Source organism: Diceros bicornis, chromosome 24 (assembly GCF_020826845.1).
Source record: "Diceros bicornis minor isolate mBicDic1 chromosome 24, mDicBic1.mat.cur, whole genome shotgun sequence".
Classification (NCBI taxonomy): domain Eukaryota; kingdom Metazoa; phylum Chordata; class Mammalia; order Perissodactyla; family Rhinocerotidae; genus Diceros; species Diceros bicornis.
Genome location: NC_080763.1, coordinates 43,622,892 through 43,694,980, shown reverse-complemented (window position 1 = coordinate 43,694,980; position 72,089 = coordinate 43,622,892).

The window sequence follows — 72,089 nt, the reverse complement described above, 5'->3', positions numbered from 1 at the left end:
GTTCCAAGAAAAGCAGCAGACCTAAACTATTTCACAGAAAAAGAATTTTTTAATTCACATTTTATGTTTGTCAAATAAATATATGCAATGAAGGGTAGCCTAGTATCCACTAGCACAAAGTTAGTGTTCTTAAGCAAGTTGTAATGTATCTCCGTTATGTAAGATGAGACCGTTAGCCTAGATTATCTCTAAGGCTCCCTCCAGCTCTAGTTTTCAGAATTAATTCATTGCACTGGTTCTTATGACCAATTTCTTTCCACTATACTATTCTCCCTGTCCCTCAGAGACAGGAATTTCACAGTTTAATTATTTTATTAAATAAAAAACCATGGTTCAGGGTCACTGGGGCCACGGTTTCTGGCAGTGGAGCATCGGAAACATTTTCTTGTGTTGTACTTCCTACATGAAAATGGTAGACAATCCAAGTTAAAATTACACAGTCAGATGTATGCTTGTGTTTGAGTCTGCTCAGTTGAGACAAAAGTTTACAGACTAAACTCTAAACTCTAGTTGAGGCATTTCACAGTCACTCAGGAACAGTTGAGAGAAATGGAGATCTTGAGAACAGAAACGAGAAGAACCAGGTAAAACTCAAGGGGGTCCTTCAAGAATTTCAAGAATTGCCATATTGAAAAGAAAGTGATGCTAACAGTAATCTTGCCTATTTAAAAGTTATTTTCACACACTTTATCTCTCTGTAATATGACTATTATAACTTCCTTGTAGGCAATGAAAGATGCACTCATTATTTTCCCAATGAGAATTTTCCTATTGAGGAAAATAAAACACCAAAGGTCTCAGCATTTACGTGTGGTGAAACTGAGACTCACACCCTGGTGTTCCTACACCAAGCTCATTTCCACTGCTCCACATTAGTAAACTAACCAGACCTCATGAGGCTGACATTAGAACCACAGAAACTAGCAAGAGAGACATTTTCTGAATCAACAGAGAGAAGAATCTTGCAAGAATTAGAACAGCCAAAGTGAGCATGGGCTGCTTCTAGAAGTGGGGTGCTTTGTGCCCCTAAAAGATTTTAATCAGAAGCCAGGAGAATTGTGGTTAAGACGGGATTCAAGCAAAGAGTAGAAGGTTGGACCAAATAATCTGGTATACCGTTTCTAATTCCGACCTATTACTCTAAGGCCAGTTTCTGCCCATCCAACCTCCTCCCCTCAACCTCAAACAAAGAAGAATGGAGGAATGGATTCTTGTCTTGTTAAGTCTCCCCAGGCTGAATGGGGTGCTTACTCTCCTCATATCCCCCAACCTCTGCAAGCGCATCTTCTGTTAAAACACCTGCCCATACTTTACATAATGATCTCTTTAAATGTCGGTCTCTCACACTAGAGGGTGAGACCCCAGATTGCAGGGACCTCCTCTTATACATCTTCTTTCTCTAGCACTCCACAGAGAGGATGACCTCTCTCAGTAAGTACTTGTTCAGCTCATCTGAACTTGACTGAGCTGACAACGTGCAAACCAACTCTGCCTCTTTTTCACATTCTTTTGCTTATCTTACCAAATATTCCTCTCATCATTTTCTCTTTCACTTCTTAGAGCATATTCTAACCTGCCTATTCTATCCTTTGGAAAACGATATTTGTTTGTTTTCTTCCAAAACACCAATTCTTCTTCCCCTTTGCAAACAGGAAGTGACAGAATATGGACTTCTTTTCTCCCACTGGGAGAGTCCTTTCATCTTACAGTCAGTAACCAATTGGTATTATTCATTTGCTGGAGGTAAATTACAGATCACGTTTCTGAGATATTGATAAAAATAGTGATTAGCAATGCTTGCTTAATAGAGAAGAAAAAGGTCTGGCCTGGGTCTAATGGGAGTTGACAGAGTTGTTTTATTAATGTTTCTAATTGATTCTTAATTTAAGTGGGAGCCATCTTGATTTAAAAGATGATCCCTAACAGGAATGGACAACCAGTAATAAAGACCTTTCACTTAACGTGCTAGATACTTTCACATATAAATCTGTCCTGTTCACAAAAAGTATTCAAACTATAGTATTGATCTGAGCAGCTCTACTTAAGACAGTCTGAAAAAGAAAAAGAACAAAGCAATTGTCTCTCATTATTATTTTGCACTCACATTTTTTCCATGATGATTTTTACATCCTTGGCCTCATTGGTACCTTTACTGTATTGCTCATACACGTCATACCAGACAGAACAAAAAGGACTGTATAAAGTACATAACTCCAGCATGACACACTTTAAAGAAAATTTTGCCTGGGCAGTTAGAGACCTAACTTCTATAGCTGAGTGTACCACAGAGCATTATACCTATTTATCAAACATGCATATAGTGCTTATCATGTAGCTGGCACTGTTGTAAATGCTTTACAAATAGCTGAATTAGTCTTCCTAACATAGGCATGAGGCGGGGGCATTTACTTATCTCATTTGTAAATTAGGGGACTGAAGCTCAGAGAGGTTAAGTAACTTGCCAAAGGTCACACAACCAGAAGCAATTGCACTGGGATTCATCTCCAGGAAGTCTGGCTCTAGAGCCTGTACTTCTCACTGCTTCATTATTTTGCATGCCGTATTTTCACAAATGCTTTCCCATTGTATACCTGTCCTCGGGGCATAGGCATTATCCTTAATTCCACTTTGCAGATGAGCAAAATGAAGGTTCTTAGAAGGGAGCCTTCCAGGTTGGACCTTAACTGGTAAAATTATAGTCTCTTAGACCTGAATGATGTCATTCAAATTAATTCTCTCTTTTATATTTCCATCCAAAAATATAAGTTTCAGTTTTTCTTTTGTTGTTTTCTGATTATAAGTTGAATGCATATTTATGTCAAAAATCAAACATGGGAAAATAGAAAATAAATTACCTGACAACCTGCAAACCAAAGGTATCCTTTTAACACTTTGAACATATTCTCAGGCACATATTTTTTGGTCTCTGTTTTTATATAAGTGAAATCATACTACATATATATATATTTTTGTGTGTGTGTGTGTGTGAGGAAGATTGGCCCTGAGCTAATATTTGTTGCCAATCTTCCCCTTTTAGCTTGAGGAAGATTGTCGCTGAGCTAACATCTGTGCCAATATTCCTCTATTTCGTATGTGGGACACCACTACAGCGTGGCTTGATGAGTGATGTGTAGGTCCGCACCCAGGATCCAAACCTGTGAACCCTGGGCTGCCAAAGTGGAGCATGCAAACTTAACCACTATGCCACTGGGCCAGCCCCGAAATCATACTATATTTTTAAATGTCATTTTATAACCTGCTTTAATCTTCAAAAATGAGTCATTGAAATCTTCAGTGTCAATGTAGAGATATATCTGCCCTCTCAATGATGGCATATTAGTCCACCGAATAGATATACCACAATTTATTTAACCAAAATCTTCCAATAAATATTTATATGATCAACTTATTTCAAATTATAGAACCCGAGCCCACAGTGTTTATGTTTTTAAAATCTCGATAAATTCACTTTGTATATATAGACACCCCTTTGATAAAATCCCCAGTAGGAAGAGCCCTAGTAACTGTCTTCTGGAGCAAAGAGGAAAGAGATGAGTTTTCCACCATCTTCCGAAGATAAAATGTCATTAAACTGCATCCAGAGACCAGGTTGGCACTTCTCATTGCCCAGTAGATTGGCCACTGGGTCCTGCAATGGGTGCAAGAGAGAATTATTAGAGAGGGGAGATGGGGCACAAGCAAGATGCAGTTAATCACCCCCACCAACAGGCCTCTTCCAGCTCTGTTTCCATATCAGCAATACACATCCTCCGTCCAACCCAGTTCCTGCTTGATGCAGCCATGAGGATTTCCTTCACTTTAGCAAAGGCTGCATTTAAAACTGGTCCCAAAGCTGGGAGGCAAGTTGACTACATACCTGTTCAGCTAACGAGAGTTGTCAAAATGAATTTCCTCACCAGGATACATGACCACTATTGCTGTTCACACCAGAAAACACCATACCCAGCAACTTAAATAAAATGCTGGGTAGTTATTACGCTAGACCAGATCTTTTTATTAAAGTGTCATGAAAACACGATCTTCTAATGAAATCAGTGCACCTATAGACCTCTAATATACAGAAAGAAAATCAAGTGATGAAATTGATGCAGATAGATTTTTTCCCCAGTAAAAGAATAAAAAGAGAGATTTCCTATTTTGAATGCATTTAAAATTTTTATTTTATATCTCTCTGTCTGTATTTCATTTTGTCTCTACTCCTGTCTACTAAAATTTTGCGTTGTATGTTATGTGTTAGAGGGAGAGACAACCCTGGCTTGTTAATGTACACCTATTCTTTTTTTTTTTTTAACCACTTTATTGAGGTATGACATATAAAAAAGCTGTACATATGTAATGTATACAACATGATGAGTTTGGAGATAAACATACACCCATGAAACATCACCACAATCAAGGCTATAAACTTATACATCACCTCCAAAAGTTTCCTCCTACTACCTTCTTTTTTAAAATTAATTTATTTTTAATACTACTATTCTCCTTTGTGCTAACAGCACTTAACATAAGATCTACCCACTTAGAAAATATTTAAGTGAACAATACACTATTTTTAACTGTAAGCCCTGTACTGTACGTTAGATCTCTGCAATATATTCATTTTTGCATAACTGAAACTCTGTACCTTTTAACTGACACCTCCCTGTTTCTGTCTCCCCCCAGCTCCTGGTAAACACTCTTCTACTCTCTTGCTCTATCAGTTTGATTATTTTAGATTCCTCATAAAAGTGGGATCATACAGTATTTGTCCTTCTATGTCTGGCTTATTTCGCTTAAGGTAATATCATCCAGGTCCATTCATGTTGTTGAAAATGGCAGAATTTCTTTCTCTTTTAAGACCAAGTAATATTCTATTGTATGCATAAACCACATTTTCTTTATCCATTTATCCATCAATGGACATTGAAGTTGTTTCTATATCTTGAATATTGTGAATACAGAACACATTCTTTGAAATGGTAGAGTAACAAGTGTATGCCCTTGGTTTTGTATAATGAAAAATATTTAATGATTACTGTTTTAAAAAACAGTAAAGTTCTTTGTGATCTTCTATGTGGTTTATTGTTTGAGACTCTTATCATAACAACTCTGTTTCTTCATTCCTTCCATGATCAAAGTAATGGAGTTGATGAGTGTAAAGATTTTGTTACCGAATTTTGTTTAAACGTGGTAGATTGAAAACATATTTCTTCTCTGCATCTTTCATGAAAACCAATAAGATGAGAGAAAAAGTAACATTAAAAGTTTAAAGTCAAAGGATAAAAAGAATTACAAAGTCAATCACAGAAACTGAGATGTGTTGAAACAAGGAGGATGGCAGAAAAATGAAAAAGTGGCCATTGTTGTAATGAAGCAGAGACGGGTAGAACCTTACTTTCTGTAGGGAAATGACAATAAGAAGCAGGCACATTCTGGCTGAAAGAAGGAAGAAATGAAAAGAAGGGTGAGAGACTAGTTTTCTCTGAATAACATAGTGTGGAGTGGTCTGAAAACTGGAATGAGGTTATAACTGAGTAAACAGTAGTGAGGTGCCTGCATCGCTTTTTCTACTCTACACAGTCAGATCATTCTCTCTCACTCATACTCAAGAAGACAAAGGTATTCTTTTTTTTTTTTTTGAGGAGTTTTTTTTTTTTTTTTTTTGTGAGGCAGATCAGCCCTGAGCTAACATCCATGCTAATCCTCCTCTTTTTGCTGAGGAAGACCGGCTCTGAGCTAACATCTATTGCCAATCCTCCTCCTTTCTCCCCCGCTCCCAAAGCCCCAGTAGATAGCTGTATGTCACAGCTGCACGTCCTTCTAGTTGCTGTATGTGGGACGCAGCCTCAGCATGGCCGGAGAAGCGGTGCATCGGTGTGCACCCGGGATCCGAACCCGGGCCGCTAGCAGCGGAGCGCGGGCACTTAACCGCTAAGCCACCGGCCGGCCCGACAATGTTATTCTTTACAAAGGTGGAACCTGAGGGTCCCGGGATTTTGGAATTCCAGACACAGGGATCAGGGGCCATGCTGAAAAGAAGGGGAGAAGGGAGAGAAGTGAAAGACTGCCCACAGAACTATAATACCCTAGACAACATTTTTCTTCTCAGATCCCAGACCACTGAAAACCTGCCTCTGATAGACTAGGTAGGAAATTTGAGGATTAATCTTTGGAAAACTGAATAGCTCAAAATAACAGAGCTGAAGTTAAAGACATCTGAGGATGCCCCAATTGCCACACAGTGAAGGCTCAGAGTTGCTAAGCCCTACTAATGCACGTACAAAGTCTCAATAGACTTTTCAGCACATCATTCTTAAATATAAATGAAAATAATCAAAGGTATCCAAACATTTTAACAAATTCTCGAATGCCAAAGACAAAGAGCAAAACTTAAAGGAAAAGGACATAGAAGAAATAGAGCAAATGCAAGGATCAGTAGAAAACTTAACTAAAATTTAAATAAAATTATAATTAATTTCCCAGGAGCAACTACTGTCCTTATAAAAATATTCAGAAATAGAGACTCCTTAAAAATTTTAAATATAAAACAAAATATCAATAGTTCAATAAAAGGGTTAGTAGATAAAGTTTAAGATTTTTCCAAAAGATCTACAAGAGACACACTTTTGATTCAAAGACACAGAGAGATTGAAAATAAAAGGGTAGAAAAAGATAAGTAATGTGAACAGTAATCAAAAGAGCTCTAGTGACTATATGAATATCAGACAAAATAGACTTTAAGACACAAATTGTTACTATAGCCAAAGGAGGATTTTCTATAATGATAAAAGTGTCAAATCATTGGAATATGTAATGATTATAAACACATATGTACTTGACAGCAGAGCTTTAGATACATCAAGCAAAACTGACAAAATTTGAAGAAAGAAATAGATGATTTGATAGTAAGTTGGAGACCTTAATACCTCACTTTTAGTGATGGATCAAACTAGACAGATCAACAGGAAAGTACAAGACTTGAAAAACTCTATAAACAAACTAGACTTAACAGACATCTATAGAACATTCCACCCACTATAACAGAATACATATTCTTTTCGGGTACACGTAAAACATTCTCCAAGATAAACCTTATCTTAGTTTGTTAAAACAAACCCCAACAAATTTATATAGACTGAAATAATACAAAGTATGTTCTCTGACTAAAATGGAATAAAACTAGAAATCATTAACAGATTTAAATTTGGAAAATTCATATATATATTGAAATTAAACTCTGAATTGGTCAAAGGAGGAATCACATGGCAAATTAGAAAATACTTTGGGATAATTAAATATGAAAACATAACATACAAAAACTTATGGGATGCAACTAAGGTAGTACTTAGAGGAAAATTTATAGTTATAACTGGCTATATTTAATAAATAGATATTGTATCAATAACCAAACTTCCACCTTAAAATACTATAAAAAAAAGCACACTACATGCAAAATAAGCTGAAAGAAGAAAAACAAAAATTAGAGCAGAAATAAATGAAATACAAAATAGAAAAATAGTACACATAGTCTTTGAAAAGGTCAATGAGATTGATAAATATTTAACTAGACTGACCAAGAACAAAAGAGAGAAGACTCAATTTACTAAATTTAGGAATGAGAGTGGGGGACGATACTACAAACTTTACAGAAATAAAAAAGAATTATAATGAAATACAGTGAGTAATTGCATGTCAATAAATTAGACAACCTATATGAAACAAATTCCTATAAAGACAAAATAACCAAAAATTAGTGAAGAAGACAGAGAAAATCTGAATAAACCTAAAAAATTAAACAGATCAAATTTGTTAATCAAACAGCTTCCTACAAAAAAAAAAAAAAAAAAAAAAAAAGCCAAGGACCAATTGGATTCATGGTGAATTCTACCAAACTTTTAAAGAAAAAATAAATTATAATCCTTCACAAACACTTCCAAAAATAGAGGAGAAGGAATGACTTCCTACTTCATTTTATAAGGCTAGTATTATCCTGATACCAAAACCAGACAAAGACATTACATGAAAAGAAAACTATAGACCAATATATGTTATGAGTATAGACACAAAAAATACTAGAAAATGCTAAAAAAACCCTCAGTAAAATATTAGCAAACCAAATACCACAATATATTAAAAGAATTATACACCGTGACCAATTGATACTTATTCCAGCAATACAAGGCTGGCTCAATATATGAAAATTAGCATAATACACCATTAACGGAATAGAGGACAGAGATCACACGTCCTCTCAATAGATGCAGATAAAACATTTGATAAAGTTGGTCACCTTTTCATCATCATCATCATCATAGTAATAATAAAATCAAACTAATAGTAGAAGGAAATTTTTCCATTTGAAAAAGGGTATATATAAAAAACCCACAGCTAACAGGATACTTAATGGCGCAAGACTGACAGGTTTTCCTCTAGGATCAGGAACAAGTATAAGATTTTCATTCTCACCACTTCTATTCAACATTGTACTGGAGGTCCTATCCAGGGCAACTAGGTGAGAAAAAGATATAAAAGGCTTCCAGACTGGAAAAGAAGAAAGAAAACTCTCTCTATTCAGAGATAGCATAATCTTGCATATAGAAAATCCTATGGAAGTCTCACATATACACTATTAGAACTAATATACCAGTTCAGGAAGCTTGCAGGATACAAGATCAATATATAAAAATTGATCGTATTTGCACGCATCGGCAATGAAAAATCTAAAAATGAAATTAAGAAAACAACTCCATTTATAATATCATAAAAAGCCCTTAGAAAAAATTCAACCAAAGCAGAGTAAGACTTGTACAATGAAATCTATAAAACATTGTTGAATTAAAATAAGGAAGATTTAAATAGATGAAAGACATCTGTGTTCATGGATCAGAAGTCTTAACATTGTTAAGATGGCAATACTCCCCAAATTGATCTGCAGATTCAATGCGGCCCCTACCAAAATCTCAGCTGGATTTTTTTGCATAAATTGATAAACTGATCCTAAAATTCACGTGGAAAACTGACCCTAAAATTCACATGGAAAATTCACATGGAAATATTTGGGTCACAAGTGACCTAAAATATCCAAACCAGTCTTGTAAAAGAAGAACAAACTAGAAGACGCATCTTTCCCAATTTCCAAAACTTAGTAAAAATCTATAGTAATTAAGGCAGTATGGTATTAGTATAAGAATCAACATATAGATCAATGAAATAAAATTCATAGTCCAGAAATAAACCCTTACGCTTATGGTCATTTGATTTCTGACAGGAGTGATAAGAAATTCAGTGGGCGAATGAATAGCCTTTCCAACAAAGGAGGCTAAGGCAATTGGATATCCACATGCAAAAGAATGAAGGTGGACTACTACCACACACCATACACAAAACTTTACTCAAAACAGATCATAGACCTAAATGCAAGAGCTAAAGGAATAAAACTCTTAGGAAAAAACATAGGAATCTTTGTGATATTGGATTAGATAATGGTCTCTTAGATATGATACCAAAATCATTAGCAGTAAAAGAAAAAGTATATAAATTAGTCTTCATTAAAATAAAAAATAAATGCTTGTTGCTTCATAAAACACTCAAAAAAATGAAAAAAAAAAAAAACAATGCACAGAATGGGAGAAAATATTTGCAAATCACATGTCTCTTAAGTCACTAGTACCCAGAATATAAAGAACTCTAATAACTCAACAACAGCAAAAATGAGAAATAACCAAATTTCTCATGGGCAAATTTCTCAACAATGGGCAAAGGATTTGAAAAGAAATTTCTCCAAAGATATATATACAAATTTCCAATAAGTACATGAAAATATGTTCATCATTGTTAGTCGTTAAGAAAATTCAAATAAAAGGCACAATGAGATGCCACTTCACAGCCACTTAAATGGCTAAAATTTGAAAAAGACTGACAATAAGAAGTGTTAGTGAGGATGTGGAAGAATTAGAGCTTTCATACTTTGCTGGTGAGATTGTAAAATGGTTCAGCTACTTTGAAAAACTGTTTGAAGTTCCCTAAAATGTTATACATAGAGTTTCTATAGGGCCCACCAGTTACACTCTTAGGTATGTACTCAAAAGAATTGAAAAAAGTATGTCCACACCAAAAGTTGTATGTGAATGTTCATAGCAGCATTACTCACAATAGCCAAAAAATGAAAACAACTCATGTGTCCTCTAACTGCTGAATGAATAAACACAGCATGTTACATCAATATAATGGAATACTATTTGTCCATAAAAAGAAAAGAACTAGTGGTACATGATTAACATAATGAACCTTGAAAATGTGTGCTAAGTGAAAGACTCAAATCATGAAAGGACAAACATTGTATGAATCCATTTATATGAAATGTCCAAAATAAGCACATCTATAGAGACAGAAAGTAGATTAGCTATTGCCTAAGGCTGGAGGAGAAGGAAATAGGAAGTGACTGCTGTTAGGTACACGTGTTTTTATTTTTACTTTTTTCAGGTGATGAAAATATTCTGAAATTAGAATGTGGTGGTAATGGTAGCACACATCTGAATATAAAACATAAAACATATAAAATATATAAAATAAAAAACCACTGAATATACACTTTAAAAGGGTGAATTGTATGTTATATGAATTATATTTCACTGCAACTGTCATTAAAAAAAAATCTTCAGATAGGAGAACAGACAAAGATATGGATAATCAGAGAGAAAGGATAAGAAAACTAGAGAATCAATCCAGCAAGTCAAATATCCAAATAATATCTCCAAAAAAAGAGAACAAAGGTAGAGAGAGGAAAATAATTAAATAAATAATACAATAATATGTTCTGGAATGGAAGAATATAAGCTTTCGGATATAAAGGCCCACCAGGTAATATGTATGAGAAAGGACTCAGAAAAGACACAAAGTTTCAAAACTCCAGAAATTAAAAAAAAAAAATGTTTTGGAGGGCTTCTGATGAGAAAAACTCAGATTACACACAACAGTTTGGGAATCAGAATGTCAATCGTATTCTCAATGAAAGTGGTTGGTCTAAAAGAGAATGAAGAATTTCGAAATTTTGAGGGAAAATAATTACTAACTTAGAATTCTATATCCAGCTAAACTATCAAATACATGCATATAAAGTAAATATAGGCATCTTTCACAGGAAGATTTTTGAGGACTTCACTAAAATGATGAAGTAAACAAAGAGAAGTGAACATGTTGAATCCGGGAAGTAAGGCCCAACATAGGATGGAGGTAAAGGCATTTCTTAGAGTGATGGTGTCTGAAGCTCCCAGGTGGAGAGCTGTAGAACAATTTCTGAAAGCAATCAGTCCAGTTGGGAGGAGAAGGATGGAGTGATCCAGAATGAATGCCTCCAAAAAAAAAAAAAAAAACAGTACCGATATATTTCCTTCTGTATTTGACCATGGAGAGAGGAGTTTCCTAGTTCTGTCAGAAAGTTTGGGGCTGAGTTATTGGTAGGTACTTAAAAAAACCACAAGGAAATAGAAAAAATATATGAAGCAATTATTACATTCAACAAGAGGATGTATAAGAAATATCATCATAGGATTCAAAGTGGTTCAGCTGTAAACATTATTTTATAGTCGTAACAGGAACACCAAATATTGAACTAACCCAAAATTATGGTATAATAATATTTTGAAAATGTAGAGAGCAGAAGTGTGTGTAGGAAAGATGGCGTAAGAGAAATAATGTCAAAAAATTGAAAAGTGTTTTGAGAAATGGCAGCAACATAAGCATGTTATTTAGAAATATGGAGGCATAAATACCAGCAAAAACAGATTAAAAGTTGAAAGCGGTTGTTCCAGGGAGCTGACTATGGAGTGGAAAAATGTGGTGAAAAGGATAGCTTTGTTTTCATTACTAAGTTTCAAGCACAATTGAACTTTTAAAAAGTATATATGTGCAATAATTTGATCAAAACATCGAATAAATGAAATAAATGGAATTGGCCTTCACAAATCACAAGGCCTAAATAGAAAGAACACAGATCTAGAAATCAGGAACCCATGGTTGATGTCTTCTGCTGGTATTACCAATAATAGCTACAATTTATTTATTCATTCATTTATTCCTTTATTTTTGAAACATAAGATCCCTAAGAACACATTGGATAGAGTTACCATAAGTGGGTATTTCTGCATCATATACAAATATGGGAACCCCATAGGACTGACAGCAGGAGTCAGAATGAATATAATAATTAGCATATTAATGTACAAGGGTATTGATCTTCTCTTTTGAGCTTTATACTGTGAAACTGTTGCATAACTCAGAACTGAGAAGCCTCTTAACTTGTGGAGCATTTTCAATATTACATTTTCCCATGTAGTCCATTCTCCACAAAGTGCATTTGCAACTTAAAAGATTGTACTTGTAGGTGCCCTTACTAAATTGTTTAGTGGATTGAGATCCCATATCATGCTGAAGGATCTACAGTCATTGAAGACGTGAATCATGGCATCATTCCTTTGGAAGATGTCACTTGGGAAATAACTTGCTGACTGTGCCAGGCTTTAGTGCTTGGGAATATCCATCTTCCTCAAGGATTAGATCAATGAGATTAATAGAAGATGTAAGAGGATAGTAATGAGATCTTTACAAAGTATAAGAAGATATATGCAGTTGAACGGAGGCACTATGCATTTTGGGTGGACAATCTGTGATCATAGTGATTGACAACCACTGATCTAGTGGATGTCTAATAGCCTAGAAAACTGACTCAGAGAGAGTAAGTGATTTGTTCAAGGTTACTTAAATTTTTAAGTGAATGAGTACTTTAGTATTAAAGATCAGTACCTGTTATTTCTTTTCAGTAAAATACATTTTTAAATGTCAGTATGGAAATGATGATAAATGAATAGTCAGTGATTAGAGTTAATATTGACTATGGATGCTAATTAGCTGTGCTAAATGCTTTATTCACAATCAACTCTCAAAAGCCCTAACGCATAGTTACTATTTACCTCTTTCCCAGAACGTAACAGGTTCAGGGTTAAGCTAACTGGTTGAGAGGATTTAAGTAACTTGCTCAGCGAAACCAGCTTAGCTGAAGGCCGAGGCAAGATTCAAAGCCAGGCCTCTCCAGAGCTTTGTTACCATGCCTATTTACAGGATCCCGCTGTAACGTAGTGTGTGGAGAAGTGAGCAGCGCAGTCACTGGACCTCCTGCTGTGGAGGGCACGACTTAGGTAAAATAGCCATGTCGGAGGAGCTGAATTGGTTGAACACCACCATGCTGGAAGATCGGACGCCCTCCAGGAATTCCATGAATCCAACCATGCAGGGGATATGGTGCTAACTGCTGCTGATGCAATTTTGAGTACAACAGACATTCTCTCTTTGTCCTCATGGAGTTTATATCAAATAGTCACACATTCAATATATATATTTAAAACAGGGTTAAGAACTGTGAAGGGACATGCAAGGACCTGGGAGTGGGTACAGTGGAGGGTGGCCCAAATATGAACATTAAGTAGGGTTTCCATGAGAGAGTGGCAGTTGTGCTGGGGGCAGCAGCAGCGGGAATCAGGGCATTTTAGAGAATTCTTGGGTCATCCAGGTGCCGGAGGTGATAGCAGGCGCTGTGGCCCCAGCTGGAGCCACTGTGAGTGCTGGAGGGCCTGGGTTCCCTGTGGCCCAGTCCTGTGGACACACCAGCAGCATCCTGGGAGGCAGTCAGGCATTCCTGGCTTGTCCTGCTTCAGGAGACTGAGGAAAGGAACAAGGCTGTTTCTGAGGGCTGTATAAACACCTCTGGGGATTTCCTGAGCATCCCATAGAGGACGTCCCAAATGGGAGCGGGAGATTGGATCTCCTTCCGGTGTAGGCAATGTGGGCTTGATTTGCTACCTTCCAAGATCCTATTAGGGGGTATTGGGCTGAATAGTGGACCCCCAAAAATACACCCACATCCTAATTCCCAGAACCTGTGAGTGTGACCTTATTAGGAAATAGGGTCCTGGCAGATGTGATTGATTTAAAGATTTTGAGATGAGGAGATTATCCTGGATTACCCAGGTGGCCCCTAAATCATAACAAGAGTCCCTATAAGAGAAAGGCAGAAGGAGGTTTGAGACAGAGGAGGAGGAGGCAATGTGACCAGGGAGGCAGAGATAGGAGTGATGTGGCCACAAGTCCAGGAATGCCGGCAGTCACCAGAAGTTGGGAGAACTGAGGCTGTCTCCTAGAGCATCCAGAGGGAACGCAGACCTGTCAACACCTGATCTGACTTCTGGCCTTCAGAACTGTGCGAGTATAAATCTCTGTGTTTTAGGCAACCTATTTGTGGTAATTTGTTACAACAGCCTCAGGACACTAACACAAGGAGTGGCTTTTTTTTTTTTTCGGTATTCCCAGGAAGTTGGACTCACCAGGTATTGTAATGATAACAAGAAGTAGTATGCGTTTACCTTATTGTATTTATTTTTCAATTGTGCTTCGAGGGTGGAAGGTTGAATTAATTATTTCCTATTTATGGCACATTATTGCCCTTTGTCATTCATTCATTCACTCATACATTCATTCTCTTTCATCCTTATACTTCATTCTTATTCCTCTCCATCTACGATAATGTGAATTCAATGAGTTATGGCAAAATGGATATCCTTACTTTCCATGCATGTATTTTAATTTACATAAATGTTGCATTTTAAATCACATTCTAGTTTTTACTCTTTTTACCAATGTTTCAAGATGTGCCTTCCTGTGTCCATCTGACCTGTTGGTTTTAACTGCTGCCAGGTAATCCACGGTCTATGCCCCCCTCCCCCCATTTGACTGTCCTTTTTGCCGGTGATGGACCCCCAGACGGCCTTCAACATTTTGCCACTGCAAATGATGCTGCACTGAACATCCTTATGCTTTTCTCTTTATGGGCTTCTAGAATTTATTTGGGCTATAACATGTCAACTAGCATTTATTGAGCACTTATGTGCCAGTCACTGTGTGAAGCACTGCACCCCTCTTTTAAGCACTTCTTTTCCATCTCTACTTGACATGTATGTAATTAAGGGGTAGAGAAGTTCAACATCACAGCAAAAACACCATTAGCAAGAAACAAAACTGAGACTCAAACTAGGTCTGTCTGACCCATAAAACAAACACTACTCTTTGAACTTTGGGCCTTTAAACACAATTCTTTGACTCTGAACCATTGAAACTATATATCTAGCGGGTCTGCTTGTTCATGATTGGATAATAATGGTTTCCTAAATTTATATGTGATTTACAGTTTACAGAGAACATATATATTATCTCATAAAGTATTCTTATTTAGTTGAAGAGAATGGAGAGTGATTAAATGATATGCCAAGAGACATAGAGCTATTAGTGGGATTAAAATTCAATATCAAGTGCTCTGACCCCTAATTCAGCATTCATTTGGCACAGGATAAAAGCAGAGAGTACTTTCACCTTTGGAGAGGATGTTGATTTCTGGATCATGAATTTTAAGTAAGTGTAGTCTCTGATTGACATAAGACAACAGGACATTTGATGGTCAGTTCACTGAGGAGCACTGTATCCATGGAAGCCCAATGCCCCACTGCTCAGCTTCTCTGGCCTAGGAGGATGAACTCCTCCCTGGGACGCGTCCTCCCTCTGTGGTTTCTCATGCTGATTTATAAACCAAGTGAGACTTCATTACTATGCCCATCTTTTATATGAAAATTGGGATAAGTAGACTGGATGCTGAAGAAATGGCTGCACTAAACAAATTAGTTGTATAAACAAATTTCTGGGGAAATATTCCAACTCCTTAAGAGCACACACTATTTTCAAGCATCCTCAAGCATTTCCCAAGCACCCTTTGCCATACAAACAAATGATGGACTAATTACAAACCATTCTTATCTATTCATTAAACCTCACCTCTAAGGGCCGCTACTTAACTGTATACTAGCCTACTTCTGGTTAGTACTTGTCCTTGAAGGAAATAAAATGGGATTTCTTTAAAAATGTTTTCTAGATCCAATTTCTCATCATTCAGTCAGAAGGTCCTCCAGATAATTCGTCTGAATTAGTGAGGTTTTGTGGTCACTGTGCTTTAATGTCTTATTCACATTGCCCAGAACTCACAAATTGAAGAAATGTGAATTCCATGATGGTGTTTTCCCAAATTGTACATCACTTAAGGATTGTTTGGAAGGACTTAAATTGTAGCCTGGATTGAGGTTTTATTTGAAAGAAACAGGGAAAAAGCAAGAAATGGCCAAATACTTAGAAAGGAAAGTGCCGAGGTGGAATTTGAGTTTTAGGCAATTTTGGGATTCTCTCTGCTTCTTCTTTGGCCTGTTAACCAAGCTACTCCACCCATGTCTTATGCCCATCCAATAACTCCAGCAAGAGTCAAAACTCCCTGCTGTCCAAGATACTCATGGAACTCCCCGTGTCCATCCCCTGCCCGTGGAATCTGCCCAGCATGACCTCAGCCTATCGCTGTTGTCCTCATCTTGTGACTTGGGACCTGAACTTGGGCCCCAAGCCTGTCTCCTCCACACTTTCTATTACATGTATTGTCCTCTCCTGCCTTTCCCTCCTTCTTGATGTCAGGAGATCAGCTGTCCAGGGTTTCCACAAAGTTCCATGTCTCCTCAGGCTTCACTGCCACAGGCTCTCCTGCCAGGGGAAACCCACTCTAGTTTTAGGTCCTTGGTTAAAGCCCAGCTGGACGTAGTTAGTCCCTTCTTGGCAAAATATGTTCTTGGATAGTGTATTCATGTCCTAGGGCTGCTGTAACAAAGTATCACAAACTTAGTGGCTTAAATCATCATAAATTTATTCTCTCCCAGTTCTGGAGGCCAGAAGTCTGAAATCAAGGTGCTGGCAGGGACTCGCTCCCTCTGAAGGATCTCAGGAAGGATCTTTCCCTACCTCTGCTTTGCTTCTGGTGATGGTTGTGGTCAATCCTTGGTGTTCCTTGGCTTCAGTCTGCGCCTTCATCTTCATATGGCATTTTTCCAGGGTGTATCCACTCTGGTATCCTTATAAGGACACCAGTCATATTAAACGTAGGGCCCACACTAATCTAGTATGACCTCATCTTCACTAGTTACATCTGCAAAGACCCTATTTCCTAATAAGGTCATATTGTGAGGTTTGAGAAGGTTCTATTCAACCTAGCACAGACAGATACCAAAATCTATCTTGGATTGGGTTACTATTCTGGGAGTTTGGTATATATGTAGGATGAAAAAAGATAAAAATTTTTATTTATCCATTTATCCATCCATTCATCCATCCAACAAATATTTGCTAAGAAACAATTATGGACTAAGTCCAATGTTATACCAATAAAATCAGCAAAACCCGGACCTTTCTCTCAAAGTACTTACAGTTCTGAACAAGTATTAAGAAATGAAAATAAGCAAAAGTACTTCAAGAGAAGATGACCACAAATCAGGTGTGTGGGGGGGTTCTGGGAAAGAAGAGACCATGTCCCACAAAAGAAATTAGATAAGACTTTGTGGAAGAGACGGCTTTTGAACAGAATCTTGAGATATAAAAACATATGAAAAGGGCTTAGGAGATAGGAATGCAGTTATAGAGATCTGTGCAAACTTGGGTCAAACATATCCGACTACCAATCCTGAACAAAGTTTGTTTCTTAAGGAAATCCTGTATGGAATTGGATATTTACATTTCCTTTCACTCATCAGTATTTTCAGGAGAGCAACTGTACCTGACCATTGCTCAAATTGTCAGTCCGTGGATTATAAAGGTAGGATTCTGTTGAGAATTTCCTGGGATGATGGATCCATCAAGATGTTTCCACGTGTATAATAAACTGTAGAGGACAAAGTTCAAGGCTGAGAATAACTTGGGCTACCAGTGACTTCCATCCCTACAATCAATTATTAAGATAATTACAGCATGTCTTGAGGATACATTGCTAAATGACAGAATCTCTCAGAGAACGTACAATCTTGATTTTCCATAAAATGATGAAAATCCAGTACACAGAAATCCTATCCGTTAGAAACTAGCAGTACAGCATGGATACCGAGTAATTAAAGACAACAGTCTTTATACAAAGCTCAAATATATTCAGATACCCCAAATATAGCCTGCTGAATATGCGCGTGTGCACGCGCGCGCGCGCACACACACACACACACACACACACACACAGAGGAAACCTTTGGATCCAAGCCAGACCTGGTGAAACTACCCATCCCTTTCCAAGCAGAATGCTCAGGCAGGGAGTAAAAGACCTCACTGTTGGGAGGGCCTTCGATGGATTATCTACGTGCTTACAGCTGAAGTTCTACTCCCCAGTCTTCTAAACAAATAAATAATTGAAGCCCATTACCACTTTTTGGGCTCTCTCACATGCTTCTTAGGCTCCCATCAAAGCTGAGCTCTGTGTCAAAGGCAGCAGCCACATTGAGCAGAGTCTCAGGGAGACTACTGATTAATTGCTTTTGCATTTTGGAAGTGCATCCAAGGATGCTGTAAAATAGTGTTTGTTTTTGCCGTTGCCAAACCTTGTTTAGGAGGGCCCTGGAGGATGACGGTGATGTACTCAAGATGGTGAGAGAGGCCCGAGGAATGTGCACAGGTGTGCTTGCCAACTCCGCTCCCCGGGAAGCTTCTAAAAACAGGTACTGGGAGGGGCTTCAGGAGGTGGGAAGGGACTGAAATCCACACCGCTAGTAATGGCCCCAGCCACTCCTCGCCTTCTTTTCTTGGCATCACTGGCGACTCAGCATAGATAAAGACAACCAATTAGAGTTCTGAGAAATCCTTGATTTGTGGGCAATCGGGAGACAGAAATAGGAAACCGAGGGGAGGCTTGCCCTCCTAAGCATTGTGGGTGCCAAAGATCTTACTGAAATTTGGTAATAGATGATGGGGAGCACGGACTCATTTCGTTCCGGCAAATTCTGTCAACATCAGCAGGCCTCACACTGCGATCTGCCTTTCTGCCTCTCACTGTATTAACTCCACATGTTGCCTTGGTGGCCGTCTTTGTTCTTAATAGAACTTGTCAAAACATATCTATCAGTTGCACAGAGAGCAGACTTGGGTGGTCAGGGGAACGCTGGCCGAGTGTGGACTGCCATTCCCGGTGGCCACAGAAATCCCCTGCCCTGCTCTCTCCCAAAGGGGAGATACTGTTGAGTCATTGGGTTTTTAAATAATTCTCACACCAGCAGCTGCATTAACAGCACATTTTTGTTTATTTGAAATCCCCAATCTCTACTTTCATGTGGATTTTTGGTGGTTCTCAAAGCTGTGAGAGAAACAAGACATGTTTCCATTTGCTTGGAGGAGCTTTTAATAACTTGGATATAGATGATCATAGATACACAAATATATAAGGATATTGTGGATATACATTATTTTATATATTTGCATATATGTATGTTAAGCAATATGGCTATACTATATATACGTGTGTGTACATACACATAGCAGTGTTTGATATACAAACTGGCATGGACATAATATTTACACACACACACACGCATTCATATATAAAGATATGGTGATGCTTACGGTCCAGGCTGTTTGTATGCACGTGTGTGTGTGCATACATATGTCTGCACGTGTATACACACATACACACACCCACACACCAATATTTGCATATATATGCACACACACACACACACACCAATGTTGCATACACAACCTTTTTCTGTCCCTAAAATAACAACATAGTATGTCCTTCCAAGAAGTTGGTCTGTGTGGTTCCCAGTGACATCTCCCTGCCAGGCATCCGACTTTCCCTGAGCCATGTCCAATGCCACTGGAATGCTTTGTGGCTGGCGTCCAGCTGGGAGTCACCCATCTACCTGGCCCAAGAGTCAGGGAAAGGGGATTCTGGTAATGGACTGGCTCAGAATAATCGGAAACCAACCCTTACCTCAATTCTTTCCCTTTGTGCCACTGAGAATTCCGAGAGGAGCCCCAGATGAGATGGCAAAGTTTGTTTTCATGGTGTGACCCAGTCATTTTATCTGAAACATGCAGGCACACATGTGTATGGTGGTACAGCTTGATGTGCCGGAATGAACACAGCGTGAAGCCTATCCGGCCCAGGTTCTGCAATTACTAGCTGCAAGATTTTAAACAAATTCCTTTCCTTACAGGCAAAACGAGGTTAATAAGACCGTGTTATTCAGGGAAATAATACTAGCTGCAACTAGTATACTACAATCCCCGGATCTCACTGGCTTAATAAAACAGATTTTATTTCTGGCTCATGTCACAACCCAATGGGGGTGAGCAGAGCAGGAAGTAGAGCGGGGATGTCCTGCTCTATGGAGTTTTTAGTGACCTCGGCTCCATCCTTCTGGTGGCTTCACCATGCTGTAGGGCCTCAGAGTCCCCCACTGGATCCTCTCCATCTGGCCAGCCAGTGTGCAAATTGAGAGAGCACAGAGGGTCACAGCACTGGTTTTAGAGGACAAGTCTGGAAGTGATTCATTCACTTCCAACCATATTCCAATGGCCAGAAATTAATCTCCTGGCCCAACCTAACTGCTGAGGAATCTGGGAAATGTAGTTTAGGTAAGTGATTAGGAGACAAATGAAAGGGGTTTGGTCAACATCTATTTGGCAGTATTGGGAGGGTTAAATGACATCATGTGCTTAAAGCCCTTAGTATGATGCTGGCTTCATAGTAGGTACTCACATCACTGTACCTGCTTTCATTATTATTATTGCTGCTGCTGTTATTATTATTATTATTATCATTTGCCAGCCAGAGAAGAAATGTTTTGAGACATTTTTTTAAACATATTTTAAAGTAGTAGTATTACTATAATCAGAAAGTACTGTTTAACTACATTCTGCTATATTCAGGAAATAAAAGCAAAAGATGTGGTAGCTTCTTTCCATATTTCTCACTTACAGAATATATTTCAATATCTCTATTTATCTATCATCTCTCTCTCTCTCTCTCTCTCTCTATCATCTATCTATCATCTATCTATCATCTAACTATCTATCTATCTATCTATCTATCTATCTATCTATCTATCTATCTATCTATCTATCATCTGTCTATCTACATATTTGTCTTACTTTTTGGCATTTACTTTTGCCTGCCTATAAAGTACTCTGTCATCTTGCTTTCTGTGACCATTGGGTCGAGGCACTCCACCATCCAGTTGGTGCGATTCCAAGTTCTATGCTTGGGGAGGGTCACTTCCCTGATATTTGCAACTACTTTGTCACAGTTGGTGGGCCTTTCATGACCCACATCTTTGCGGTAGTGGGGAACAAGTTTAAACGAAATCCAATCCTTCTCTTTTAGCTCAACTAACAAATGTTTACATCCTTGAGACTTATTACCAGTCAGAAACTCATTAATTCATCTGAGCTCTTCAGTTATTCATGACACCCATATGCAAATGCAGCCCCTCCCCAACAGATTCTTAGGGTCGTTCAGATGGCAAGGATTTGCCCTGGGTCTGGAGGAAAGAGGGTCTCATACCTGGAGCTGGTCGATGCCAAGTCAGGAGAAACTGCTGAGCCTGGGGCTGAGGAGGAAGCTGAAGTTCATCTGCCAGGGAGAGAGTTCAAAGGGCTCACCAAAGCAACAGGTCAAAATTAGTCACCACGTCTTGTGTGTCAAACCAAGATATTTAGAAGGCTGAGCATTGAGAAAATGAGCAAAAATATTGAAGATCTTAGTTCGCCAGTCCCCAGATCTGGGTTGGAATTCTGACTCTGATATTTCATGATATTAGAGAGCTACCTTCCTTTTCTGGATTAGTTTTCTTAAATGTAAAATGTGGAATAGCAGAACCAACCTTTAAGGGAACAATTTTGAGGATTAAGTAAGATAATGTAAATAAAATCCTCAGCATGAAGCTTAGCACATAAAAAAGCCTGGATTTAAAAGCAGTGAAAATCAAGCAAGTAAAACTTTAATGACCACGGCCAGCTTTTAGAAGGTACATAGAGGGGCTTGGAGTATGAAGACCTACACAGCAACTCTAATAAATTCACTTTCCACCTCAACTGACCGACTGACTCCTTTATCAACAACAGAAGCCCATGTCTGGCCTGACCTTCATCTTTTCAGGAGAATGGATTGGCTTAGAATGGATACTCTGCCCAATTCACAGATACCTGTAATTCGGTGGAGACTATGTTTTGCTTTTGGAGCTAAATGGCCCTGGGACTATCTTGTAATTCTTAAATGTCCCATCTCTCTCTGACTTGCATCCACTGTGTCCCCACCACTGTGAATACAAGATGATTGGGTCTCTTCAATTTTTTTCTACCATGGAAGACTGTGCTTTTCAGTATTCCATGTGTTCAGATTTCATGCTCCCTGTTCACTTCTCAACTCCCCACACTAAATTATTTTTAAATCCTTCTATGTGCATAGAACAGTGCCACCAGGGACACGGGACCAGGTTTTTTGTTGAATGGAGGAAAGAATGAACAACAGTATTATGAGATGATTTTTCTAGAGCATTTTCTTTTGGGATCATGGAAGTTGGATAAATTACTTTCATGTAGCATTTTGTTAAATTAATATTTGTTCATTTCTCCTAAGTAACGTCCCCTCCATCTGGCTCATAGATAAAGGCAGACCAGATCACCAAGCAAACTGCTCTTTTGGAGAGAGAACCTGGCTTTGATGTGGAAATCCCAGGTTAGAGCCCAGGATAGGTTAGAGCCCCGGATGTGCCACAAAGCATCAACATGAACGTGGGCGAGTTACACAAAGTACCTGTTATGGACTGAATGTGTTGCCCCAAATTCATTTGTTGAAACCCTGCCCCCAAAGTGATGATTTTAGGAGGTAGGGCCTTTGGGAGGTAACTAGGATTAGATGAGGGTCATGAAGGTAGAGTCCCCGTGATGGGATTAGCATTTATAAGAGTAATGAGAGAGCTTACTTCCCCTCTCTGCTCTCCACCATGTGAGGATACAAGAACTTAGCAGTCTGCAACCAGGGGGAGGGCTCTCCCCAGAATCCAACCACGCTTACACTCTGATTTTGGACTTCCAGCCTCCAGAATTATGAGAAATAATTTTCTGATGTTTATAAGCCACCCCGTCTCTGGTATTTTTGTGGTAGCAGCCTGAATGGACTAAGACAGTACCTGAGCCTCCATTTCCTCACTCATGCAATGAGGAAGCTTGACTTCACGGTCTTCGGGGCTGTGTTTCCAGAAGTGTGTTCTGATGACCAGCTGGGTGCACGTCCTGGGCCTGCCTCAGATATTCTGCAGTAAGAAGCTCTATGGCTGGAACCCAAGAATCTGCATTTTTAACAAGCTCTTAACTTTTCTAAAGTTCTCTTCTGCAGAAATGTTGTACAATAATATCCCTGCATGGTACTTGTCTTGCAAAGCGAATACTTGTACAAGCATGGCCAGCTCACTGCTTCACGCTGTCATATGAATTTTGTCAATTTTCTCTTTTTAAAAAAGCATTTAATATATTGTTTCTGTTAGTGTTAACAGACTCAGCAATCTGGTCACTTTCTGTGGGAAGTCTTTCCATTTTATGCCCCTTCCTTGCATTCTCTACCTCCCCTGCCTCCCACTGGCCTGGCCTGAATGACCTATTCCCATAGCATATTTCCAAGGTGCAAACCTTTGTCAGTAACTATTTGTTGAACAAGCCAATTAACTCATCTGATTTCAAGCTCATTCAAGATTATCTTGTTAAAAAGAGTTATTTTCAGCTTTTGTTCTAGAAAACGATAGCACCACATCGTAAGGAGCATTGCCTGAACCATTCATCCATTCCTTCCTTCAGTATGATCATGCATCTGTATACACACATAATAGTGGTTCTCACCTCGCTAAGCAGTAAAGGCAACAACAGCAACAAAAACAACTTTGTCCCTGTTCTCCATGCTCAATGTCTGCTGAAGAAGACAGAGGCGTCAACAGGCCATGGGAAATGCATAAACAAGTGGTCCGACCTGCTGGGAGAGCAGAGAAAGCATCTGGGGAGTCATTGAGGGATACCCAGTGGAGTGATGCCCAAGCTGAAGCCTAAAGGACTAGATAGGCAGGGCAGGGTCAAAGCGGTCGGGAGGAGAACCAACTGTAAAGGTCCCTGTACTTTGAACTTGTGTGTGCCTGTACTCTGTCCTTGACTTGCTCTCCAGCTCTCTTACATACGCACGCTTTCTCTCCTGGTCTGAACTGTAAAGTAACCATGGGGGTCTGCTTCCTCTTTTTTGCTCCCCAAAACACCCAAGCCAAGCTTGAGTGTCTCAGTGCTGTGATTCTGACTGAATTTATGACAGTCATGCATTTACAGATCCAAACACTTTTATGTGTTTCTACTGGGTTTTTTTACTGCACCTTCTTCCTTCCTCTCTCTTCTGCTCACACAGCAGCCTGTGCTTCCTTCTATGTGAATACTCATCTACCCAGGGTCACAGATTCAAACACCTCCTGGTCCAAGAAGGGGATAAATCCAGGTAATCGATCTGGGAAGGGCTAAGACAACAGGAGAGGTAGGGCCTGTGTGGATCTAGACAGCACTGGCCCTCTTAAAGGAATTCAAATTCACTTGTTTTGATTTTATGAAACACTGAGCCAGCCAAACTGAACACCATTGCTTGGTGGATCAGGACTACCAGCCTCCCATTTGTGACCTCTATCTGCTAGGTCCCCAGAGCACAGCTGATGTGTTATTTATTTTCCGGTCCTTGGAGCTAGTAGCAGAGTAGGTGTTGAGGAATTATTTGTGTTTGAATCGAAATGAAGTTTCCCAGGGGAGCTTTTGAAAACACTGTGTAAGTTTTAATCCACCCTGAGTGATTATTGGCTCAGTCAGATAAAGGTAAATTGGCAAATTGATGAGTAGGAAAAGTGAGGCTCTGAAATGATGAGAAACTTTTACTTCATACCATTCACCTTGTAAGAGACTAAGTCAGGATTCAGACATAGTGGTGCCTGGCCCCAAACACCATGGTGTTCTGTGCAGTATAAGGAAAAACGAAAGTTACATATCTTAACAATTAGATCTCAAGATTTTTTCCTCTTAGGTTGGCAAAATATTTGTGAAAGGTCATTCTGGTCATAACATCCTCTTGCTTGAAGCTCTTCTTATTGTTTTAAGTGCAAAGACAAAAGTTCTTTTATCTCTAATATAGCCCATAAGATCCTGCAGGACCCAGATTCCACAACCCCCTTACTTTCTGATCAAACCACACCAGCCTCACACCCTTCAAGTTTTCCTCGTTCACTCTGAATTTGCACTTAGATTCCCTCTGCTGCAAATCCCTCCCCCACCAGCCTGTTACTTAAGTCTAACTTATCCTCCAGTGCTCAGTTTTAGTTTCTTTCCCAGGAAAGAAACTCCTAACACCCTAGCCTAGGTATAGCCCCTCTGTCCATGCTGTCTTCATCCTCTATACTGTCCCTTTAAAGCTGTGATTTCACAATCATGTGATTAACTATCTCCAGTGTTGCTTGGCCTGTCAGGGACAATGTCTATCTGCTCCTGTTATAGCACCAATACCCAGGGCAAGGTTTGGCACAGAACTAGTGACCAATAAATATTTGTTGAGAGGATGAATGGGGGAAGCAGGAAGTTGCCCATTATCAGGGATGTGTGAATGTTGGCCAGTTGGCCACTCTTCAATGTTGGAGACCTGAGGGTTGTGCATAGAAGGTGGGGAAGAGGTAGGGTTGGATAGCTAATGCTGAAGGTCCCTTCTGGGACTCTGAGTCTATGCTGTCTCTATCCAGCGGTCCAGAGGACATTTATGGGGCTTGTGCTGCTTGCACTGCAGTCTGAGACCTGTACAAAGTAGGTCAGGTACCGTAATACAACTCGACAAGTCACTCACGAGAGACCCTGCTGTCCCAAACAATTCAAGTCAGAGAACCAGGCCACGGCTGAATAAGCAGAGGATGAGGGCGTTTATTAAGGTGATAGAGCATGATGAACCCAGGGCAACAGAGGAATGTCTGACTCGCTATTAGATCAGTTATCAAACACTTCGGCAGTGTCCTGTCTTCACCACTGAAGTGGCACTAGCCAGTGACATGTTAGGTCAATCGAGGTATGCAGTCACAGTCCCTGGAAAAACAAGTGATGAAATTCCTTTTCAAGTCTAATTTAGTTTTTGGATTTCTACTGGACCCTCCCAATCACCTTGTACACAATCTAATGACAAGGTGACTTTGGGACATTTCCTCTCCCAGTTTTTTTAACCATCCCTGGGCTGTTTCAACGGTTCCTAATTTTGTGGCGAATAGCTTCAACATCTGTGGAAAGTCAACGGGGGTTAAATATGAAATAATTTTAGTAAAAGAGACAAATTTCAGTCTCACCAAAGAGGTTTTAGCAAGGGAGTGACAAAAAGGACCTTGAAATAATGGGATGCTCAAAAGTAAATTGGTTATGATGGTTTCCCTGATTATAAACTGTCCTATCACTGTTGACAACAAGAAAATGTCCCAACTTCTAGCATGGTATTTGACATTTTACTCAATCTGGTGCCAACCTGCCTCTCTCCACCACCTTGCTCTCCAAATACACAGGGCTCCTTGGTCCCTAAACCCTCTGCCACTGTCCATCTCTGCACAGAAAACTTCCCAATATGCTCTCTCCTCATAGTACCATGGCCAAATGCATAAACATGCATTATAGCATTTATGAAATTATTAACTACTTACATCCCTGCAGATCTGGGCCCCACGTGAGGCTGTATAATTGTCAACGGCAGGAGCTTTATTTTACTGTTGTCTCATATAAGCCTCAGCATCTGGTCTAGTTTCTGGCAAAGAGGCAATATTGCATACACGTGGGTTGAGTTCCTCAAAGAGTGAGCAAAGGAGTGCATGGATGAATGAACACAGGACTGGGAGCCCAAAGGTTGACCCTGCAAAAATGTAGACATTTCTCCAAGGGCAGGTTGAAGCCACTGAATGGGTCACTGGAGGAAGTTAGAGATCTGCTTTGGAAAGATCAGTCTGACCCCAAGAAGTGGAGGCTGGAGAGACCCCATGTAGAGGGACCTGTGAAGAAGTTGCAGGAGTCCGCCAAAGACACAATGGTGGCCAGGTGATGTGACAGGGAGATGGGAAGAAGTTAATGGATAAGGAAGATAATTATGACCTATTATAAGCAAGATTTGGTGAATATTTGGATAGAAGAAGTGAAGGTCACTTCCAGATCTCTGCCAAAAGTAAGTGAGTAGATGGAAATGCCATTTAATGAGATGGGAAATTGTTTTAAATTGTATAACGACTCTTTCCAGAATTATTTTTGACATGTGCATTAAATTTCATAATCATATTAATATATTATCGATTGGCTCTAGTGTATTTTTGTGTTTTTTTTTTTTGGTAATAAAGGGTATGTGAGTTATACCCTTTCAGAGGACTTGCCTGTGTTTCCGCCGCCTGTGAGTTTTGGTTTTAATTGGTTAATTTTATTTAACATGATCTTAAATTCTTTTGATGATGATTAAGTTGAGGTTTATTTCTGTATATCTAACAATATATTTATTTAGTTTCACATACAAAATAAAGTTAACTACATAAAATTCTTTTGGGCAAAGTATTTTTTTCACATTAGAATTTCATGGATATTCATATTTAGGGTTGCCAAGGAGAAGTCTAAGTTTTCTCAACCACACTAACATATAGTACAATTAGAAGATTTATAGTTCAAATCAATGAAAATGTGTAAATATAGCTATACCTTTACACATTCATAGTTTCCTGTTTGATGAGGGCTTAACCTTCCTTCATCTGTGGGACAGTCTATAAAATCAGTAATGTAGTCCTATCCACCTGGTGATGTAAGGCTATTATATCAAACGTCGGTCTGTTGCTTCTAGCAAGCTATTTGGTGAAAGTGAGAAATCAATTTGAGCAGACGTATGTTTATGAAAAGTAATAAATGATACCTTTAAATGTAAAATATTTTCCCTTTATTAAGCACTTCTCTATGATGTGTTGTATTTTCGTTAAATTTTATAAACATTTCATTTCAAACACTTCATCACAGAGAAATAGGGAAAGATGAATTTATAGTTTATCGATACATAAATTTTAACTACTTATATGTGTACCAAAAAAACGCTGTTCATGAAATTCTAATGCATTCAATAGTCAAGCATTTCTCAATTCAGATTGGAAGACATTTATAGTCCCCAGGACTATTCTTGATACAAGGGACACAGGGGCAGAATTGGTCCAGGTCCCTGCCTTCAAGGACGTCATAGTCTAGGGTGAAGAAAGACCTGCAAACGATGAACTGCAGTGCTGGGGTGAGTGCATCATGCAAAAAGGGAAGTACTCACAGGGCACGAAATAATTTATGCCTTTCAGAGTGGTTGGAATGAGGTATTGAGAGAGATCTCTAGGAAGAGGTGGTTTCTGAGCTGATATGTCACAAGGACATAGAATTTTAAGATGTGTGCTCATAAAACTGTAAGTCGTTCCTTATTCCTGGAACATAACATTCAAGGAGGAAGAGATAGGAGGTGAGGCTGGACCAGAAGTGCCTGTGAACCACTCCAAGTACTTTAGAATATTCTGAGCTGCCAGGAGATAATCAATTGTTTGAGGCAGGGCAGGGGAAAAAATCAATTGTTTGTGGAAGGGCAGGAGCTAAAATCCAAGGTGGCCCCTGAAATATATGCTTCACGCATCCCTCATCCTTTTTGACACAGAATCCCAAGATCAAATATATGATCACATGGGGATCCTTGGAGCCCACTTTGGTTTTAACAGAAAGAAGGTCATCTCATGCACCGCAGAGTCACAGGAGGTATGAGAGGTGTCTCCTGCATCCCTGGCGCTGGCCCCACATCAAGCCAGGGTGGGGGTGCCCCCTTATGAATACCCCCTGTGCAGGTGTGCACCAAGCTCTGCCCTTCCTGGCTCTAGGCTTTTTCTTTTTGCAGAGACAATGTGATTCCAAGTGAATTGCCCAGGAAGTGAGGAAGCTACATCTCTTTTCAGGCTGTGGCCCTGAGCACTCGGGCCTTCACAATGGCTCTGCTGACAGCAACAGGCTGTTGAACACTTATTGTCTCTCTGAATTTTGTTGTGTGCACTTTTTGTTTTCAGTGAAAAGAAAAGGGACCATTCTTCCCAGAATCCTGCACATTTTTCTCCTCCACATGGTCCCTCAGCAACCTTGAAGTTTGCAGCAGTGACAAAAACAACTTTGCCTCCTCACTGTGCCCTTCTGAGGCCAAGGCTTGCTTTCTCAGGGACAATAGGTTGAAAATTCCCCAGACAATCAATCCTTCCTGGTAAAAGCAATAATAAACGCCATTTGCTGAGTGCGTTTTTATATGCCAAATACTAAGCTAGTTTTTCCTTTTAATTAAAAATAGTCAACGTCTTATTTTGAAAGAATTTTAATTTATAAAAGAGTTGCAAAAAGAGTACAAAATTCACGTATATCCTTTACCCAGGTACCCCAAATATCAACATCCCCAGGACAATGATCAAAGACATCGACATTCACATACTACAATTTAGGAATCTACAGACCTCATTCAAAGCCCATCCGTCTCCCTTTTTCTCTGGTCTAGAATCCAATTCAGGATCACAGGCTGTATTTGGTTCCCAATCCCTTCATCCTCATTAACCTGGAACCAGCTCTCAGTCTTTCCCTGTTTTTCATGACCTTGACACTTTCGAAGAGTCCTGGTCAGTTATTTTGCAGAATACCCCTCAATTTGGGTTTGTGTGATGTTTTCTCATGATTAAATTCAAGTTATGCCTTTTTTGCAGTAATGCCACAGAAGTGATTTAGTGTCCTTGTCAGTATCAAGGGTCCCTGAGATCCATACGTCTCACTAATGGTGATGCTCACATTGAGCACTGGGCTAAAGTGGTGTCTGTTATGTTTCTCCACTAGGAAGTTACTAGTTTTTTCCTTTATAATCAGTAAGGGTCTTAGGGCACCAAATTTTGAGACCAGGTAAATATCTCGTCTTTCATCATTCTTTCACCCACTAATTTTAGTATCTGTTGAGAATTCTTGACTGAAAGAATTTTTACTGTGGTGGTTGCCAAAAGGCAATTTTTTAAATATTTACATTACTTTTTACACATCTGTAAATTGGGATTCTATTATAACGAAGAGCTTTGCCTTCCCCTCCATTTATTTATTTATTTGAATACTTATGTTAGCATAGACTAATGGGTTCTGATTTTGTCCTATGGGTTACCGTCCATCATTATCATTATATATCTTATGGTTTAAATTGTCCCAGATTTGGCCATTAGGACAAAGTTCAAGTTAGCTTCTATGTCCATTCAAGAAGCCCTCATCTTTTCTTGAGCTCATCTTGTTTTTAGGCCTCACAAGATGATCCAGGCTCATCTTGTACTTTTCATGCACCAGTCCTGGAATCAGCCATTTTTCCGGAGTAATTCCTTTTATTGGAGAATGATATTTAGAAACTAAAATCTGTGTTCTCGAAGTGCTCATTGACACTGGGATATCTCTACTTCTAGGCTTTTTCAGCAGATAATACAAAGCTAGCTTCTATATGCATTGCCTTATTTAATCTTCTCAACAAACTTCTGAGAAAGAAATAATTGTGGTCATCTTACAACGAAAATGAGAACAGTTGGCCTGAATTAATCGCAGTCTCAGCTAAAATGTGGAGAACTTGGATTCAAACTCAAGTGTGTTGGCTTGAAAGGCAGTGTCCTTCCTGCTGTGCACTGCTAACTCCTAGAGGATGAGGGCTGAGCCTGTCCCCTCCACAGCCCCCTCCAGTTGGCATACCAGACCCATATACCTTCATGCCTCTTCCCTAGACGTTTCTCCAGCCAAACCAATGGTCACCTCTGGGCTCCCTCTCCCTACAGCTGCAGTTCTTATCCCACTGAGGCCAATGTAGTCTATGTTTTGGAATCTCTCCTTGGACCCTGATGCAGGCTTTGATTTGCCCACAAGTTCTCCTCTTTTCTGGTTAATTCCTGTTCATCCATCCAGTCTTTTATTCCTCCAGGAGGCCCTCCCTGATAGCCACATGCTCATAGCATCCATTCATTATATCAAAATCCTGCTCTTACTTGTAGCCAATCAACTAATTAATTATGTGACTATTTGCTTAGTGCATACCTTCTTTGCTGGAATTTAAAATGTGAGAGAGTAGCAACAGTGGTTGGCACATTACTTGGCATGTAATAGGTGCTTAACCAATATTTGTTGACTGGACCAATAGAACGCTAAATGACTATTGACATTTCTCCAAACCTCTTTCTAACACAGAGGTCTTATGGGGGCTTTATCTATTAGAGAGTGTTCTCCATGGCTTCCCAGATACGTGCTTATGGTGAGCACCTCACTCTGTACCCCACACAGACTACAGTGAAGGTAAATGTCAGAAATGATTATATTATCATTTGGAATTAATTTAGGAGATCCTGGGGGCAATGGGTCAGAACTGTGATTGGCGGTGGCATGGCTGAAGGTTGATTGTGTACTTTGATGGTGTACAACATGGCTGGTGAGTGTTTTGGGGCCTGGAAGAGGGAGTTCCCACAGCCCAAGGAAGAGAGGGTGAGAGCCTGTGGAATTGAGGGGGGTACAGAGGAGGTGCCAGTTGAGAGACACTGGAGAGAGACTCAACACTACAAGGAAGGTCAGGGTCCGTCATAATCTGTGCCTCTCTGGGCTCGAAGGAAATATTTCCTTTCCTTCATTTCTCTCCAACAGTAGAAAGGCGATTCCTCTGTCATCAGCAGCAACTCCCTTCTCCTCTTAATTGCTTAATTGTTTAATTAAGACTAATTGTCTAATTGGGTTAATCGCTTCTTCCCTCAAGGGGCATCAGCAGTGGACAAGCTCTCCACCCACTGAGAGAGGATCTGCTGCAGGACCATCTGAGTAGGGCCTCACTCTTCTGTCTCCTTCCACGTGGAACCTCTGGAGAGAGGTAAAAGTCTCTGCAGATTAGCAGGGCTTCAAGAGAAGATTAGTTTATGGGCCTTTGGGGAAGGTTAGTGGGGTCAAGACTAAGCGCCTGCGCTCTAGGGTGACAGGTCCAATGCCACTTACCATCCATCTTCCTATCCAAACCCAGTGTTAGAGGGAATGGAGTGTAGACAACACCCAGATTACCCCAGTGAGTAGAAAGAATGCTGCCAAAGCTGACCTGGCTCCAGCCTCTGCTTCTCCTCCTCCCCCTTAAGTGGCCTCACATAATCTCCCTGTGCACCCAGCCCGATCACTCCACAGGGCTGCAGTCAAGCCTTATCTAAGTTGGTGACATATTAGGAAATGCAGCTCAGCAGTGGACAACTTTGAACATTCCAACAACTGAGGTTTTTCCTTAATTTGTAGCAGGCCTCACTCTATAGGCCTCTTTGCTCTGATAATAAATCCTTGTCTGGCATGCTTGAGTCCATGCTCTGGTCACTAGATACATCTTGAAACAGTAAATGATGGAAATATACAAAGGTGGGACCGTCTTTTTTTGTTCACGGCTAAGTCTCTAGAGCCACCCCCACACCCAGGGTCTGCCACATAGCAGGGCTCAATAAACAGTGGATGAATGAATCGCGTGCCTGTTGTCTTTGTGACTAGGAGATATGTACCGTGTGACTCAGGATGGCAGAAAAGGGAGGTGGGTTTGGGTCCAGAATAAGGAGAGATGGTTTAACAGTCAGCTATCTTATGGAGTCACAGGTGGTGTCTCCATCCCCAGAGGACATCAGAGAGACTTTAGACACAGGGACACTGAAAAGCGGATTTCTTCAGGGTTGGACCAGATGCCTTTTGTGACAAGCCCCCTATAGTTCTAAAATGTTGTGATTCAAAGAACTCAGCAATGGCACAGTGTTAGAGCATGCAGCTTTGGGTCACATACAACTGGGTTTGTAAATTGTAATTTAATTTTATTCCTGATTTTGTCATTTTCCACTTTTGTGATTGGAGCAAGCCCTCATCTTTTGAATTGTCTAGTGATGGGGAGACCACAGCCAAGAAGATCACGTCTGTTCCATAAGTTTCTACTCCACTCTCTGCATTTGCATCATGGCTGCTGTCCTTCCTTACTGCGTTCATGCACACACACTCACACGTACACGCACAACCCAAATTGAGCTGGGGATGTTTTTCTCATTTGGATTTTAAAAAATGACATGAAAATCCACCATTTGAACTACTTTCCTTACATACCAGGCTCAAGGGAGGGAGTTATTTTTACACAGTCAGAGGAGGCCACCAGACACGGGCTTCCTGGAGCCCATTTCCAGGTCCTCTGCAAACGTGTTGTGTGCCTTGGGATCACCTGGTCCCCGACTCTGAATGAGAATGGAGCCAATGTGGCCCTCTTCCCAAGGGGTGGAGAGTGTTCGTGAACATGAGAAGAGATGTGTAGACTTCTGTGCAAAGGCGCAGCCGGCCTGCCGGCGGGGCGTTCACAGTTACCCGCTCCTGGACTATTTTTAGGATGTTCTGATGCTGGAGGCCTCATAAAACTGTTACTTTACTAACAGCGAATTTCACATTTCAACACAGAAAAATTTCAAAGGAGAAAAACTGGCTTTTAACTTCTCCCCTCTGCAACTTCTCTAGCCTTCATTGTAGTTTCCTGGGAACTGTATTTATACCAGCACAGCAAAAGTGATTGTTTGGGGCCTGGGGTCTGGCAGCACAAGACAGTACCCCTAAAGGGCTGTAAGGGCAGGGGACAAACACAAGCGGTCTTGAGGGTTTTGCCTAGGCCTCCAGGGCTTCATGTTGGCCCAGCTCAGCTCGAGGACCTCGGGATGTCTGGAGCCGAGTGCAAATCCACTTCTGTGTCAGACTATTTGGAAAGACACACTTTGCAAAGTCACCTGAACATTTTGTGTTGTCTTCCCTCAACTGAACCATGTTAAAGACACAGATATGCACTAACCTACTACAGTGATTTTTGTGCAAAAAAAAAGAAAAAAAAACATTTTATTCAAATCAGGCATCTGAGGCTGCAGCAAAGTAAGGATTTAGTAGTCTAGTGTCTAAAGTCATCTCTAATATTAGATAAAAAAATAAAGATTATATGCTCGGAACCATTTAAACACTTTCTATGTTTCTTCTTTTTACCTCTTGGCCACCTTCACTCATTTCGCCACCACTCTCCTCCCCCAGCTTCTGGCGACCAGCAGTTCATTCTCTGTATCTATAAGTTTTGTTTTCTTTTTTTTTAGATTACATATATCATTGAGGTCATACAGTCTTTGCCTTTCTCTGTCTGATTTATTTCACTTAGCATAATGCCCTCAAGGTCCATCCATGTTGTCACAAATGGCAGAATTTCCTCTTTTTACGACTAATATTCCATTATATATCACAACTTTACCTATTCATCTGTTGATGGCTCTTAGGTTGTTTCCACGTCTTGGCTATTGTAAATAACACTGCAATGAACATTGAGGTGCAGATATCTTTTCAAGACAATGATTTCATTTCCTTTGGATTAATACCCAGAAGTGGAATTGCTGGATTCTATAGTAGAATTAAATAGAGTAGAAGTAAAAATTCTATTTTTAATTTTTTGAGGGAGTGCCAGACTGTTTTCCACAGTGGCCGCACCAATTTACAATCCCACCAACAATGCACAAGGATTCCCCTTTCTCCACATTCCAAGCTTTATAACCATCATTTTAGAGGGGATAATTAAAGCTCATAGGGGTCTAAAGAACTTACTCAGGAAAAGAACCAAGGAAAAGGGCAAAAGAGGGATTCAAGTTGATTGTTCCTAATCCCAAATCTCATGTTCGTAACCATCACTTCATTTAAAATGAATGAAGTGACATTCATTTAAAATGATTTCTGTTTATAAAAGCACTTTCATGTCCTCTGTAATGACCAAGCGAGAGTTTGAGACAATCATTCTAGGTTGAGCTGAGCTTTAGTCCAGATGAGAGGGAAGTAACTGAGCAACCCTGGAGTCCTGTAATGTCGAGATAGAGGCGTCTGGAAGCCCATAGCACTGCTAGGACCTTCACAACAGAATCTCGAAGACTACACCATACTGACAGCTGAAAGAGATTCAAGAGTTCAATTTTGGAGCTGACAGAGAAAGACACAAAGTTTGAAGACGGGAAAGTCTGGGTCAAAACATATCTTGGCCATTTGCTAGATGTTTGACTTTGGAAAGCCAGAATAACTCTTTCCAGTTCTCTATCTTCCTACCTGTTTGACTTTGGAAAGCCAGAATAACTCTTTCCAGTTCTCTATCTTCCTACCTCCCAACAGTGTTGCAAGAACTAAAATGAAGTCACACATGTGCTCAAGTTATGGTTCCCCTCAATGTCCATCTTTCTTGTTGCCCTATCTATGAGCACCAACTCCATTGCTTTTTCTCCTTTATTCAGGAAACATTACAATGGCTCAGTCTCATAATCAAAGGTTGCTGAAACATCAAGATTTAGTTTAGCCATGCACAGCCAAGCAGCATCACTGGAGTTGGTCTGGGGATAATCAAATGCTATCCTTTTTTCATTGGATTAACTGGTGCTAAGTTTGAACTTCTCCTGTGATCTTTATTTTATTCCTTGAAAAATGAGATTTAAAATTCTAGCTAGACTAGACTAGACTAATGGACATTAAGTCATGAAAATGATCACTTTCACATAGTGAAAGTCTTAAAGTCTCCACTTATACTATAGACAGGGTAGATGTCATTATTATCTTCATTTAATGATGAGTAAACTGAGACTTATAGGCTCAAAGCAATGGGCCCCAAAGTTACATGGCTACTAAGAAGTAAAGCCTCTTTATATACAAAACCTACATCTTCTGAGCTTGTATCCACTGTTACTTTCTTGGATTCACATTGGGAAGACAATCTACTAAGAGATCAACATTTTATTGATGCTTTGGTTCTGAGCAGACTCTAGCTTTTTGATAGACACATTTGTTAGTGTGTTTCTCTATTGTTGCCTAACATGACTTAGCCTATGGGCCACAGTTAGTGCATAATGACTTTAACAGCCAAGTTCATGGGCCTCAGAGGACCTGAACCAAGGCCAGTGGAAGTTGATTGTTTAAACAGCAATCTTTAGCCGTGTAAATCAGGATGGGGAATATATCACCACCATCTTGGGTCAGTTTGACATTCAGTAAATCAGCTTAAGTTCCTTGTTTATCTCTCTTTGTCCCATTCTCATGAGTTTTCAGAAATAATGCTCACAATTTTTACTTTCGAACAATGTGCCAACCATTCAAAGGGTGACTTCAGCGTGACTTTGAAAAATTTGAAGTCTCCAGGTTCAATGAAAGCAAAAACATGTATGCCCTATGGGTGTCCTCATGATGGTTTGACCTTGGGAAAGTTACTTGACTCTGAGTTGAGTTTATGTTTCTCACTTGGGTCTCAAGGGAGGGACCTGAAATATTGAATGTGGGGTTCTATTTACTAAAACTTAGTGGGCTCTCAAGGCCCACTGTGCTGCAACCCTGGGAGGGAAATGTTCAATGACATTATGCTAGGATAACCTCCTCCACCTGGGGACAGTGGAATGGATGAACTGTGCAGTCACAGGAACCAAAGTACGTAGAAAGGGACAAGAATTTCCAGTTTCCTTCTACCAAATTATATAAATTAACCTTCTCAAGTTAGGGAACCCAATATTTAACTATAGTTGTTAAAAAAAAATGAGAGACAGATCATGAAATACCCAACTGAAGTGCCGATCATTTAAGTATTTTATTTTAATTAACGTGTTTACAAAATAATTGTTAATTAAACTCAGACACCTGTATTAATACGAATTTTTATTTTTCTGTATTTTTTTACATTTGTTCCACAAATATTTATTAAGCATCTACTGTATTGCAGGCACGGGGGCTAGGCATTTGTGCATATATATTCCAAGTATACATTTTTGTTCTCTACTTTAGTCATTTGATATAATTTGTAAGAATTTGACTGCATTTCTACATTGTTTGCAGGCTGTATTTTTAATGTGGCCTAATATTCATTGCTATCTGTCTAAATAATTCTATTGTCAGATATTTAGAGAGTTTTTCCTAAACTACACACCCATGGTCCTACTCATTGAATTTAAACATTCATCCTGAACATTTCTGAAGATGTGGAACCTTTACTCACTGCAAAGGTGGCAACTTTACTCAGTGAGTTTCTGAAGACATCCATTTTCTTCCACAAATATCCCTCCATCAGCAGTGATGTGCCTTACACTGAGATCTGTGATAGGGAGACAGGAAGGGTTAGAGGGTCAGTCCTAGACCTTAGGTCAGTGATAGCCTAAGGTGGGAGACGCATTATTCAAGCAATGACACAAATCCATGTACAATTCAAGTTCCGGAGGCCCCAGAAGTGTGGTCCCCAGTGCTATGGAAGAGGGCCTGGGTGTTCTTGAGAAAGCAAACTAAGGTCAAGTTGCAGCGTCGGATGCTGGATCCTACTTCTTTGAATTAATTCTGGAAAGAGGAAATGGGGGAGAAAGAGGTGAAAACACTTAGAAACTTTAGGTCTCAGATGGTCGTCATCAAATCCCCCTTCTGCCTATAAATGCGTGTGGTGCGTGGGACAGCTGCTTTCTTTTTTAAAGCTTTCATCATGTTATTCTACAACAAGGGTGCTTCAAAGCGCAATTTTGCTGGATACTTTATTGGTTTAGTTAACACAACAAATACCATAAATCCAGTAATTACTAATTGTCTCCTCCATTATCAAGGAAGAAATGAATCATAAAGCTTTTATTACTTTAACGGTGGACTACAGGAAGGATTAATCTCCCAGAGAGGCATTTTTCATCTTTACCTGGTGCCGGCTCCCGCCCTGCACTCATCCTACCTTCCTGGGCTTCCTGCTTAATGCTCTGCAGTGGCCTCTGTTAGGATCAGGATGTCTTGAACTTATCAGCAAGCTTTGGCAACTGGTGATAAATCTCTGCAGCCCTCAGTGACTTAGCAATTACTCTCTTTCCCTGGTTGGAAGAGGGTAAAACAGAGACCGTGCTAACACAGAGCCATTCCCCACCGTGCATCTCGCCTCGCTGTGAGCCAGGAGTGTGGGCTATTGCTCTGGGCACCCAAGGGCAGGAACAAGGCTTTGGAAATACTACTTTGTAGCCAGCAAACTGTGCTTGAAAAGAATGGCTCTTCCCTCCCCGGCTATAGCTTTGACCTGGCTATTGATTTTTTATGTGCGATGTCTTGGGTTTATTATCTCCTACAGGTTAACTAACAGAGTTAAGTATCAAGAGCCTGTGTGGAAAGAGCCCCAATAAAAGGGAGCATGTGGCCATCATCAGAGGCAATCCAGCACTGTCTTTAAAGCATTTTCCCTCTGATCACATAGGTGGTCTCTTGTCACCATCCATTCTTCACTCTTCTCTGTCACGTCTGCTCACTGTTACCATTTTATCAACACTCAAGACAGCACGGCCTGGCATGGCTTTTAACACCCAAGACCTGGGTCATGACTCACTGGATAGACTTGGGCAGGTTTATAATCTTTCTGTCTGAGTCTCAGTTTTCTCAACCATAGTGTAGGCACAATGGGATCTGCCTAATAGGAGTGGGGCAGGTGAGCATTATGAGTTCTTACTCTAGAGGGTTTCTGAGGGCCTTGGAAATATTTACTCACAGCTCGTCTCTACTCTTGCCTCTGCTTACTCATCCCAGATGCCTGATGTGATGCCTCTGAAAGGTAAGTGCTCATTCCGTGCTTGATGGACAATTGTTCTTCGTGCAGGTTACTTCAGCATATGTCTTTGAGCACCTCCTGTACGCCTGGCTCTTGTCTTGATCCCAGGGATACATCAATGAACTAAAGAGACAGAAGTCTCTGCCTCTTGGAGCTAGCGTGCTTATGAGGGGGACGGACAATGAACAATAGACGATGAAATAAATCATAGTGTATGTCAGAAGGTGATAGGAGTTGGGATAAAAAAATAGAGCAGCACTGGGGGTTTGGAAGTGCAGGGGATGGGAGTGGGTTGCACTTTTGAGCTGGGAGGTCCAGGGGGCCTCATTAAGGAGACCTTCGCTTACTACATACCAGGCACAGGCTAAGCACTCCCTAACGGAAATATTAAATGTATATTTTTATCCACATTTTACAGAGGTGGAAACTGAGACTCAAAGAAATTAAATAATGTGCCTGATATAGCTAGCAAATGGCTATATCCAGTATCCAAACCTGTGCCTTATCACTAGTCTAAATTGCCACAAAACAGATTTAATATACCTGTATAGTCTACTCTTTGTAAACTCTTGTGATAGGTACTTAGGAGTTGGGCACGTGTAAGAAGTAGCCACGTGACCTCGAAGAGGTTAAAATCTCAATAACAGTAAAAAATAGAAAAATAATTGACCTGAGTGCTCATAGATATTCTGGGACAGAAATTCATTGAGGGAGCAGAAGTAAAAGGCAATTAGAACAGGAACCAGAAGTGAGCTGGTGTGTAATGAGTTGCTCAACACTGTTCTGCCCTGTTAGAAATTTTTGTGGGGTGCGGCACAGTGTCTCCCATAGTTACCATTTATCCCAGTGACCCCATCACTGACCCGCACATAATACATATCTGTTAAATTTAACGCTGAAAATGCACCTGGAAATCCACAATGCACATCAGTATATTGAAAGCTCTATGAATGCCACCAGCAAAGAAATTGATCCAACTTTAAGCCAGCATTTCCCAAATTTGTTTGAGAGATTCTTTTTTTCATGAATTCATTGTGAAATTAATATGCTACAGAGATAAGTTTAGGGAAATACTACTCTAGAGAAATAGGGGTTTCCATACCTAGACTTTTAAAAAGAAACATTCAAGTTCTCATTGACACTTCGGTCTTTTGTTTACATAAAAACATCATTTCCAATAGGAGGATCTTAGTTAGAATCAGGAATACATTTGGAACCAGAAGCCTGAGGTTCAATCTTGACTTTGTTATTTCCATTGTTGTGACCATGGGCTTGTCACTGAACTTTTTCTGAGATCCAGATTTCTCACCTATAGCATTTGGTGGAGAAATAGAATGCTATAATGGATAAGATGCTTCTGAGAAAGTGCTTTGCCTGGAGAAGCACTACACAAATAGGATTTACATGTGAATTTATGATCTCCCTCTGCTAAGAAAACCATCAATGCCGTTCAACAGTATACCTTTTTGATATTCTGCATCAAGGAAGTTGGGAGAAAAATTTTTTAATGTCTAAAGGAATAACTTCCTAGTCCCAACAATTAGTAAAATATTGAGGATCTAGAAGGCTGTGTCCCTGCAGGTTGTCCCCCTATGAATTACACAAGGCAACATCTCAGCTTCCCAAAAGTTTTGCCAATGTCCTCGAGGGGAGAAGGGAAAAGAGAATAACATGAGATTGTTGAAAATCTGATAGAATATGGCCTATGGTGAATTCCGGACCCTTTTACAAACATGGTGAAATCTGGCTCTATGCTATGGTTTCATACTGTGAAAAACTGGCTTATTTTAAATCAGAATAGAAGCAAAAGCAGATATGTAAATATGTATACTAAGTCTTTGGCTTCAGTTATGAATTCAATTTTCCTTTTGTATTAGAGAAGAGATGAATTTTTTTCCCAACATTCTCTTCTATAGGGAGAATGTCCCAATCTTAAAAAAAAAAATCAAGTGATTTCTGATATTCTCACTATACAGACTGGGTAATGTCTTAATATGTTTGGACTGCTGTAACAAAATACCATAGAGTGGGTGGTTTATGAACAGTAGAAATTTATTTGTCACAGTTCTGGAGGCTGGAAATCTAAGATCAAGGTGCCCACGGATTCGGTGTCTGGGCCCACTTCCTGGTCCACTGCCATCTTTTCACTGTGTCTTCACGTGGTGGAAAGGACAAGGGAGCACTCTGGGGTCTCTTTTGTAAGGGCATGGTTGCTATTCATGTGGGCTTTGACCTCATGACCTAATCACTTCCCAAAGCTCCCACCTCCTAACACCATCACATCAGAGATTAGGATTCAACATATGAATTTTGAGGGAGATACAATTAGTCTACAGCAGAAAATAAAAAATAAACTGGTCAAAATGAACATCTTGAAATACCCTCTGATTCTGTGCGTTTAGAATACAGTACTGGAATATTGATCCAAGAGGAAAAGGTGGTTTGACCACAACATTCTTTACCACGTTCCCTCCGAAGGGATTTCAAATGGACACGTCAGAACCACTCAGAATATGGAAGAGGTGGTTGCTCCCCAAGCTCATCCTCAGGCAAACTTCTACACAATTCTTTGGTTCCAGCTCATATGTCTTTTCTTCTTTGAAGTTTGCCCAGACCCATCCATGCAGAGCTAGCTACTTGCTCTTCTGTTCAGACTTTTTTTCCCATTCACTTGCATCACAGTGGTTCACTCTTTTTGCTCTGCACTCAGCCATGTCTTCCCTCAGGCTCTGAGCTTTCCACCAGGACAAAGACTGTCTCTCATCCATCTCTTTACCCCTCTTCCCTGAATGATGCCTGCCCTAATTCAAGATCCAACATCTACCAGCTCTGTGCCTTGAACAAATGACTTAAACTCTTTGTGCCTTGGTTTTCTCAACTACAAAACTTAGCATGATACCAATAGCTTCCATATAGAGTTGTAGTGAGAATTAAATGCCATAGTGTGTAAAATGTTAGAGTAACTTCTTGACGTAGGTTCATGAGGAGGAAGGTCCATTCCAGTTCCTAGCAAACCTCAAAAACTTCATTCCACATCCAAAAATGGCTACAATGAATTTGAGGTGTGGGAACTTTAGTTAAAAAAAAATGCATTCCTCTCCAGTGTTCAGAAACAAATGAGGGAAGATCCAACTCACCATGTGGTATCTACTTGTCTAGGGGGCGGGAAGGCTGACAGCAAATGCGCCCTACGGCAGGGAAGTGCTTCATGAACAAGACAGCGATAAAGGCCTGTCGACTGTCACAGCTGTACCTCCACCCCCCAAAAAAAGTTAATGAAAGGATTATTTTGATTTTTATTTTTTTGCCTTGGAATCAAAGAGGCCAGGGATGAAGAAATCTGCAGAAATTATCTAAGGCCGCTTCAACCTTAGCATTCATTATTCAACACCTCACTCATTGCCCTGATTATAAATATTTAATCACGCAACAACTGTAAGTGGTTGAGTTTTCCAGGAGGACCTGCCAACATTAAGGGGAAAAAAGGAGGGGGTGGGTGGGTGGGGGAAGCAAGAGAGGAATATGAAGACGCGGAGCCACCAAGCTGCATCTAGGTGATGTAGGGCCAGGTGAGGGGTGTGTAGGACACTGCTGAATCGGGCCTTTGAAAGCAGATCGTTAAGTACTTGAACGCTCTTCGTTTTGTATGTATTCGCTGGAGTTCAAAGCCACCTCCACCCTCCACTGCTTCACAGCCACTGTCAAGGGTACCCTTGGAAAACAGGCAGAACACATTCTTAATGAAAGCAGAACCCCTAGAGGTGCCATCCTTGTCCACACCTTCTGTCCGCCCTTCTCTCTTTCTCTCAAATACACACATACACATAACCCCACACACACAGTCAGAAAGCTTGGCAAGCCTGGGGTCCATCAATAATGCATGTGCAGTATTTCCTCCTCCTCCCCAGGCCAGGAGACAGAACAGGAAGAAGAGGCTTGTGTTACTTCCAGGCCTTGCTGAGGTCATGTCTGCGATTGGCAGGCTGGGGTGACACTCTTTTAATACAAATGGGTGTGAATTTGCCCAGATAGCTAAGTGTCACATGCTCAGAAACAACACTTACCAAGGTGTTGTGGGTTGAATTGGGTCCCCTAAAAATTCATACCTTGAAGTCCTAACCCCTGGTACTTCGGAATGTGACCTTATTTGGAGATCAGTTCATTGCAGATGCAATTAATTGAGGATGAGTCATGCTGGAGCAGGGGAGGCCCTCATCCCACATGGCTGGTGTCCTTATAAAAGGGAGAAATTTGGACACAGAAGCACACAGGGAGCATGCCACATGAAGATGAAGGTAGAGATCGGGGTAATATTTCTAGAAGCTAAGGGATGCCTAAGATCGCCAGCAAACTACCGGAAGCAAGGAGAGAGACACATAATGGACTCTTCACGGCTGTTGGAGGGAATTAAGCCTGCTGACACCTTGCTTTCAGACTTCTGACCCCCAGAGCAGTGAGACAATACATTTCTGTTTTTCATGCCACCCAGCCTGTGGGACTTTGTTATGGCAGCCTGAGCAAACTCATACGTCAAGACAAGAGATTTAAGGAGAGTTACTCACCAGAATCTTGGCAACACCACTCTGCAAGAAGGTACCCTTCCAGATATCTTTATCTGATTCCTCCACCTCACTGGTTCTTTACTTCAAGACTTTATGAGGCTAATAAATGTGCTATGACTGAACCACACAGTGGGATGCTATATTAGAGTTTTCCAGAGAAACAGAACCAATAGAGAGGATATAGCTGTAATATATTATATATAATTGTATAAATAAAATAAATGATTGTATATTACATAATTAACATTTATATATATGTATATATATAGAGAGAGAGGCATTTGTTGTTAGTGCCATCTAGTTGATTCTGACTCCTAGCAACACTGTGTACAGCAGAGCAGAACCCCGCCCAGTCTTTCTGCACCATCTTCACTTTCCTACACTATATCAGACAATGCTCCACTGCTATTCATAGGGTTTTCATGGCCAATTTTTTCGGAAGTGGGTGGCCAGGTCCTTCTTCCTAGTCTGTCTTCATCTGGAAGCTCCGCTGAAATCTGTCCACCATGGGTAACCCTGCTGGTATTTGAAATACTGGTGGCATAGCTTTCAGCATCACAGAAACACACAGCCACCACAGTATGACAACCAACAGACGGGTGGTGTGGTTCCCTGACTGGGAAACGAACCTGGGCTGCGGTGGTGAGAGCCCGAATCTTAACCACTAGACCACCAGGGCTGGCTATATACAGCTATATACTAGCTATATACAGGCATACTTCAGTGATATTGTGGGTTTGGTTTCAGACCACTGTAAGAAAGCAAATATCGCAATAAAGTGAGTCACACAAATTTTTTGGTTTCCCAGTGCATATAAAAATTATGCTTATGCTATTATGTAGTCTATTAAGTGTGCAATAGTGTTATGTCTAAAAAACAATGTACATAATTAATTAAAAAAACTTTAATTTCAGAAAATGCTAACCATCATCTGAGCCTTCAGCAAGTCATAATCTTTTTACTGGAGGAGAGTCTTGCCCTCAACACAGTATCTGCAAAGTACAATCAAGTGAAGTACAATAAAACAAGGTATGCCTATATATACATATATATAAAGGGGAACTGGCTCACATGATTATGAAGGTGGGCAAGTCCCAAGATCTTCAGGGTCTTGAGACCCAGAAAATCAGATCGTGTTGTTCTGGTCTGAATCTGTAGGCCTAAGAACCAGGAGAGCTTATAGTATAGCTCCTGCCTGAAGGACAACAAGCTTGAACCCCAGGAAGAGCTGATGCCCCAGTTTGAGTCCAAAGGCAGGAAAAAACCAATGTCCTGGCAAAAAGGCAGGAGGAATCCTCTCTTACTTGAGGGACGTTCAGCCTTTTTGTTCTATGCAGGCCTTCAACTGACTGGATGGGGCCCACCTGTAGTAGGGAAGGCAATCTGCAGTAGTCAGTATATGAATTTAAATGTTAATATCATCCAAAAATACCCTCACAGAAACATCCAGAATAATGTTTGACTAAATATCTGGGCACCTAATTGCTCAATCAAGTTGACACATAAAATTTACTATCACAGTATTTTCCACTATGGTAGTCTTGAGCATTGTTGTACACATACACTATAAAGCAAAATGTAGCCAGTGCATGAATGGCTAAGCAAAACTTGGTTTATCCATACAGCAGAATATTATTCAGCCTTTTGGAAATTCTGACAAAAGTTGCAATGTGGATGAACCTTGAGGGTGTTATTCTAAGTGAGATAAGCCAGTCACAAAAAGACAAATACTGTATGATTCCATTTACATGAGGTACCTAGAGTAGTCAAATTGTATAGACATAAAGTAGACTGACGGTTGCTAGGGACTCTGGAGAGGGGACTGGGGAGTTAGTGTTTGATGGGTACAGAGTTTCAGTTTTGCAAGATGAAAAGAATTCTGGAGGTGGATGGTGGTGATGGTTGCACAACAATGTGAATGTACTAGTGCCACTGAATTACATGCTAATAAATGGCTAACATGGTAAATTTAAATTTTATAATATGTATATTTTGCCACAATTAAAAAAATATGAACAAGAGACAAGCTAGTGAGTATCTTGCAGAACAGTTTGGGGGTCTGCTGAACCAGATTCCGTATTAAGTTCCCAGAACTTGCCGGATGAGAAAGGGTCGCTGCTGGCTCTGATGGTGGTGCTGCATGGTGGCCAGGTACCCAGCCCCACTGGACTTGCTAGTGCAGCCACCAAGAGGCCGCTTCTGCACCAGACACCCCCCCCACTTGGAACAGCTGTCTTCTCCGAAAGCTCAGTCTCGGCCAGCAGTCTTGCTGGTAAAATGCAGTGGGTGTAAAGCTCCTTTCTGCCTGTCTCTCACTTCCCATCTCAGCATCTGTGTTAGTCAGGGTTCCCCAGAGAAACAGAACCAGTAGGTTCTCTTGTATATATAGGAAGATATTTATTATAAGGAATTGGCTGATGTCATTTTGTAGGCTGAGAAATACCTAATGTGCTGTCTGCAAGCTGGAGACCCAGGAAAGTTGGTGGTATAATTCAGTGTGAGTCCGAAGGCTTCAGAGTCAGGAGTGCCAAGGGCAAGGGATGATCAATATCCCAGCTCAAACAAACAGGCAGGGAAAGAGAGAATTCTTCCTTCCTCCACCTTTTTGTTCTATTCAGGCCTCAACAGATGGGATGATGCCCATCCATGCTGGGGAGGGCTATTTGCTTTATTGAGTCCACTGATTCAAATTCTAATTTCATCTGGAAACACTCTCACAGACACATGCAGAAATAATGTTTAGACAAATACCTGGGCATCCTGTGAAACAGTCAAGTTGATACACAAAATTAACCATCACAGAATCCCATGAGCACATCTGGAGGAACAAATGGGAATTCTGGGCCCTGGCTTCAGCAAAGGTGGGAGAGTGAACATCTGGGTTCTACTGCAGGAAAGGGTAAATGAAGGCCAGAAATTCCTCTCCAAATAGCAATAGTGTCTAAAAGGCACTGAGCAGGCAGAAAGAGGGGAGCCGTCATGTACAAACACCTCCCCCACGTGTTGGTTATAAGGTGGCCATCACAGTGCCCAATATGGAGAAATCCACCAGAGTATCAGACCAATTGTTTTTATTGTTGTTGCAATAATGTTATGATCGCTTTTATTACTAGTGTAATATAGTCTATTCTAGTAGATCTTAATTGTTGTTAGTAAAATATTAATGCATTTTATTTATTTTTTCATATATTTCACTGCAAAAACAAGGCTTGTGCTGATTCTTCTCACGTGCGGTAGTTAGTCTAATGACTGATCTCCCGGGAGAGCAACCTTTAGTCTATGATTAAATACAGGTTTCACGAGGCATGAGCAGAGGCTGCGAAAGTTCTGCCACTGGGGCTCACTGGAGATCACTGTAGAAGCCAAATAAAAAAAATTATCTTCTTTTGATGATGAATGGCATATTTATGTCAGATGGGCTGAGAAGCCTGGGTGCTGTGCAGCAGTATCCTCGAGCATTGAAGGACCTATAGGTATACCACTTCTCTTCCAAGTCATAGCCTTCCTCATCAATGCCTTTTGTTAATTATTTGCATTCAGTGCTCACCTTTGATTGGTTCTATGGTATTTCTCTCTTCTCACTCCCCAAATCTCTTCTCTTTCTCCTTGCCCTCCGTCAGTCTTTCCTGCAGCCTCTGCTCTAATGCTTTGTGGCATTTCTCCTACATTGTCTCAGAGTCACAGTGCACAGTTCAGCCATTTCTACATTTTCCAAAACTTTTTATTGTATGTGAAGTAATGAATGCTGTGTTATCAGATAATCATCTTATGTAGTCATCACCTCTTGTCTGCTGCCACTGTTGATGTTGGTAAATTAACTGGCTTTTTTCCATGTGATCTCAGGGTATCGATGCATTTATTTGCTGAAGTTATTATGTAAAAATCATACACTGCTGGACTTTGGGTATGTATTGAAAGAGAACAAGAATAAGGTTTTGTTTGCCCCTGATAAATGAGAGCCCTATCTTTTCTCTTGGAGCATCAGCCCTGCCCACCAACTGGGCTCTCTCTGAAGGGAGCTCTAGTGCTTACGTGTTGCTGCAACGGTATGGGTTTGATCTACTCATGTTGATTGAAAGAGTCATTTCTTGACTGGGATCCAAGCTAGAAAAAGGTTTCCATCTCTTACTGAGCAGAAGCATGTCCTAGGAAGCACCTTGATGGAACCACCTTGTCTGTGGCTGCTTTCAGTTGTGGTAACAGCGTTTCACATCTATACACATGCAGGCCATTAGCTCCTTGTAACTATGGCAGCCATGTTCAAAGGTAGGACTTCCACTGAGGATTACCGATTCCTTCCTTTTGTATATGCTGAGAAAAAGAAAATTCCATTTGAAATTCTGTGGGTTAGCACCTTACTTATTTATTTTTAAAATCAAACACATTTGTAGGCCTTATTTTGTGCCAAGAATTGACACTGTAGTCACATCAACGTGTTTTATATTTACACCAATGATCCAATGAGATAGAAACTATATTGCCTGCATTTTACAGATGAGGAAGTTGAGGTACACAGAGTCTAAGTCCGTCAGTCAGGTTTGGAGCTGGGATGTGAGTGCAGCCGTCAGTCCCAGAGTCCAGGCACTTCACTAGCCCACTGAACTGCTCCCTGTAATTCACACAGAGTGCCCTAGAAGCAGAGAGGAGGGCCCCAGCGGAAATTTCTATATGGCAAAGGACAAGGAAATCGACATCAAAGAAGTGACATTTGAATGGGACCATGAAGAAAGAGTGGAGCTGGGAGAAGAGAATTATGAGAAGAGAGAAGAGCTTAAGTTCACGCAGATGGAGAGCGGACCTTCCAGAAGCTTCCAGGAACTAGATGGTAGTGGTTGGTTATGGCTGGAGCACAAAGTGAAGGAGTGGGTCTGGTCACAAAAGTGCCATCTGAGAATGCAGGGCAAGTTTCCGTCTTGAAAGGACTTTATCCTCAGGGCAATAGAAAAGTGTCTAAAGATCTTAACTAACAGTGAAAAAAAAAAAAACCCTGCAGTTGTATCAAGTGTTAATTTTATAATTTATTTAAACATGAAAATGACAAAGTTTGGGGATATTCTAATTTCCCTTAATATTTAGGAATCCAATTAAGACATCATGTAATGTTTTCCCTCTCAGTCCCTGGAAGAGAAATACATACCTTTAAAAATAATAGAAAGTTGCAAAACAGTCCCCTGGGGCTTAACAGAAATGTCTAAATCTCCAGCTGGAAGATGCGTGGAAAATGTACCCATCCTATTTAGATGCACTGAAACTCCAAGGAAGAGAGGTGGTTGGATTTACTCCTCCTCTTCCATTAATTGAACAGGATGCTTCTTGAAGATGGAACTTATATATCACCATACTTTGGAAATAGAGGCTTTTTTAACATTTTGGAACTCTCTTTAAGGAGATTAGAGAGTCAGCCTGTCTTCATCCAAATCGAGACTCCCTGAAGGAAGCCAAAGGGCTTTGGAGAGCTTCCCTCAGAGCATAATGAGATTTCTCTCATTTGTTTGCCACTGAATATCTCAAATGTGTATGGTACATTTACGATGAAAAACCAAATCTGAACGGAGCACAAGTTTCTTAGTCTTTCCATCCATGAGGTAAACAGATATGATTTACATAGTCATGATTGTCTCCATGCACACACATGCACAACAGACCCCCATAGGAGTATTCATCATGTTATTTCCCATGCTTTCTAGGTGGCCCAGAGAGAAAAACCGTCACTAAAATGAAAATATTTAATGGAATGATTACTTATCAAAGAATAACTTCACTCAAACACGATTCCCATTTAAGAGCTAGATAATGACCAGTCACCGTCCCCATTGATCAGTCTCACACTGACTCAATGATTGAGAGATTCCGGAAGAATCTATCAGTTCAAAGCAAAAGATGTAGGATTTCCTAAAGCTGATGAAAATGTTGGAGAATTGCTCAAATCAGACGTAGAGTCTGGAAGGGGAAGACTAGTCAACAAGCACATTACTGCCTTACCCTGCTCTGCTTTTCCCCATAGCCATAAGTTATGCTATATTTGTTTGTCTTAGCCCTGCTAGAATGTACAGACCGTGACAACAGAGATCTTCGTCTTTCTTGTTCCAAGCACTTAGAAGTGTGCCTCAGAACATAGCAGATGTTCAGTTGATGTCTATTCAATAAATTAGTGTCTTCCTTTCCTGTTTAGAATATTCCTGAGGGTGAGAGCTCTGTATATTTGCTGTTGTTGCTGTTGCTATTTACTCCTTCACCCCAGCTCACAGAAAAATTACTGATATACACAGGCACTCAGTAGATACCTGCTGAATGAATAAATGACGCACGCTTCCAATGACCAAGGTTTGCATTAAAAAAATGTTGAGCGGTCTTTGTCAAAATTGATATAAATCCTGAATATTTTTGCAAAAAGTGATCCTCTTTATGAACTTCTTATAAAAGATAAGTACCATATGAAGCTTATTGCATCATGCTATCAATCAATTTTATAAAAAAACTGAAAAACAAATCACCCTTGTTTCACTGTTTGTTCACTTAAAAACTTACGTGGATTTACAATTATAAACTATTTATATCACATATGTAAAATGCATAATGAGTTAATTTTCATAATGATATTTTCATTTTTCAAGACAAGTTGCCCATTGAATCTATTTGGTCCACTATTAACTGTAAAATTTTCATCCTACTTTTTCAAATAGATTATTTAAAATGGCTTATTTCCAGTACCAATTCATCCTAAGATAACCTCAAGCTTCTTTTATATCTACTTTTATATCCTGCATTTGTCACCTATATTATAAGTAAGTCTGTTGCCATATTATTTTATTAAGACTCTTCACAATCAAAATTAGCTGGAAACTATTCCATCTAATGGCTATGAAAGGTTTTCTTAAACTATCCTCTAATTTAAAATATCTAGTTTTCAATTTTATGGTCTAAGTCATATTGCAATGAGCTTTCTATGCACAAAGATTTTTTTTTCTCCCTCGCCATCTCACATGATTTCCTTGAGAGTCAAAGAATAAATATATTTAAGACTCTTAATGCTTTTGCCAAATTACTTTCCAAAATGGTGGTACCTAGTATACTGTCATCACTAATGCACAACAGTGTTTGTTTCATTGAACCCTATCATTTTACTTGTTAATTTCATAGGCTTAAATAGAGGCTCATTGTTTAAATTTTTAGCTTGTTGCTGATGAATGAATTTGAGCTTTCTTTCCTCCATCACTCCGTGGTTATCCAGTTGTATTTAATCTTGTCTATGAGGTTCTGCTTACATAATCTTTCCCATTTGAGATAATCCATATCCAAATCCTGGCTTTTGTACTTAATATCAGCTTGACATCAGAAGTCATTTAAGTTCTCTGCTTTTCTGTTTTCTCATCCGTTAAATGGGGGAACCCACTTTAAATGGAAAATCTGGTTCTTTCCTGTTTGATAGACTCACTGCCCACAACGAAAGAGTCCAAACTTGGTGTGAGGTAAGAAGTCCTTCATGAGCTGCCCTCGCCTTCTGTCTCCAGAGTAATCACTGGAAACTCCCCTCCATATTATGCTCCATGGACAAACTACTCACCGTTCTCCAAAGAGGATGGCATTACGTTTCTGTCCCTCACAGACTCCACACTTGCTGTTCCCTTTCTCTGAACTGTCCTGCCATGCCCTCCTTTCTTGCTTAGATATCTTTTCTTCATTCTTAAAATTCAAGTGAGGATTTCCCTCCTCTCTCATGCCTCTTCTGTGTCTTCCGTTCTAGGTTATAGGTCCCTCCTCGCTGTTCCCATAGGCCCCGTTGTAAAAACCTACATCCCTATTGTTATCGTAGTCTGTAGAAAATTATGACTTCTATCACTTGCCACCAATGGGGAGCTCTTGGAAGGTAAGGGGTTGTCTCAGACTCAGTCCTATATCTTGGAAAATGGTACTCAATACATTTTGTAGCAAATGAATACATTAATTGAGTCCCTTGTAAGCCTATTCAGAGAAGATTATAAGATATAACAGGAAATCCATCTTTTGAATCTCTAATAAGCAGGAGATTACCACAGTATGGAGCAGATCTTGTCACTGAAGGACCAAACCCATCTACCACCCATGGGTCCACTTCCCTCCCTAACTGGGAGCTTCTGTGAGCCAGATCTCTTGGTGCTCCATTCTAAGCTGGGGAAGCTCCAACTGCCAAGAGTAGGCAAAGCACAGAAGCCTAGCACACAGATCCTGCCAACAGAACTAATTGTTCAGTAACATTCTTTGGCAGCGCCACAAAGAACGTCAGGACCGTCAAAGGTGTGGACAGAGAGGCACTGCCTACGTGCCCACCGGGGGGGGGGGGGCCGGGCGTTTGTACCCTCAGGATGCCAGGAAGCATGGAGCTGGCCGGATGCACTTTTGCCTTATTTTATCATTAGACTCATAAACGGCGCCCATGCACAAATAATTTCCCAGGCACGTCTCATCAGCTAGAGCAGTGAATCTGGGCTGAAAGGAAAAGTTCAGGAGGCATCCCAGAACTGTTCCTTCAGGGCAAATTCCTTGTGTCAGCTTGAGCTTGGACCTTGCCCCGTGAACACTGTGCTCTGTTCTGAGGAAGAAAGCCATTTTAGACACAGAATCCAATGCCCGGGGCTCGAAACCTGGAGATCAGCCTGCGGAAGGGAGTGGTGGAAGAGGAGGGTGTCAAGCTGACTTGCCTGTGAGATAACAGACGCTGGGAAGGAGATGCTCACAGGCTACCCCACGTTCCATCAAATCTCTGCACCGTGTGCTGTTACGAATCAACTGGAAAACCCAGAACCCAAATACCATCTCCTGTACCCTACTTCAGATGAAGGAAAAGCCCAACTACTAAGTTCCAGGCACTGTCACACATGTACTCTCATTGTATCCTCACAATAACCTCACCACGTGGCTACTGTTCCAGTCAGTTATTTGAAAAGAGCAACCTGAGGTCTAGTGAACAATAGTCATTTCTCTAAGTCGCTCTATTGACTCATCCCAGACCTTGACTCTATCCAGATCTAGATGAATCAGATGTGCCCTCTGTAGGCCAGCCAGCCCTGGGCTGATCCTGGGGCCTTCCGGGAGATGCACAACTGCCCCGACTGCCCCAGCCTGAATGGAGCCCCACCCTCCCCCAACCAGATCAGCCCACCTTCAGCCAATCTGTAGATCCATGAGAATAAATGCTTATGGTTTCTGCCAAGAAAATAATAATAATAATAGTAATGATACAAATTCAATGTGTGAACTTTGACTCCTAATTCAAACAAATCAACTGTAAAAGTATATGTTTTTGAGACAAGGGAGAAGACTAAACATCCATTAGATATTGTATAAATTAGCTTTTTGGTGACATTAAGGAATTCTCGTTAATGTGTTAAGTGTGGTATTAGTGGGTGCATGTGTGTATATATACTTTGCCCTTACCTCTAAGGGTATACTCTAAGGAGTATGCACTGCTGAAATATTTCAGGTACAATGGCACGGTATCTGAGACTTGCTTTAGAATATTGCAACACAAGAAAAAAATGAGAGTAGGGTGAAGGAAACAAGAATGATAAATTGTCCATAATTTGAAGCTTGACAAAAGGCACATGGGTGCTTTTGTGGATGTTTTGAAATTTTCATGATTTAAAAAGATGTCAGCATCATTATCTCTGAGAAGGAGGAATTGAGTGATTTTTATTTCCTTCTTTGTGCCTCTTAGAAAATTTTCAAATTTGATATAGAAGTACACGTTATTTTGTTTATATTAAAAAAACTCTCTAAAATATTTTATATACCACCCTCCTTTCCTCGAAAGATGTAGTGAAGAATATAAGCTAAACTTTTCTTTGTGACCGTGGTAGATTGCAAAAACCCCCAAGTCTCCACCCTGCCTCATTCCACACCCTCTGCAACATGATTTTGCATCTCTTCCCATTGTGAGGTGGAGTCTATTTCCCAGTCCCTTGACCTGGACTGGCCTGTGACTTGCCAGTAGAGTGTAACAGAAGGGATTATGTGCCAGTTCTGAGCCTAGACTTTAAGAGGTTTTGCAGACTTTCTTGCTACCTCAGACCCTACGAGTTCCAGGAGAATAAGCTCACGTTAGCCTACTGAGATGAGAAACCACATGACATACAGACACCTTCTAGCTGAGACCGTCTAGAACAGCCAGCCCATGACCTACCCACCAGATGACCGAAGATTTATGCTCAAGCTCAGCTGAGAGAAACCAGCCCAACACGATGCCCAGAACTCCCCAGTACCCATGGACTCCTGAAAAACATTCACTGCTTATTACTGTATGCCCCTGGGAGTTTGTGGTTATTTGTTACATAGAATTATTATGGAGTAGATAACTGATAAGTGTCTCTGAGTCATGTTTTATGAAAATAAATTATGGAGGTAGCTGAAGTGAAATGACCGCCACTGAACAGGGGAGGAATATTTGCCTCTGCCCTGAATGACCCTAATGTCCAGTGATTTGGTACTTTCTGTTTATTTTAACAAAATATTTGGCAAGATTTTACTATAACCAAGGCACTGTACAAGGCAGTGCTGAGAGGGTTCAGATTTACATTCCCACTTTCAAGGACCCACACTTATCTAGAGTTGTTTACTCATTTATGTCCCTTTCCTCAATGCAAAACCACAGGTGAACTCTCGTGCTCTTGGTGGGAACTTGCACAGGTGCTCATTTCTGGGACAAACACAGACCTAGTTTAAGGCTGTTGGACTCTAATCCGAGGACATGTTTTTACAGACAGAGAAATCCCTTACTACATTAAATCCGTTAATGCTGCTGAAGATCCGCCTTATTTCCAACAAATCCCTCAAGTTCCAGGCAGGAAGTATCTCCTGAAATTAAGAAGATATAATCAAACAAGATATTTACTACCGATTTTTTTTGCACACCCAGGCATAATGAATTAAAAACTCTGAACAATAGAAAAGCCAAAGTAGCTATCTATAAATCTAATCTAGAGATATAAAAGTACAAGCTATACAATTTAATCCTAAGTGTTTTTTTATTAATGAAATGAAGCACATTAAAATATTCATGTACATTAAACTTCTTATAATTAAAATACTGTCATATATTTAAAAAATAATATTCAAAAGAAGCGACTAAATCTGTGATATCTATTCAAAATGACTATGTTCTCATTCCTGGCTTACACCAGACCACTGATTTGAGTACAAATTACAGTTTTTGAAAGTATGTACATGGTAAAGATGTTCTAAGTTCATTTCAGCTTGGTTGAGCAAACATATTTAATGCCTATACTATGCCAGGGAATACTAATCTGAAGAAGAAACTTTATAGCCACCAAAAATTCATAATAATGTCCTTATAAAGAAGTGCTACCCTAATAATAATAGTAACCCCAAGAACCAATATGAGCCCAGGAAAGGAGACTTAGCCGGGCCTGGGAAAGACGGTTATTCTGGGGGGGCATGGGGAGGAAGCAAAGTGGTAGGGGACAATTCTTTGAGTCCAATCTTAGAAGACGAGTAGGAGTTAGCCAAGTGAAGAGATAGAGGTGAAGGCTGAACTTGGTAGGAAAGTTTGATCTCCACTTCACCAGTGAGCACACAAGGCTGGCAGGAGTTGGTGTAGGTTTGCAAGTTTACATCACAAAGGGGAGAGCTTGGGATCTGAACCCAGGGCTACCTGATCCTGAAGTCTGTGACCTTCTACTACAGCTGCCATCTTTCTTCCAGGAAGCATCTCTCTTCTTGTTGGAGGGGTGAGTAGTTTGGGGTTCTTGATAACTTACTATGTGTGCACATGAAAATGCATCTTTCCAGGTCAACAATGTGGACTGGAGAAAGAAGTGGCTGATTACTTTGGTCTAAAGTCAAGTCTGGTTCTCAGACACACCCGATGCACTCAGAGTACGCAGGTTTGCAAGACAAACTGCTTCACATATGAACATTATCCCATCCAGTAGAGTCTGGCTAAAGCCATGTCTCATCCACGGAGCTATCCACTCATCTTAACATTGCTTTTGGCTTTGAATAATCCTAGCAAAATAATGTTTGCAATCATATTTGACAATAACTACTTACTGAAGGGGCCCTAACTCTTCCAGTTGCTTCCAAACTCTTCACTATCATCTCACACTAGTGCCTGCTCATTCCCAAGCTCTGATTAAGTTGTTTTTTATTTCTTCCAACATGTCCCTCTCTTTGCCACACTAGAACATTTGCATTTGCTGCTCCTCTGCCTAGTATACACTCTGCCCTCTTCCCACTAGTCTCTGTGGATGCCTGGCTCTTTCTCATCATGTAGGTTTCAGCTTAAATGTTTCCTCCTCAGTAAAGCCTTTCCTGACAGTTCAACCTAAACTCACGGTGAGCTTTCCATGAGCACCATAAGTGTCTATCACTAGCCCACAAGCTTTTTGTCCTCATAGCTGTGACCTTCCTAATATCTTTAGGCTAATTTATGGGTGTGTTTGTTAATTTTCTGTCTCTGGGCACATGAAAGCATGGACTTTGACTTTCTTTTACTGTTTTTTTAGGGCCCAGAACAGTCCCTGTCATATACTAAGTTTTTAACAAATATTGATTGTATGAAAGAACAAAAGAGTAATGATTACCGCCTGGGGTTGTTTGGGGATGAACATCTTATTCTGACTCTTTTCCCAAATGGTAAACCCCTTGAGGGCAAGGACTGTTTCCTATTACCATGAACACACAGTTAGAACATAGTTGAGTTAGGTTTGCAATTGAGGACTTAATAACGCCGTGGTTTGTACATTGCCCTTCAAAACAGGCTGCCCTTTCATGCTGGAGATTAATTTCTTATTTGTTAATAGAATAAATGCTCTTATTTTAATTATTCTCTCCACATACCATTTATGGGTCCACACCCTGTCTTTGGACCAGTTGTTAAGTATTTATAGGAACATTTCATTCATGCACATCACTCTAAACGTCATTAACGCCGTCCAGTCTATTTTCCTCTATGGTCGGTGATGCGTGTGTTATTTATCCCAACACACAGGTGAGAACACTGAGCTTCGTTGTCTTGACTTCACTTCTTTGATAAAACAAGCCACACGAGCAGCAGAGGCAGAGCTGTGCTTGTAGGTCTTCTTGCTAGACTTCCCCTCTTATAGCCTCAGCCCCATTGGGCACAAAGATCTACAGGAAAGAAAGACATGATTGCCCTCAAAGAACTTGCAGTCACAACCCAGCTTTGATGTGTTGGAAGCTGAGCAGTGCACCTGCCACAAAGTACGAAGCCAGTAAACGTTTAATAAAAGACTGACAAGGAAACGGTCAAATAACAGAGCACTGAACTCTTCCCGGTGATGCTGTGAATCTCTAAAATGACAATATAATGGGACAAGGACAATATAACGGTCAGTCATTAAAAGGCTTCAATAAAGAACAAAAGGTGATAAGATGGTTTTACGTACCTTGATGGAAGTAATTCCCACGAGGTCGAAACAGGATGCACTTATTAAATGGAATGGTGTGAATTTACACAGTTGAACTTTAAAAATATTGTGTTTGATATTCCAACAATTTCTGCTCCATCCTGTTTCAAAGGGCTTGGACAATTTAATTTGGCTACGGTAAGAAGATACATGAGAAGAGAATGTCATCCTCTTCAGGTATTGCATGTTTTTATAGATCACTCTAGAGCTCCTTGTCCCTCTCTGTCCTTAGAGAGATGAAAGTGACTCGTTACCTTGCATCACTTTAATATTTAAGATATAGAAGAGATGGAAACAGCCATGAGAGGCAGGGAACACGAACAGGTATGTAGTGGGGAAAGAATGATGGGGTATGATACATATAAACCGAACAGGTCATTCTGGAAAATGAGCACTGATACCATTTTGATTGGAAAGGCACGAGCCAGGCCATTTTCTACTCACTTAATTAATAAGTGAGCATTTTTGGAATACATTATAGGTATTTTGAACCTGAATGAGTTATTATAATGACTGGCCAAAAAGTAAGCACAAAAAACCAAGAAAGCCAAAAAGCATTGGATATTGTAAATAGAGAAGTGGACTGGTAAAGGTGCTCATTGGCAATCAATGTTCATTTCATATTCTTTTTAGATTTTAGAGAACACAGTGAAAATGTATATTTTTGCCCTGTGTTAAGATACACCTCTATTTAGAAACTTTATCAAACAAACCAGCAGAGGCCATGCTGGCTTATAAGATCTGTGCAAGGAGGAAATATCTGGGCTCGCTTGGGTCAGTTAATTCATCACCTCGAGGAAGTACCAAATACTCACTCGATCTGATTTTATTCACAAGTTGCAAGACATCATATAAAAACTCTTTTAACATATATTATTGAAAATCTTTATTATAATCTTCCAACTTAGCGAATTTGATTAAATCTCTACGACAGAAAATAAGGCATTGTAACATATGCACTCGTGTTGCAAAGGTCCTATTATAGCAAAGGCATGCCAACCTTATTATGTAAAAAATGAATCGTCCTGGGAAAATAATTTAGTGAGAGATGAACTTAGAAGGACTAAAAGCATTTAGGACTGAACAAATTACCAAGTGAAATTGCTTTGCTATGAAACTTTGGGCTCATTGTCAGAGATGTTTAGTCTGCTCAAAATGTTTGATCTAGAAGAATGCCTGTGTTCAGAGAGAAATTCAATTTCCACGGTGGGGACTGGAGAGTCTCCACGAGGCTACCGCAAGTTGACTGTGAGGGGCTGGATCTGGGCCCTGGGGAACAGGGGGTCCAGGCACACCTCTGCAAGGCTTTGGCTCCAAGTCCTTCTCCCAGACAAGCACAGTGACTTTTCCACCATGGCTGCCCATTTGCCCTGGAGAGCATTGGGGAATGTATATATCATAACAAACTGATCCACACGACCACCTCCAGTCTGAACAGGGCCTATCCTTGCTGCTAGGCATTTAATGCAGTCTTCCAGCCCTATGCCCAGCATGGGCCAGCAGAAAACAGCAACTCCAGGACCAGCAGCATGCACAGAGCATGGCAGGATGATCAACGATTTCTCTAGCGTGCATACACTTTCAAAAGATTTCAAGTCAGTTACGCCAAGGAATTGTCAGTCTTTAATGGCAAAGAAATGGATAGACTCACAGAATTCCCCAGTAAGCCCGTGGGACCTGAGAGATAATCTAGGGCCTAGATCTAGGCCAGACTGTACATGTTTTTAGATGGAAAATATAGACCAGGACAGGTGAGATAGAGTTAAAGGGAAGTTTGAGAGCCTTGACTGGAACTCAGGTCTCCTGACATCACAGTCCAGCCTTTTACTTTACACTGAACTCTATTGGCTTTGACTACAAAGGCTGTACACCAAGACTCCATGTAGCTTCTCTGGTTTTCACTCCCAGGAGGCAGCCAACCCAGGGATTGCCAGCTCCAATTGACAAACGGGGAAATGGAGGATGGCCAGGTCCACAGGTGACAGAGTAGGGTGCTGATATAAAATCTTTTGCCTCCATATCTTGGGGCTCATTCCCATAAAACTCCCTGAATATAAACATTTATAACCACACAGATCAGCCTGATGGATATGAATTTTAGAATACCCATGGTGCCCCCTACACTTAAAATAGATGAAGCTGCCTCCAAATTTTGGTATGTTGTATCATGTTGTATGGCGATTTGTGGTATGAGATGACATTGTAAAGGTCAAGTGAAGACCAGAGGGCGTTGACTGGCAGGAAGGCTCAGATGGCAATGTCCTTCTATAGGCTGGGATGTATCCTTGAGCATTCTGGAGGAGCAATGTGGCTTGATCTGAACTGTGGTTGAACTAGATAACTGGTGGAATTAATTGATGATCATACACCTTGGGAGAGATCCAGAAGGTTTAACCCAGCCAACAGGAAAGCATCAGAAGCTTCCCGCTTCTCTGTGGTTCACTGAAAGGTCGAGAAACTGTAGAATTCAAATTGCCTTGCAACTTGAGGTAGCAGCAAGGCAACCCACACCTCACCCTCCTACACATCCTTCAGAATGTGGCTCAGAAGCACCACTTAGAGGCCTTTCTGAATGCCCCAAAGGCTGGGGTTGGTGCTGTCACTCCTAGGAGCTGTCACAGCATCTAGAACTCTCTCCCATCACAGCACACGTGACACCTTGCTGTGCCTCCTTGCCCATCTCTCAGATGGACCCTGAGCACCTTCAGGCAGGTGACACGTCTTATTCATGGCTCTCTCTCCAGTGCCGGGACCCAGTGCCTGGCATCCACGGCCAAGACCCAGGCCTCCACACGTGTTTGTTGAGTGAAGGAGGGAAAAACAGGCTGCGTTACCATTTTTGTCTCAGTAAATATTGACAGAGTCACTTTCCCTACTTGCAGTCTGGTGTCACTGTGTCTGCTGTTGCTGTATAAATGTATGTTAGGCTGGCAAAGGTTCACTTTCTGCTATTGTGTATAATGTGTGTGCGTGTGTGTGTTTCCCTCTTTAGCTGTATAGAAAGCAAGCGTCTCCATAAATCTCCATACTGATCATATGCATAAAAAAAACAAACCACAACTCAACTCCTGTCCAAATTCCGAAGGGAGTGTGTGCAAAGAATCGTGGTGTGGAAGGAATTTGAGAGACGCGTCAGGCCAACCCCAGCTTTGTACAGATGGAGTGAAAGTCCACAGAAGTGCAGGGTCTTGCTGAAGCTCCTATGGCTAATTAGAAGTGAAGCTTTTACTGCAACCCCAGTATCCGTATCCCAGTCTATTATTCACCCTCTAGGAGCTCTCAGCTTAATTGATTTAATTTGTCACTGAGATGTCATACTTAGGATGGGACCAAAAACTGAAACTGGCTATGTCCACAGCAAGGAAGAATAATTAGCAAATTCACATGTTGTGCTGATTTTTGTCATTCTAATCTCAGGGCCAATTATTGCTTTAAGTAGAGGTAAAACTTGTACCTTTTCTTGGAAGCCTTCTGGGCAATCTAGGCTGAAGGAAAAACTCAGGGTCAACTACAGTCATGTGTCACTTAACGATGAGGAGGACATGTTCCAATAAACACGTCTTTAGGGGATTGTGTCGTTGTGCAAACAACATAGAGTGTACTCACATAAACCTAGATGGCACAGCCTACTACACACCTAGGCCACATGGTACTAATCTTACGGGACCACTGTAGTATATGTGGTGTGTCATCGTCTGAAATGTCTTTATGCAATGCATGACTGTACTTCTTCCCCTCCCATTTCTGACACTATTGTTATTGAGTATACCAGATGGTATACAATATGTCTTTTACATATTTATTACACTATTAACTATTAAATCATATTTCCCTGCTAGAATATTAATGCCCTGTAGAGAGTTGAATTGTATCCCCCCAAAAAGATGTATAAGTCCTAACCCTAGTACCTGCGAATATGACCTTATTTATAAAAGGATCTTGCAGATGTAATTAAGGATCTTGAGATCGAATCATTCTGGATTTATAGTGGGCCTCAAATCCAATGAAAAGTGATCTTATAAGAGAAAAGAGAGGGAGATTTGAGACATAGAGACACAGAGGGGAAGGTTATGTGAAGATGAAGGCAGAGATTGGAGTGCTATGTCTACAAACCAAAGAATGCCAAGGATTGCTGGCAGTCACCAGAAGCTAGAAGAGGGGTTGGTGTCAGCAGGGTTGGTTCCTTCTCAAGGCTGTGAAGGAGAATCTGTTACATGCTTCTTTCCTAGTTTCTGGCAGACTCAGTTGTTCCTTGACTTGTAGATGGCATTGTCCCTGTGTCTTCACATTGTCCTCTCTATGTGTGTCTATCTCTGTGCCCAAATTTCCCCTTTTTACAAAGACACAGTCATATTGGATTAGGGCCTATTCTAATGACCTCATTTTACCTTGATCATCTATAAAAGCCTTATTTCCAAATAAGGTCACATTCACAGGTACTGGGGGTCAGGACTTTAACAACTTTCAGGGGGACACAATTCAACCCACAACAAAAGACATAGAACATATCCTCCCCTAGAGTCTTCAGAAGGAACCAACCCTGCCGACACCTTGATTTCAGAATTCTGGCCTGCAGAACTGTGAGAGAATGCATTTCTGTTGCTTTAAGCTACTCAGTATGTGACAGTTTGTTAAGGCAGCCCTAGGAAATGAATACACACCTTAACAAGGCTGTGCCTTGTTGTTCTGTGCTACCTTCCCTCTTCTCCTTTTGCTGCATAATCATTGCTTGTACATGCCAGCATTCAATCTATGAGTTGGTTTTATTTCATTTTAATGTAAGTTATGCAGAAATTTATACTCCATTTTATTATGTAATAATTACTGAGTTATTGTGGAGGCAAAACTTCTTAGCAAAATAATAGCTTTAATAATAGATGTATAACCGGAAATAAAATTGTTGTTCTTCCTTATCAGGGATATACTGACATACTTTAATGCTTCAATGATACTGCTGTTCTAGGCTGGTATCTTTGTGATTATCTTGACTTTCTCCTCTTGGTTGCAAGATGGCTGCAGAAAAACAAGCATCAGATCCTCTCACACTGCATTCAAATTCAGGAACAGAAATTGACACAGATGTGGAGTTTGTCCTTATGTATCTTTTTCTAGTCAGGAAAGAAATATCTTTCTCAAACTCCCAGTAGATGTCCACACACATCTCATTGGTGAAAACTGAATTTCATAGCCACCTCTAACTGCAAAACTGGGAAAGAGAACACCAGACTTTCTAAGTCTCTGTGCTGGAGGACAGATGAAGGAGCAGAGAGTGAATGGTCAACCAACAGCCCCAGCCATGGGCCCCAGCCGTGCCATTCAGGGCAATGGGTACCTTTACATGCATCAGGCATCTGTTTGCCGTGACCTAGATCAGTGATCCTCAAAAATGTAGCATACATCAGAATAACGCAGAGAATATGTTACAATACAGATTCCGGTGTCCCACCCCCAGAGAGTCTGATAGGCTACCCAGGGTTGCTGAGACTGCTGGTCCACAGGCCGTACTCTAAGCAGCACTGGTGCTGCATCATTACTGGTACCACTGATGTCCTTATTTCTCAGGGATTGTAGGAAAGTGAGGAATGGTCAAGACGGCTACTCTTTTAATGCTATTATTGCTACTACTACTAAACATAAAAAGCAAAAGGAGGGAGAGAGAAAGGAGAATTTCTAACTGTCTTTCGGTGAGCAGCAACTTTATGCATTGGCCTATGGTTGAAAACAATTGGCCTAGGATTTTGAAGGACTCAGTGTAGTGCTGGCTCTGCCATGACACGGCTGGATGACGTTGAGTCAGTTACTATGCCTGTGTGGGTCTATATCTTCACAGGTGACGTGCAAGTGCTAAACTGTATTTATTACTACTTCCTCTCCTGCTCTCACTTCTGTGATTCATTGTTTGTTCACTTAGCAAAACTCACTTTTTCCTTTAACAGATACTTTGAGCATCTACCCAGGGTCAAGTCTTAAGCTGGAGGAATCCTGTTTCCCTGTGTTTGCCCCATGAATAGGATTTTTAATTCTTCATTTTGCAGATGTAGGAATCAAGGTTAAATGATCAGTCTACGTGTGTTCAGTGGCGGAAAAATTATTGAATAGAACCGTGCGGACAATGAACACTCCTGTTGCCTTGAAAGCCGATTAGATCACCCTTCAACTTGATGTACCTTGGAGGACCTGAATGGAAAGACTCAGTGTTCCTGAACTCAGATGCAAGAAAAGACATGTTTCCCTTGCTCAGAGGATATGTTTGTTGTCTTTTGCAAATCAAAGTATGAATTGTTTAATGGATTTAGCTTTTCAGTTTCAGTATCTTAAAAAAAAGAAAGAGAGAGGCAGAGAGAAAAGGATCACAAACCCATTTAGTTTGGTAGCTGTCCATTGACTGTCTCCCAAGCAGACATAAGTCATTTCAGCACTTAGCATGTCAGTCGGGTCTGATTTCAGCTGCAACCAGAATGAACAATCTCTTCTCCAATGGACATTCATCCCCTTCCTGCAACTCCAGGTAGGAAGATGTCCTGTGCAAGAGAGAAGAAAGCTGACTTGCTGTGGGCTCTCAGTCCAGTGCCTCATGCCAATTTTCCACATTCCAGAAGAATTAAATAATTATGGGGGTGGAGGCACCACTGTCACAAACAATTTTGAATGCATTCTGCATTAGAAAGCAGAGGTCTCTTAATGACATCGGATCAGTATGCCAGAGGCTCTTTCCAAACCCCAACTGCTGGCCAGTGGGAGTAGGGGCACAGACAGAGGTGACCACAAATGCCACGCTGAGCTGCTCTGTTGGGCACTCACTGGCTATTGTTTAGGTTGGAAGAGAGGCATTCTGGAAATCCTAATGTTCCTGTTGATCCAGGACCGTCCTTTCTTTCATTTCCCTTTCACTCTCTTTCATCAGGCTTTGCATGCTTACACTTGACCAGCGATTAATAAGACTGTTTGCATGAGCCAAGTTGGAAAGGCAGAGGGAGAGGCACAGCCTTCAGACACCACTGAGGTCTGAGTTCTCTTAGGTCCAGCTTTGAGGATAAACCAGTGCCCTACAGGGCAGGCAATTTCTCATTTAGTTCCCAAGTTCTAAGTAGGGCAGCTACCTCAAACCGACCAGCCTTCCTCTAACCAACCCAGCTCTTTCTGTGATAGGAAATTTAGTCTCTTGTGTCAGGCACACTGCTGTGGTGTTTCTTAGAACTTCTGAGTAGAAAACCCTATGAACACTATCACAAGTTTAGATCTAATTATTTTTTGTTGGCATTAACTAATGGAAGTACTTTAAAAAAATTTACCTTTTTTTTTCCATTTGTCATTTGATCTGATTGTCTCATAGTGTCTGTGTTGTCAAAACTGTGGCTGTGTCTATGGCTGGAGACAATAAAACATGTTAGACGAGTATGTGAGGTTTCTGAACCATCAACTTAATACCTACAATTACATCTACTACTGCTATTATTATTATCTTTAATGCTGTTATTATTACTATTACTACTACCATTAGTACTACTGTGATGACTACTACCGTTGTTACTAATATGGCTGTTGCTGCTGTTGCTACTACTATGATGATTACTACTATCATTACTATTACTGCTGCTACTACTATTACTGCTGCTGCTACTACTCCTATTACCACTACTAACCCTATTACTGCTACTACCACTACAATTACTACTGTTACTACTACTATAGCTCTGTGATAAATCATTGACACCCATGGCCTCATTTACCCTTCACACCAATCCATTTTACAGGTTTAGATCAGTTAAATAATTAAAAGTCTCAGCTAGTTAGTAGTCAAACAGGTTTCAATCCAGTTATATTTGATACCTAAAGCTGTGGGTTTTTGTTTGTTTTGTTTTTTTTGTAAGGAAGATTAGCCCTGAACTAACATCTTTTGCCAGTCCTCCTCTTTTTGCTGAGGAAGATTGGCCCTGGGCCAATATGCATGCTTATCTTCCTCTACTTTATATGTGGGATGCCTGCCACAGCATGGCTTGATAAGCGGTGCGTACGTCCATGCCTGGGATCCAAACCTGCGAACCCGGGGCCGCTGAAGCAGAGAGCGTGAACTTAGCCACTACACCACTGGACCGGCCCCCCAAAGCTATGTTTTTAACTGTGTTGCTATATTGCCTCTGATCTCAGTGACGTGAAAGAAATACTAGAGAAGATCAGGGTCTAGCTGGGGCCTACGCAGCTCCCATAAACTCAGTGATCATGACAATTGTTCATTTATTCATGTATTAATTAGTGCAAAAGTATTCACGAAGCAGAATCCTGTGCTAGGCTCTGGGCTGGAGCCACAAAGGTGACAAGGATACCACCTGGAGGCTGGAAGTGCTGCGAAACAACTGAGGTGAGGACAGACACTGCCCTAAAGGCCATTCCAAGTTGATGCGGAGGGACAGTCAAAACAGCTGAGCATCTATTCCCAGGCGGCTTTTTGGAGGCTATGAACTGGATCGTGAAGAAGGAAGAGAAAGAGTTGGCGAAGTGAATAAGAGGGCAAGGAATTCCAGGTAAGGGGCACAGCATGAGCAAGGCTGAAGGGGAAGCAAAGCAAGAAAAGCTTTAGAAGCTCTTCCAGAGCTTGTAGGAGGTTAATGCAGAATGGGCCCCAAACTCCAGGCTCTCGTGAAACATGTGCACCTGGTGTTTAAGCAGAGGAGCTGGGCTGCTGGAATTTCACTGGCCTGCCCATGCACAAGGCTCCCTTCTTGGTTTCTATTCCTTTCCAAACTCACTATGCCATACAGTAAACTCACCAGGGTCCCTGATCAACGTTTAGAATCTTCTATTGCAGTCTCTGATAAGGTTCCTTGGCTTAACCACTCGAATTCACCCTTTCCTCCTGGGATAGATACGTCTTCCACCCACTGTTTCTCTAGAAATGGTATTCAGCACAGGAGTACTGATGCTTAACCACCCTCACCCTGAAGCCAGGATACAATATGTGCCTGGAGCCTGAGATGGGGCTGGAGTAGGACAGACCAGGTTAGGGGAAGCCTTAAATGGGTTTTACCCACACTCCTCATTCTTATTTAGTTTTTCAATATGTAGAGTGAAGATGATGATAATTTACCCAAACTATATCATAGAATAGCATGCCAGAAAATGGTTTAAAACAGTAAAGTTATTCTTATCATTGCTGTTCTTGCTGTTGCATACCCACCTCACCATGGTCACTTTGTATGGAAGTATCAAGTCACCTGATCATCTTGACAACCCCCCTACTTAGGCCTTGCTGGTGGTGACAAAGGTTGCCATTTTCCCAAAGGCTTTGGAGTTGTACTTTTTCAGTCCTCAGAGATTTCACGAGTCCTGGAGCAATGAGGAGGACTTTTCTTTGGGGCAGGTTGTTTGGTTTGTGCTTTAGAAGTAGCTGGATTTACCTTCTACAGTCAAATGTGCTATTTCAACCTGAAGCTTTGGGTCACCTGAGGCCACTCTGATTGCTGCCTGCGGAGTGGAACGGCTGAGCCCGGTGGGAGGGAGAGCAGAGTGTGTTGGCAAAAGGGCTGGCCAGGGAGCAGGTCTGGACTGGAAGCAGCATTGAAGGAGAGGTTCAAGTTTGCTAGTTCCTGTTCACTTGGCCTCTTTAATTCCACTCCTCCATCCTCAGAATTATGCAAAGTCCTGTGGATTATTCCATTTTGACTGTCTCTCTCAGTTCCTTCTTCTCTATCTTCCTTCATCGGAATGGTGGGTAGGAAGACTGGAGGCGGAATTAACAGCTGTGAAAGAACAAGTGATGAGGGAAGATTCAGTGTGTCCTTTCTTTCCCACCTCAAGTTCTGTGGGTTTTTTTAGGGTGGGGGTGGTTGGTTGTGCTTCTCACCTGCTTCCTATCATAATATTTTCTCTGATATAGTGCCTGGTCCAATTGAGAAGTTAATTTCCCAATTCTTACAACAACAATGATAAAAATAACAGTATATATATGGTATTTTAAAAAGTTTTGTGAGAGTTTCCACATATTTTATTGGTTATTCAGTAAACATTCATTGAGTGCTCGCTCTGCTGGAGCTCCTATAGGCACTGGGGAGTTTATAATCCAGTGTTGGAGATAAAAATAATAAAAAAACAAAAAACGTGAAGCAGAATGAAATAGACGTATAACAGGGCACCCACCAAAATGTTGTCAGAGAAGAAAGCAAGCATGAGTGGGCTGAATGGCCAGCAGTCCCTGGAAATACGTTACCATTGCCCTTTGCAGATGTAAACACATCGCCTGTTGACACAAATGTCCCCTGTAGACTGTTAGTCCTTGGAGGGCAGAGACTGTCTTCTCTTGCCCACCATTCTGCACACACCAGGCTGGGACACATTTCTGCTTGTCCTTTTTCAGCCCCATGGCAGAATATTCAATGCTTGATCTGTTCCCCTTTCGTGAATCTCTCTCCTCATTGACCTGTCAGCATCTCCTAGCGCTCTTCCTGTCTCATGGGACACTCCTTCTCAACCTCCAAATATGGTAAGCTCTCAGCAGTCAGCTCTGGGCCCTCTTCTTTCTTCTCTGTATTCTCTTTCCAGATTTTCTTATTCTTTTTCATGGCTTTAAATAGCATGTGTAAGCCTAGAGCTCCCAAATGTAGCTTACCAGCCCAGACTTCAATAAGCTCTAGATTTTTAACCTCTCCACTGGGTATGATAGGAACCTCAAAAATACTATGTCCAAAATAAGTCCCCTTTCATCCCAAACCTGTTTTTCCTCTTAGTTTCCTTTGGATTGGTAAATGCCTTCTACTCCCTCCCCCTCCCCTGCCCCAATGGATGCCAGAAGCTAGGAGTCTCTGGCCTGTTTCCTTTCTCTCACAATGCACTCCAATCCAAGTCCTCAGCAACTCCTGATGGTTCCAGTATCACACTTAACATCTCCAGTTCCCCCACATCCACCCACCTCCAATGTCATGACACTGGCTGGTGGTCCAAGCTGCCATTGCCTCTTGCCATGCTTACAGTCTACCAACTAACTGGTCTTCCTGCTTCCACAATCACTCCCTGACCTGCCCAGCTTCCTCAGAGAGCCAGGATAAACTCTGAAATCTGTAAATCATTAAAAAAAGAGAAAACACTCCAATGCCTTCCCACTGAATTAAGAATAAAATCCAAAGTCCTCATTATGGCACACAAGGACTACAGGATACAGAAATTGGTCTCTGCTTATGTACTTCTCCAACTTCATGCAACGCCACTCACCGCTCTGTTCCCTGAAACTCTAGCCAACTGAGCTGCTTCTAGCCTGGCTGCCTTTTCTCAGGTGTGCCTCTACCTGGAAAGCTCCCGCCTCTCATCCAGCAGGTGTCCCCTTAAAGGGCATTTCCACTGAGAGGCCTTCTTAGTCAAGTCCCTCCCTCCCCAGTCACTCTGTTCTATCACCCTGTTTAATTTCCTTCACTCTCTGCTACTTATATCATATGTCTGACCCACTAGAACATAAGTTTCTTGAGGGTAGTGGTATGCTCCATGGCTGTTCTTTGCACACAGTATAATTCATGTGCAACATAGTGACTGGGGCATAGTAGACCCTAAATAAATATTTATTGACTGAATAAGTACATCTTTAAAAGTGTTCTATCCGAGAACATGTTTATGACTAACAGTAGCATCCAGTGTGGGATTATATTTCTCTTCAAACTAAGAAAAAAGCATATTTGCTAAAATAAGACTCATTTCTTGAAGGAATACTTTTTGAAAGAAGAAATTCTGATTTTCATTCTGTATTTAAATGCCAAGACTGTTAAACAAACCCACTTAGCCACCTAATATTAATCACTCTTATGAATTACTTATTTTTAATTAAGTGTTTGACTATTAAACAATAAAATCTATTCCCTGCATGGAGAATATGTTACTCTTTGCTCTGACTTCTCTGAGTGTGGCCAGGTAAGAAGGCTTTGTATCATGAATGTTTCTAAGTTCCATGTTAGGAAGTTATTCTGTTGATCAACTTTTCTCATATTCCATCGTGCACACTGGAGACCTCCCTGAGGGGTCCCTGTGCACAATGAATAGATCAGAACTACTGGGGAGTCCTGCAGTAAAGAAACCTGTTTCCCCTAGAATTTCCTAAGTGTATTTTGGGATGAAACACTTTTATCTCAATGTCTAACATCATGCTATATGAGGTGTGGTCAGGGCCCAGCATCATAGGCATTATGAATCTCAGGCCCTACTCCAGGCACATGAATCCAAATGTTGACTTTAACAAGACCCCCAGTGATTGATATGCACATTAGAGTCTGAGAAGCACTTCTTCAGATGACAGAGAGATCAGGTTATCCCACGCGATCTTCTCAAGGACACTTGCAGTCGGTATTATCACCCCTAGTTTAGAGATGAGAAAACTGAGGTCCAGAAAGTGTCTATGCCTTGCTCTATTTCTCATGTGTAATAAGAAGTAGACTTAAGATAAGAAGACGCACGTTTCTGTCTCCTCGTCCTTCCATTATTATGTGATGCAAGAATATCAGATCAGAATGAAACTGGAAAAGTATTGATTTTTCAGATTCCAAAACAAAAATTTCATCACAAATCAGAACAAGGAATAGCCATCCATCTCTATGAGAGAGGCTTGGGGAAGGAGGAAACGAAACAAAAGAAGTGGAGATGGAACTCTATCAAGTCTTCTGAAAAAAAGACTAACTGTGGGATTTTGATCTCCCTGGCTCCATCCCTGTGGTTGCCATGAGCTGGCTGTGCTCCCCTCCATACACTTGCAGTTGGTGTTGCTCAGTAGTTGATGCTTGCACAGCTGTCCCAGAGAATGGTAATTGTGCTCCAAGATGTCTCCAATAGTCTACGTTCCCATCAGCAGTGAGTGAGTTCTCCAACACTTGGCTTATCAAACGGTTTGATCCTTGCCAATCTGACACATGATAAATGGTATCTTGTTCTTGTTTAGTTTGCATTTCCTGATTATTAGAGAAGTTGAGCATCTTTTCATAAATGTATGGGCCATTTGAATTTCTTCTATTCATAACTTTCACATATTTTCCTTTTCATGGTTTGACTTTTCAACATAAATTTTTAAACAGTTATACATTTTGAGTAATAATAATGTTTTATATGTTGTGAATGTTTTCTCTTCTAGTGTTGATTATGTCTTGTATTCTGTTCATTGAATTTTTTGGTATAAATTTTTTTTTAGGATTTTTACTTTTTTTTTGTTTTTTTATTGTTTTTTTGTTTTGTTTTGTTTTGTTTGTGAGGAAGATCAGCCCTGAGCTAACATCCATGCTAATCCTCCTCTTTTTGCTGAGGAAGACCGGCTCTGAGCTAACATCTATTGCCAATCTTCCTCCTTTTTTTCCCCCAAAGCCCCAGTAGATAGCTGTATGTCATAGTTGCACATCCTTCTAGTTGCTGTATATGGGAGGCGGCCTCAGCATGGCTGGAGAAGCGGTGCGTCGGTGCGCGCCCGGGATCCGAACCCAGGCCGCCAGTAGCAGAGCGCACTCACTTAACTGCTAAGCCACGGGGCCGGCCCAGGATTTTTACATTTTTATATGTCATGTTGTTTTTTGGTGAGGAAGATTGCTCCTGAACTAACATCTCTGCCAACCTTCCTCTATTTTGTATGTGGGATGCTGCCACAGGATGGCTTGATGAGCAGTGTGTAGGTCTGAGCCCAGGATCTGATACTGTGAATCTCGGGCCACCAAAGTGGAGCACGCAAACTTAACCACTATGCCACTGGGCCAGCCTCTATATGTTATTTTTTCTTTAAGATTCTTGTTTTATTTTGTTGTAGATTTTGTTTAAGAAAGTCCTGTTAATTCCAAGTCACAAAGCATTCTCCTATTATACTTTTAGGTGCAGTTTTTAATGGTTGGGTATTTATTCCTCTTTGAATTTATTTTTCTTTCTGGTAGGAAGCAGAGTACTAATTACACTACACATTTTTTTTCTTTATGGTGGACAGCCATTTCCCCTAAGCCACACATTAAATAGTTAGTTGTTTCCCCTACTGTATTAATTAGGGGTTAAATGCTACCTATTGTAATAATCCTTATTCCTCTTTGACTTAATTCAGTTTCTACTCACTATTCAATGTAGGTCAGCTTGCTCACCCTGGAAGCTTTCCCCCATGCAAGGTCACAGAGATCTGGGGTTCATTCCATCTTGAACTTCTACCAACTTAGAGTCCTTCCCTTCCAGTCATGCAGGGTAAAGAAAATGTGAATAACAACTCGGGAAATTTTAAGGTCCGGATCTGGAAATGCCGTATATCACTTTCATCTATATTCTATTGACTCGTTCTTAGATGCAAGGAGAGACGGGGAATGTTGGCTTCCTGTGTGACCAGGAGAAAAATGAAAAGATATGGTAAATATCTGGTAGTGTTTCTGCCACACCCACTGATCAGTCATCCTTCCTCCATACGCCAAGTTCCATATATGCAATTGTCTGCTTCTGCACTCATTGTTATGGTCCAATGATCTGTTTATCATTTATCAAACAATACTCTATCATTTCTATAACACATAATACATCTTGATATCTGGTAGAAAAAAATTCATCCATATTTTTTAAATTTATATTGTATATTTTGCACATTTACTCATCTGCATGAAATTTTAAATCAATATTCTGAAGAATGCTACTAGACTTTGGATTGGATTGCATTAAATTATCAATTTATAGATTAAATGGAAGATACAGCTTTTTAATATTGAATCTTCTATGTTCCATATTATGATTTTGATGGTGGTTACTCAGTTGCATGCATTTTCTTAAAACTTACTAAGTTATACTCTTAAGTGGTGAATTTTAATAAAGCTGACCAAAAAAGCTGGTGGAGTTGAACACTCAGCTCATTTATTTTAAATCTTTCTTGTTTTTAATATATTCTTTACAGCTATAAATTTCCTTTTGAGCACCACTTTAGCCAAATCCCTTAAGATTTTTCTTAGTGAAAATATGCAAACATATCAATAGTAGGTGATAGTACAATGAACTTACCCAGATTCAACAATTAAGATTTTACCAGACTTGCCTCCTCTCATCCTCTTTGTTTTTCTTAACTGAAATAATTTAAAGCAATCTCAGACATGTTATTTTACTTCTATGTAATTCAGTAGGTATTTCTTAAAAATATGAATTATTTCTTACATAACCACAAGACCATTATGACACATAACTGTAAGGTAGTTGAATTAAATTTAAAAAATCAAATATTAGTCTCTCTTTTTTAATAGGTGTGTCTAACCTGTTTTTCTTTATTTCACTTCATATGTATCAGGACATATGGAGGTCATATTATTTTGCTTTTATTCTTATTATCTTGTTATTAGTTTTTTTTTCAAGTCTTGTATTAGAATCACACTGTTTTCCTCTTTTGGTATAGAAATTATAGATTCATTTTATAAATTTTTATATGGCTACTCTTGTATCTTAATATCCACATTTAACTTTTCTTTCTTAAAAAGCCTGATCTTATCATTGCACTCTTCTTGTACTTGAAGAAGACGAAGACTTTCATCTTCTATTACTTTCATTCACTCT